General features: G+C 54.0%; 5 protein-coding genes across 8 annotated transcripts; 3 read left to right on the top strand and 2 right to left on the bottom strand.

The window, feature by feature from the left end:
• Window positions 1-12,447: 12,447 nt before the first annotated feature.
• Window positions 12,448-41,521, bottom strand: COL11A2 (collagen type XI alpha 2 chain). The gene is made up of 66 exons (XM_023212480.3): window positions 41,218-41,521; window positions 38,348-38,497; window positions 38,003-38,213; window positions 37,387-37,549; window positions 35,666-35,857; window positions 34,749-34,826; window positions 34,040-34,102; window positions 33,191-33,370; window positions 30,114-30,173; window positions 29,967-30,008; window positions 29,672-29,734; window positions 29,264-29,338; window positions 28,732-28,818; window positions 28,444-28,500; window positions 28,244-28,297; window positions 28,087-28,140; window positions 27,934-27,987; window positions 27,697-27,750; window positions 27,454-27,507; window positions 27,327-27,371; window positions 27,151-27,204; window positions 26,680-26,724; window positions 26,430-26,483; window positions 26,200-26,244; window positions 26,011-26,064; window positions 25,741-25,785; window positions 25,452-25,505; window positions 25,278-25,322; window positions 25,035-25,088; window positions 24,595-24,702; window positions 23,544-23,597; window positions 23,197-23,250; window positions 23,038-23,082; window positions 22,900-22,953; window positions 22,728-22,772; window positions 22,529-22,582; window positions 22,377-22,430; window positions 22,089-22,142; window positions 21,558-21,665; window positions 21,318-21,407; window positions 21,079-21,132; window positions 20,736-20,843; window positions 20,490-20,597; window positions 20,296-20,349; window positions 20,139-20,192; window positions 19,835-19,942; window positions 19,584-19,637; window positions 19,352-19,405; window positions 19,073-19,126; window positions 18,857-18,910; window positions 18,410-18,517; window positions 17,987-18,040; window positions 17,739-17,792; window positions 17,544-17,597; window positions 16,882-16,935; window positions 16,510-16,617; window positions 16,348-16,401; window positions 16,154-16,207; window positions 15,809-15,916; window positions 15,602-15,655; window positions 15,260-15,295; window positions 15,018-15,071; window positions 14,636-14,903; window positions 13,961-14,073; window positions 13,402-13,608; window positions 12,448-12,973 (listed from the first exon to the last, which is right to left on the bottom strand). The coding sequence occupies exons 1-66, from the start codon at window positions 41,297-41,299 to the stop codon at window positions 12,833-12,835; spliced, it is 5,211 nt and encodes a 1,736-aa protein (XP_023068248.1). The 5' UTR covers window positions 41,300-41,521; the 3' UTR covers window positions 12,448-12,832.
• A 1,098-nt stretch (window positions 41,522-42,619) lies between these two features.
• RXRB (retinoid X receptor beta) lies at window positions 42,620-50,001 on the bottom strand. 2 transcript variants are annotated; one of them, XM_023212481.3, is made up of 10 exons: window positions 49,253-50,001; window positions 48,192-48,439; window positions 47,337-47,493; window positions 46,785-46,964; window positions 45,463-45,635; window positions 44,937-45,066; window positions 44,600-44,732; window positions 44,393-44,496; window positions 43,975-44,080; window positions 42,620-43,860 (listed from the first exon to the last, which is right to left on the bottom strand). In XM_023212481.3, exons 1-10 carry the CDS (start codon window positions 49,485-49,487, stop codon window positions 43,713-43,715), a joined length of 1,614 nt encoding a protein of 537 aa, XP_023068249.1. In that variant the 5' UTR covers window positions 49,488-50,001; the 3' UTR covers window positions 42,620-43,712. The 2 variants fall into 2 exon arrangements, with proteins under 2 accessions (XP_023068249.1, XP_023068250.1); XM_023212482.3 differs by having other exon boundaries at window positions 44,393-44,484.
• Window positions 49,794-53,762, top strand: SLC39A7 (solute carrier family 39 member 7). 3 transcript variants are annotated; one of them, XM_023212483.3, is made up of 8 exons: window positions 49,794-49,949; window positions 50,252-50,666; window positions 50,755-50,923; window positions 51,082-51,135; window positions 51,273-51,437; window positions 51,567-51,707; window positions 51,917-52,113; window positions 52,874-53,762. In XM_023212483.3, exons 2-8 carry the CDS (start codon window positions 50,256-50,258, stop codon window positions 53,144-53,146), a joined length of 1,410 nt encoding a protein of 469 aa, XP_023068251.1. In that variant the 5' UTR covers window positions 49,794-49,949; window positions 50,252-50,255; the 3' UTR covers window positions 53,147-53,762. The 3 variants fall into 3 exon arrangements, with proteins under 3 accessions (XP_023068251.1, XP_023068252.1, XP_026305265.1); XM_023212484.3 differs by having other exon boundaries at window positions 49,830-50,666; XM_026449480.1 differs by lacking the exon at window positions 49,794-49,949 and having other exon boundaries at window positions 50,347-50,398; window positions 50,771-50,923.
• A 6-nt stretch (window positions 53,763-53,768) lies between these two features.
• On the top strand, window positions 53,769-56,140 carry HSD17B8 (hydroxysteroid 17-beta dehydrogenase 8). The gene is made up of 9 exons (XM_023212485.1): window positions 53,769-54,047; window positions 54,233-54,450; window positions 54,552-54,668; window positions 54,778-54,870; window positions 54,971-55,056; window positions 55,159-55,243; window positions 55,447-55,489; window positions 55,684-55,758; window positions 55,947-56,140. Exons 1-9 carry the CDS (start codon window positions 53,996-53,998, stop codon window positions 55,961-55,963), a joined length of 786 nt encoding a protein of 261 aa, XP_023068253.1. The 5' UTR covers window positions 53,769-53,995; the 3' UTR covers window positions 55,964-56,140.
• A 1,012-nt stretch (window positions 56,141-57,152) lies between these two features.
• RING1 (ring finger protein 1) lies at window positions 57,153-62,032 on the top strand. Its single transcript, XM_023212487.2, has 7 exons — window positions 57,153-57,958; window positions 58,079-58,215; window positions 58,953-59,113; window positions 59,242-59,457; window positions 60,482-60,871; window positions 61,050-61,323; window positions 61,614-62,032. Exons 2-7 carry the CDS (start codon window positions 58,138-58,140, stop codon window positions 61,713-61,715), a joined length of 1,221 nt encoding a protein of 406 aa, XP_023068255.1. The 5' UTR covers window positions 57,153-57,958; window positions 58,079-58,137; the 3' UTR covers window positions 61,716-62,032.
• Window positions 62,033-66,664: the final 4,632 nt, after the last annotated feature.

Here is a 66,664-nt window from a genome sequence, read left to right as displayed (position 1 = left end):
ACCAGGCGCAGGCTTCCAAGGATCCTGTTCCCCTGGAGCCACACAGGACACACTTAATTCTTCCCACAAGGAGCTGGGATGCCATGTGTGAAATATTGTCTACCAGGAAGCTAGTAACAGACCAGCACTAGGGCCTTTGGGAGCTTTTATTAGCCAGACTTCTTCAGAGAAACAGAATTTATTGGATATATGTAGGTAGATAGACGAGAGGGGATTTATGCTGGGGATTCACTTCCTCAACTGTGGAGGCTGAGGAGTCCCACGTTAGGCCATCTGCAAGCTGCTGAGACAGGGGAGCCAGTAGCACGGCTCAGTCCAAGTCTGAAGGGCTGAGAACCGGGGGGAGCTGGTGGAGTAACTGAGTCCAAGACCAAAAACCTGGGGGGCTACTGGTGCAAGTCCCTGAGTGCGAAGGCCAGAGAACCTGGAGATCTGATGTCCAAGGGGAGGAGCATATAGGACTCCCTACTCCAAAACAGAGAGAGAGTGAATTCGCCTCTTTTCTCCCTTTTGGTTCCAGCCAGGCCTTCAGCCGATTGAATGGTGCAGTGAGTCAAAATCACACCACTGCACTCCAGCCTGAGCAACAGGGTGAGACTCTGTCTTGAAAAAAAAAAAAAGAAAAGAAAAAGAAAGGCATATATTGCTACAGAAGATATTCTTAAATCCTACTTTTCTGGAAATATTGGTTATTATAGAAAATATAGGATTAAATTCATTTTAAAATTCTTGTTCTGAAATTATTACAAATGTTTTGTGAATCATATTAGCATATAGGCAGGTTTTGGAAAGCTAAAATTACAAACCAGGGATGCAGATGAGTGTTCTGTGAAATTTTTAATTTTTGCAGAACACCATGAGAAATTACACATTTTCTATTCTATATTTCTTGTAGGAAATAGAGGCTGCCCCTCTCTCAGTGCCCCACATGAGAAAGGAAAGTTGTCCTTTTACATATCCACTGTCAAACATCTTGGTAAACAGAGGAAAGCAGGCTGGGCCTGGTGGCTCATGCCTATAATCCCAGCACTTTGGGAGGCCAAGGAGGGCAGATAGCTTGACCAGCATGGGCAACATGGCAAAACCCTGTCTCTACAAAAAAATAAAAAAATAAAAAATAAATATAGTCCCAGGTACTCAGGAAGCTGAGGCAAGAGGATCACTTGAGCCCAGGAGGTAAAGGCTTCAGTGAGCCATGATAATGCCACTGCACTCCAGCCTAGGCAACAGAGTTAGACGCTGTCTCCAGAAAACGAAAAACAAGAAGAAGGCAATCTACTTTGTACCCAAAGAATTTTACATGCAAGGAGTTTGACTATGAATGAGCCTCCATTGCTTAAGAGAGACTTCACTATTTGAGATTTTAAGAAAGAAATACACAAACAAGCAAACCTCATCTGCAGAGGACTAAGAAACCGGTGTTTATAATGCCCAGTGATTAATTTAATATTGTCTTGAGTCATAATTAAAAGGGACTTAATTTAAAAGTCATTTCGATTGACAACTGACTCAGAGTCCTCAACATTTCACCTTTTGCTTTATGAAAAAAATGAGTAGATTAATTTAGAGTTTGACAAGGAGAAGGAAGTCTCCCCTGATTTTCTGTTTGGCCAAGAATTTATCCTAACATGGTACCATCAGAGTACAGTCAGAAAGCTGTGAGTCAACTCAGATTTCTCACCGTTGAGTCAAGCTGTGAAGTCTGCCCTCTTGGGGGTAAGGATTTCCATACAGAAACACTGTGAGTAAATCATTTAGCACTTGTTTCTTATTCCTTTTTATTGGGTAACTACACAGAATTAAAACTGTTGTTTTGATTCACAAAAGAAATGTTTTAAAACTTTCGAGGAAAAAGCCAGATTATCCATTGCAAAGCATCGAAATTCAAAAATCATGTTAAGGCTAGAGAAATAGGATCCTATCCCCACCTAGTGGCCAACACTGAAATCTAGACATAACAGGAAACAAGGGAATTTGTCAACAATTTGGGAATACTCCAGCATTCTTTACCAAAAAAAGTTAGAGAAAAGGTTAGGCACACAAAAAAACACATATCAAAATAAATATGACCAAATACATAGGTTTTGGCAGCACATAGGTTTCTGTGGTTTTGCTATGCTTTTAGCAGCAGCCGTAAAAAGCATTGCACACTAAGCATTGCTAGATTGCCAAACAAACCTAATTATATTTTTTGTTTGGTTTTTTGTTTTTTTCAAAACCTCCTACCTCTGTGACATAATTATGTTTTTTAATGAGTTGAATGTAAAAACAAACATCAATGCATACAAAATTTCAGTTAGACAGGAGGAATAAATTCAAGATATGTACCGTACAGCATGGTGACTCTAGCTAATAACAATGTACTCTGTACTTGAATATTGCTAAGTGAATAATTTTAAGTGTTCTCACCAAACACAAAAAATATGTAAGGTAATGCATATATTAATTAGCTTCATTTAGCCATTAAACAATGTACACATATATATAGAAATCAAAACATCATATTGTATACCATAGATTCAATTTTTGTCAATTAAAAAAAGAATTACATGAATACATATATTTTTGTTGCAGAGATGTATGAGAGATTGATCTATAAAGACTAAAATATTTGTTAAAAGATACGAACTGGGAGAAAGCCTTCGACATCATATTTGGAAGAAAGTGTACATAGTTAGACCATCCTAGTATCTGTAAAGTGGGTGTGATCATCAGAGAGCAATCCACTGAGCAGTGCTGTCCCATACAACGTTCTGCTGTTGGGGAAATGTTCTATATCCAGCTCTCCAACCGAGCCCCCACTAGCCACAGGTAGCTCTTGAGCACTTAAAATGCTAGCAGCTGGTGAGACCAAGGGGCTGAAGTTTTCATTTAATTTTAAATTAAGGCAGAATCACCTATAAGAGAAAGTGCTAGAGAATTGGAAAAATGAAAAAGAATTTGAGAAGCCAGTGGGAATGGAGCTAAAGTGTATGGTTATGGCTCATGAGATTTGGGGATATCAGAATTCCAACAGCACAATGGGCTTACTAGAAAATTAATAAGATTACAAAACAGGTTAAAGGAAACATCAAAAATAGTCCAATTTTAGCAGATACAGAAGCTACAAATTTAGCAATAGTTTTGGCAAACCCTCAACTCATGCAATTTAACAGTGCTAGGAACCGAGCCAAAGGGGAATGCCAAGACAAAAAGCTTATAAATGTTAAGAACACATTTCTCTTAGAACATACAGAAACAGGGCACTTCCACACCTTTGATTCATTCTCCAAGCTTAAAGAGCTTTGCTCTAAAACCAGATCCTCTCATATGACAGGACAAAGAGCCCCAATGTTCTTCCCTCCAGATCTGTTCCAACCTGTGTCTGGAGGCACTCTGCACTCAAGTTAAAACAGTTTAGACAAAGGACAATGTTTAGGAATTCCAGAAACTTTGGGATATAACATCAGTGGTAACTTTTAATTAGGAAAACCCAATCTAATAAGAAGGGCTGTTTTGAACACCAGGGTATGTAGAGAGGAAAGTATCAAGGTGGAAGGTTATGAAACATTAATGGGAGATACAGAGAACCAAAAAAGTTTCTATGGTGATTTCTCCTGCCCCTGGGCATGTTATCTGAACTTACAATTGCAACTCTGGGAGCTGGAAAAGCTCTTAAGAACCTCTGGAACGCCACTTCCCCACAAAACAACGTAATATGAAATAGTGACAAATCCCTAGGAGAATATGTAAAATAACAATCATGATAACATTGTTGGAGAAATCTGACATAATCCCACCAGTAGGACTCTTTAACAACTCATTCTGACCAGCCAAAAGGTAGGTGGAGCTTGGAAGTGAATTGTGAATTACACCAATATGAAGAAAAGCAACTAATCCTGAAGTAGTATTAAGTGGCAGTGACTATTCTAATCACTTTAAATATTTAACTCAATTATGAAAAATAAAATGTGATTAGCACTGTACATATTATTTCCTTAGTAGAAGATCTTGCTAAATCAACCCTTGATTAGCATTCATGCATCAATCTGGCTGATGTATCCTTTTCAACCCCAATAAATTATATTCACCAACAGTGTGCTTTCACTTGGCAGCACCAACCTTTACTAAGTTGCCAGAGTAAATTCTCCCACCCCCGAGGTACAATCCATTGAGCAAAATTTAAACAGCCTAAATCCAATTCAAGAATTAACATTGTTTTATTACCCTAATGACACATTAACCAGGAGTGACTTGAAAAAAACTGTGTCCATGAGGAAACTTCTTGGGGTAATAAAAATATTATCTTGATTGTAGTAGTAGTTACACAATGAATATTTTTTTCAAAACTCATAAACAACTGTACAGCTACAGTTTCACCATATTTAAATTATGTCTCAGTAAACCTGATTTTATTTTATTTTATTTATTTATTTATTTTTGAGATGGAGTCTTACTCTGTCACCCAGGCTGGAATGCAGTGGCACAATCTTAGCTCACCGCAACCTCCACCTCCCAGGTTCAAGCGATTTTCCTGCCTCAGCCCCTAGTAGCTGGGATTACAGGTGTGCACCACCATGCCCGGCTAATTTTTGTATTTTTAGTAGAGACAGGGTTTCACCATGTTGACCAGGCTGGTCTCGAACTCCTGACGTCATGTGATCCACCCGCCTTGGCCTCCCAAAGTGCTGGGATTACAGGCGTGAGCCACTGTGCCCAGCTGCTTATTTCTTACTGGAATCTCTCCAGTTTACAGCAGAGGTTCTCAACTCAGCCTGCACTTTGGAATCGCTTGGGGAAATTTTACACAAGTCCCTTCGCTCAGGCCCCAAATGGATTGAATCCAGGTCTGTAAGGGTGAGCACATGTGGGCGTGATTATTGTTAACAGTTCTTCTAGATTAGTGATTCCCAATTGTTTTAAATCTCAATTTGAGATTTAAATTGTTTCAGTGAAAACACTGAAAAGCTTTACTTATGATATTGTTATTGATGTTTACTGTATTCAAAATTAGAACTGAAAAAGATTTTTAATATGTATTAATTCTTTTTAAAATAGCAGTAACAGGCAAGGCTCAGTGGGTCATGCCTGTAATTCCATACTTTGGGAGGCCAAGACGAGCAGATTGCTTGAGCTCAGAAGTTGGAGACCAGCCTGGACAAGATGGCAAAACCCTGTCTCTACAAAAATAAAAACTTAACCGGGCATGGTGGCTGGCGCCTGTAGTCCCAGCTACTTGGGAGGCTGAGGCCGGAGCATCTCTTGAGCACACCACTGCGCTCCAATCTGGGCAACAGAGTGAGACCATCTCAGAAAAAAAAAAAGCAATAATAAACCACTTTTGTATATGCTTAAATTTGTCCATAATAAAAGTAAACCAAAAGGACTTCTAAATAAATAAGGGAAAATGTAGATCTTTAAAGAATTAGAGGACTATCAACTTTATTCAGATCGTGAGTCAAACACACACACACATGCAAAACCTACAAAACAATCTTGGAAATCTGAACACTGACTGGATATTTGATGAGAACAGGAATGATTATTAAAAATGTGGTAACAGAATTGTGATTGCATTTTAAGAGTAAAACAGTAAAATCTTTAACGAAGACACAAGGAGGGCCCATGGATCCATTATGTGCAGCAGCCACAGTGCCTAGGGCCCACAATACTCCCTGGGGCCCGTGGCAATGTTTACATTTCTTTTAAAATAGAAAAAAAATTACTTTAAGGTTGAAGAAAATATTTTAATATATAATATTAATATACTAGCCTGTATATCAACATGGTCATAAGTGTGATTTTGAGTTTATTGTTTAGAAAAGTGCACAGGGTCCGCAGAAGTCGCAATGCAGCCCTGGATGTAATGGCCACGAAAGTTTATGTGCTGAACCACAAAGTGGCAAAATAGGAACTGGCAGAGATGTCGGCCTCTGAGGTAAGAGAAGTCATGGCCACAGCAGCTGAACGTGACTTTAGGTTGCCCATCCAGGAGATTGAGTGGCAGGGAGAGCAAATGTGGTCATGAAGGGGCTGGTTGTATCATGCTGGTCAAATGCATATAAAGGAGTCTGTTTAGACGGAAGTGAAGAAGGGAAAGAGAGCGGACACCTTCTGGGGGCCTTAGGATCCCACATTATCTGGGAACAGTGCCCCCAACACCCCTCCACCTCCACCAAAAGGCATCCTACATACCTGTTTGTTAGTACACTGGGCCCTCAGCCACAGATAATTGGTTCTCAGGGAGACAGATGATCCAAGCTAAGCCAACCAGATTGTCTCTCCATGACTGAACCATGGAGCCCAGAGACACAGAGGTCGAGAGCAGCTCTGCTGAGTGGTGGGTATCCACACTCCAGGGACAAAGTCTACGAGCCCCTGAGGTCCCCAGAACTGCTCTCACTCTTCGCTGCTGAGTCAACTCTGTCTTCAAATCCGGAGAAACCCAATATTTTTACAATCAGTTCCTTCTAGGGCTTAAGCTATTCTGAATTCAATTTTGCTATTTGTAACAAAATAATAATAATAATAGTAAGTAGGGAGTTTTAACAGCACGAAGATCAAAAGTGTAAAAGGGACAGTAGCATGCCTCAGACACCCGCGTGTCAGCAATAGCCAAGGCATGGAGATGGAACCAAGACATCTTGTCAGGTCCTTTCCCTCTCTTTCCATTGCAAAGCCTGTCACTAAAGGGGGAATTATTCCCTTACAGAGCAAGAATTATCCCACTTTGCAGGTGAAGAAACTGATGCTGAGGTTAAATGTGCAACTCAGAAGCAAAGCATCCCTGCTAAGCTAAAGGAAGGAGAAGTCTCAGTTAGAAATACAGAGAGGCCTGCTGCCAGCTAAAATCAGTGCCACCTTTGGCCCTAAGTCTGCTCCACCCACCCAAAACTAGACCACCTGCCACTCAAACTCTTTTGTCTGAGTCCCTCTCTCCCCAGGGCCCCAATCAAACAGGGTGCTATTTCTCATCTTCTCCCTATCCCTAATGTCTCTGAAACATGTTTGCTGGGTTTGGGGTTTGTTTGTTTCTATAGATTTACAGCTCTAAAAGTAAAGAAAACCTGCAGGTATTAATAAAAATAACCACAAATGGAAAGTAACGGAATTATAAAAATCTCTCCCAGCATTGGCCGGGGCATTGGCCGGGTGCGGTGGCTCATGCCTGTAATCCCAGCACTTTGGGAGGCCAAGGTGGGCAGATCACAAGGTCAGGAGATCGAGACCATCCTGGCTAACACGGTGAAACCCCATCTCTACTAAAAAAAAAATAGAAAAATTTAGCCAGATGTGGTGGCGGGCACCTGTAGTTCCAGCTACTTGGGAGGCTGAGGCAAGGGAATGGCGTAAACCCGGGAGGCGGAGCTTGCAGTGAGCTGAGATCGCACCACTGCACTCCAGCCTGGGCAACAGAGCGAGACTCTGTCTCAAAAAAAAAAGAAAAGAAATCTCTCCCAGCTTTAGAAATACCGGTATGCCTTATTTCATGAGGACAGCAGGCCCATTACCTAACCCAACAATATAGCCCAGGCCCCGGGGAGATGTGAACACAACAAGGAACATATCCCTGTTACCCACATTCTTTGGCCCGAGACTCTGCCGGCGTCCAAGCCTATTATAGGTGAAGTGACGAAGACCTGGAACATGACCTTTACCTGAGCTGCTGTACAGTCCATGTGGCCTTTATCTGTTGTACTTTGGAAAACCATCCATGTCTCGGGAACCAAAAGTCCTTCAACCTAGAGTAAGGTGTTTCTAACAGAAAGAGAGGCCAGATAATCCCAACACTTTAGGTCGAGGCGGGGAGACTGCTTGAGCCCAGGAGTTCGAGACCAGCCTGGGCAACATGGCGAAATCCTGTCTCTACTAAAAATACAAAAAATTAGCTGGGCATGGTGCACTCGCCTGTAGTCCCAGCTACTCAGGAGGCTGAGGTGGAAGAATCACCTGAGCATGAGAAGTCGAGGCTATAGTGAGCCATGATCGTACCACTGCATGCTAGCCTAGGCAAGGGGAGTGAGACCCTGTCTCAAAAAATAAAGAGGCCAGAGCAAAGTAAACAAAATGGATTGACCTGCTCCTGCCAGTTGAGGGAAAGCCAGACAGGGTGATATGCTGGCTCTCACGGAAGCTGAGAGCTGTGTTCATTCTACCATCCTGGCCATGCAGGGAGAGCCCTAAAGGAGATGCCCCTGTAGATATCCTCGGTCTTTATTGAAGGACTAGCAGGACAGGTCTTCCCTACTGACATGGCAGTCTGCTGTCAGTGCCAGTTCCCATGAAACTACCCTGAATATGAGAGAAAAGATAACAGAAGGCCAGTTGTAAGCACTCAAGGTGACTTCTGCTTACTCCAGGTTTGAGTTGAGAAACATAACTATGGCCTACACATGTACAGTCTCTGTGAACTGCACAGCGTGACAGAAGGAAGCTCCGGTGTGGCCCTGATGCCCCCTGCTGACCACACCAAACTTGTAGCAAAAAGGGTTAACCACAAAACAAGGTGGCCACCACTTACTACACAGAAACTTATTTCTGAGGCAGCTGGAGCCTTGGTTTTGTTTGTTCGTTTGTTTGTTTGTTTGTTTGTGATGGGGTCTCTCTCTGTCACCCAGGCTGGAGTGTAGTGGCAGGAGCGTAGCTCACTGCAACCTCAAACTTCCAGGCTCAAGCGATCCTCCTGCCTGAGCCTCCTGAGTAGCTGCAACTACAGGTACACGCCACCATGCCCAGCTAATTTTTAAATTATTTTTTGTAGAGAAAAAGGGCCGTGCGTGGCGGCTCATACCTGTAATCTCAGCACTTTGGGAGGCCAAGATGAGCAGATCGCTTGAGCCCAGGAGTTCAAGACCAGCCTGGAAACAGGGGGAAAATCCCATCTCTACAAAAAATACAAAAACTTCTGGTACACGCCTGGAAGCCCAGCTACTCGGGAGGCTGAGGTGGGAGGATCGCTGGAACCCAGGGAGGTCAAGGCTGCAGTGAACCATGATCTTGCCACTCCACTCCAGCCTGAGTGACAGAGTGAGACCCTGTCTCAAAGAGAAAGAGAGAGAAAGACAGAGAGAGAGAGAAAGAGAGAGAAGGGATCTTGCATTGTTGCCCAGGCTGAGAGCCTTGTTTTGACTCATTCCTTCCTCTGTCTCATCTCCACCCCTACCTGCCCTGGTTCATTCAAAACTACAAACCTCAGCATGCAAGACAGCCAAGAGAGGGCAAGAACAGCTCTGCGTAGCCCGTGGCCTTCTAGGGTATGTGGTGCTCCCAGGTACAGTGATGTAAGTGGTCTGTAAGTTATTTTTATTTTATTTCACAAGTTATTTTTTGATTATAAGTTACAAATGCCAAAAATATAAGCCCAAAGCTGAAAAGCAACTCCAAGGGTGTGACAGGCCAGAGGACCCACCCCACAGCCCTCCCTCTATACAAGATCACCCGCGCAGTGGCTCATGCCTATAATCCCAGCACTTGGGAGGCTGAGGCGGGCAGATCACAAGGTCAAGAGATCAAGACCATCCTGGCCAACATGAGGAAACCCTGTCTCTACTAAAAATACAAAAATTAGCTGGGGGTGGCGGTGCACACCTGTAGTCCCAGCTACTCGGGAGGCTGAGGCAGGAGAATTGCTTGAACCCAGGAGGCAGAGGCTGCAGTGAACTGAGATTGTGCTACTGCACTCCAGCCTGGGCGACAGAGCTCTATCTCAAAAAACAAAAACATGATCTCCCTGCGCGCCCCATCCCAAACCCTCCTCTTCTCCGCCACCAAGCAGCACACAGTTCCATCACATCGCTCGCCTTTTCAAACACCATCAATGACTCTCTCTTACTTTTTGAGTTCAAGTTCAACTCCTTCCATAGGCAGTCAATACTTTTCAGAACTTGGCTGCTCCAACAAAAGTTTATGTTCTGCCCCAATCAAACCCGAAGTAGTTCCCTAAAACCTCTGCCTTTCTCTTCCCTATCTCCTCCCACCCCATCCAGAAGCCTCCATTGCCCACCAGCCAATGGTGACACTACCAATACCCACAGGCCCAGAGGCCGGGGCACTTTGCCTATTCACACCCAGCTCCACCCCAAAACCCCGCCTCTACAGCCCTGCCCTTAAACCCCTCCCACCTTTCCTTAGAGCCTGGCCCTAGCTTTCTGGAGGAGAGGAAGAAGTTAGCTGCCAAGAGAAGGCTGTAGGCCTGGCCTCCTCAGCAGCAACTTGGCACAGACTCCCTCATGAAACTGTTAGATGGGGTTGGTTGGCAGCACTGTGTAATTAAATAGGTTTTTGTGGGGACTTAGCTGCCGTATATAAATGTTATTCGAGTGACTGCATAGCATTGTTTCCATGCAGAGAAGACCGGAACTCAGAGCATCTGACCAAACGTGACCTTTGGGAAAGTCCTCTTGGTTTTCGGGGGGCGACCTCTGTTGGTTTGGCTCCAGCTGCAGAAAGAGCGCCAGAGAAACCTCAGTTCCAGCCTGGCTTGGCTGGGAGTGAGTGCGAGCGAAACAGATGGGGGGCACCTATTTAGGTCATCTTCTCTTGATCTGACCCTGAGAGGGAGGGAAGGGGGTGTCTGAAGCCCCTGGGCCTTGGATATTGAGATGGAGGGCATGGGTGGTCCCAGAAACCCTATCCACCACCGGACCCCTGACAGATGAGATCAGGGGCTTCTTCCTCCATTCGGCCTCCTGGGTCAGGGGGAGTTGGTGGGGGCTCAGCGGGTGACGAGGGAGAGCCGTTGAGGGACCGGGATTATTTTGCTCACCCGGTGCAGGGCCGCGGTCTTAGCGCGGGCTCTAGGGGGCGGCAGAAGCGGAGGCGCCAGCGCCAAGGAGCGGCTTCCATCCTCCAGAGGTTTTTCTGCGCACCCGCCCGGGCCAGGGTGGCCCTCTAGACGCCCACGTGGGGCTTCCTGCGATCGAGAATGAGTTGGGACCGGGACGGCCAAGCCGACGCTGTCGGGGACACGCTGGGAGGAAGAAGTACGAGGAGGAGGGGCGGGGGCGCAGCCAACCCGGGCGCGGGCTCAGGGTGAAGGGTAGCCCCACCAGGCCCTCCCCGAGGCTGCCGATGCGAAACCGGGACGCAAAGGTGCGCACCCGTGAGCCTGGCGCCCGCGAGGAAGAGGCGTCCCAGGTGGGATGAGGCCCTGCAACACGTTTTAATGCAGCGCCCTGACGGGCAGGAGCCAGGCAATGCTGCTTGGGACTGTGAAGCCCCATGGGCGCCAGCTAGGGGGTCCCGACTGCGCGGCCAGCCTTGGAAGAGAGGCCTTCTTGGACACCTAACCCGGAGGGAGCAGAGCTTCTGAGTGCCCAGGAGAGGGAGGCTACGGAAGTGGGGGTCAGTCAAGAGTGGGGGGACACAGGCAGGGACTGTGCGTCTCCACCCAACACAAAGACTCAAGGAGTGTGCACGTGACTACACGCGAGTGTAGAGGGCCTGGCCACAGCCCTGGTCTTCATGATAGCCAGCACAAGCCTGATGGGGAGGCATAAGGTGACCAGACGTACACATGCAGTAAATGTCTTCTTGGAAGTGGGCCTCAGCCTCCCCATTTACAGAGATTAGACTGGGCTATGTAAGGCTCCTTCTGGAGCACGTGCCCGCCCATACCCAGAAGCAATTGCACACCTGTGTCAGAACCTGGGGCCACAGGGACCCTAAACCCCTACCTGGTGTCCCTGGGGGCGTCGTTTGTAATTTTATGCTAGTCACCCAGGCTTTGTAAACTCTGGGCCCTGACACCCCAGCCGGGCAGGGCTTGCAGGGTATCTGGATTAAGCCATACGATTCTGGTAACCACTTAGCTGGGAAGAGGGAACATCAGATGGGTGTTGGGGGAGACTGAAATAACAACACGAGCAGTGACACAGACACCTGGGAGGAAACAATCACATTATTTAACCATCAGTCAGCATGGACGCTGAGCACAGGGTCCTGGGAGTCCCTTCTATATGCCACACATTAACCCTTTAATTTCAGGATCAGGGAAGGGGAGGGGTGCCCAGGGGAGGGACAGGAGTGGCAATGAACATACTCAGTGGCTCAGGGCCATGGCAATTTACCAGCCAATATAGAAGAATTTTAATATTCCAGCCATCTGCTGGATGCAGCCCTGCACACACCCCACACTATTTCGTTTCTTCCCTGGGGGAGCATCCTGGCCCTCAAGTAGCAGGCAGTGCCTGCCAGACCCAGACCAAGTGGAAGAGACAGTGTGCACATGGGCCAGGCAGCCAACACCTGCGGGTTAGAGAGCCCCACCCTGGCAGAGTCAGAGCCCTGAGGCCAGGGACACCACATATTCCAACTTTCACAGTGGGTGTGACAGGTGAGGTGCGAGGGAGGGAGGGTTCAGCCCTGAAACCCCCCACACACAGTCACTGAGGAAAGTCCTGACACAAGGATGTGGGTGCCGGAGCCCACCCCCAAGAGCCCTATCTCCAACATCTGCTGATTTTTGTGGGCATTTCTCTTTTTTGTTATTTTGCTTTCCACGCTTTAAATAATTAATATAATTACTTTTAAATACAAAATACACCGTGTCCTTTCTCTTCTCTTCCATTTGTTTGAGGCGATTGGGAGGTGAGTTTTAAATAAGGGTCTCAGCTCTCTAACAGGTCACAGGCTCCAGGTGGGAGGGCCAAGAGCCCCAGATGCCACTCCTCCCGTGGGGTGTCCGGGCAACCACTCCACCCCTCCCCTGGCCTGCCCCTGACTGAGGGCTCTCTGTGCCCTGGCCCAAGGCTCCCTAGATGGTGAGGAGCCCTCTCGGGAGGTGGCACAGAGCTGATGTTTTGGGATTCCAGGTGGGCCTGGTTCCAATGGACAGGATCAGACAGAAAAGGTCCTATCCCATGAAGCAGACAGGCCCCAGCAGCACCCCTCCCCGCCTCGGTGGGGTTCCCGGGTCTGAGAAGGAGGCATCCAGCACCGGCAGCTGCTCCAGCACAGGTGTTCGCACCTCCAGCACCGTCCGGCCTTGCTGTGTCTTCAGGGGCAGACAGGGAAGAGAGGGTAAGCTGGGTAGGGGCCCAGGCTCACCTCCCCTCTGAGTACCTTGGCCCCATCAGGGTGACTCAGGATGTACAGATTGGGAGTGTCTGTGTGCCCATGCGTATGTGCTTGCTTCTCCCCCACCGTGTGCCTCTGCTGGGCAGCCATGTGCCAGTCAGTCTGTGTACATGTCTGCATTACCTGGTGTGACGCTGGTATGTGTACCCAAGTGAACCTCACCCGATGGCTTCCATCTTTTCCACCCTCCTCACTGGCTTTTGGGCTCCCTAAGGCATCCCTGACAATCCAGCAGGACGGACTCCTCCCTGCTCTCCCTGGGCGTCCTGCCCAAGGGGTCTTCCCACCTCCTTCCTCCAGCCTGAGTCTGAGATCAGTCCCCCACCCAGCTCTTCCTATTCCCACCTGGCAGCCATCTCTGAATTCTTTGACATAGGGGCTGGTCTCTGGGCTCAGCTCATCCTCATTGGCCCCGCGGAGTCTCAGGGGACCATCGCGGGCTGCTCCAGAGCAGGGGTAGGAGACGTCCTGGTGGGCTGAGACGCTGAGCAGCCGCAGGAAGGTGAGCTGGACCACACCCACTGGGGAACCCTCTGAGTCCACGTAAGAGAACTGGAAGGAGAGAGAGGGCTGGTGTCAGGGGGAGACAGAGACGGGCCTCAGGAGCATCTACAGCACCAGGACAGCTGAGCCAGAGTCATAAGCAGGTAATAGCTGGAAGGCAAGGGCTGGGAAAGAAATGAGGGGGTGAGTGGGAGCCAGGAGACTGGGGATACACAAAAGGCAAAGTGGACATCAGAGGACTGGTGAGAAGGAAAGGAAGAAAGAGCTAAGAAGTGGAGAAGGGGTGGCAGGCTCCATGGGGGGCAATAGCCAGAGGACTGTCACCAAAACCCAGAAACCACTAGGCCCTGAGGGGATGCACTACGGGCCAGGGGAGGGGCAGCCAGGGGCCAGCTCTCACCTGCGTGACGTCATCCCTGGGTGTCACACAGGTCTCACCCCCTGCTGTGAAGTTGCAGAAAACTCGGAAGGCATCCCGAGCACAGCCCTGGTTGGGGTCGACCCAGTACTCTCCTGTTGGGTGAGGGAGAGGGGAGGTCAGGGCCACCCAGGTCCAGGCTCCAAGATGCTCTTTGCCTCCACATTCCCTCTTCCCTCCCAGCCCTCCCCATCATGCTCTTAGTCTCCTGGTCCTCCTCCCTCCCAGAACCCTAGAATATAGCCCATCCTACCGCTGCAGCCCACTTCCATCACGTGACACCTCTGCCCCCAACAGTAACCCCACACCCTCTGACTGAAGGAGGTCCGAGTATGGACAGCCTCATTCTAGGACAACATGTGGTTGCAGGCGATCACATAGATTCACCTGTTCAGGTGCAAACAGGTGTGTGCACATATGTATATTTATCTGCTGTTGCAGACACTGGGCTGATAACCAACTGGTACATACTGACCCAGATCAGTTGCTAAAGTATTGGGATACCTCTGATCTGGTTGGTAAATAGCTGCAGTTCCCAGCCCCTCAGCCCTCACCCTCAATCCAACACCTTCTCCAGGACTCCCCCAGCATCCATTCTGCTTGTTCAGTACCCATGCTGTTGGGGAGATGTTTGTGCACCCTGAGGCTGGCACTGACCATCAGGCAGCTCTGGGTGGCACAGCTTTAGGTCTTGGCAGGTGCGAGCAGGGCTGTCCTGGGTCCCCGTCGGCCGCCTCATCTGCTCGATCTCTTCCCGCAGGGAGTCGAGTGAGCCAAAGATCTCCTCCAGCCCGCCAGGACTGCCGGGGGCTCCCCCGGTCGGTATGGCCTCATCTTCCTGCATCAGGCGGCTTCCATCCACCGAGCGCCGAGTCTTCTTGGGCATCTGGATGGGCAGTGGCTGGATCACCTCGCCCGGGGGACCCTGGGTGCAGGGACAGAAGGAGAGGGCAAGAGACGAGGTTAGTGTGAGGGTGAAGTATGGCAGCAATGGAGCAGAGGGGGATGGCTCTGGGAGCGGCCCCCATTCCTCACTCACCGGGTGTCCTGGAGGGCCCTGCACACCTTTCTCTCCCTTGGGTCCGGCTGGGCCCTGACAAGGAATAAATGAGGTCATGGAGGGGTCAAGAGGTCAAGCATGGATCAAGGTCACAGAAGGATCAAATCAGCCTCCTGGCTGGGATTAAGGGGCTCCTTGCGGGGAGTCTATTTGCCCTGGAGAGACATCATCAAGTCCAGAGTGGGGCGGGGCAAAGGTCAGAGCTGAAGGGGGTCACTCACTGAGGCTCCTTTGGCTCCTTTGGGGCCAGCAGGTCCCTGTGAAATGAGGAACAAGAAAGAGACAGTCACTGCAGGGGAAGGTCAGGACTCAGAGGAGCGGGGAGGCAAGGTCCCAAGTTCACAGGAGCCTTGGGTTACTACAGGAGGAGCAGTCCTGTGGGAATACCAGGACATTCACAGCCCTGGAAGTATGGGGAGGAGGGACTGGGGGTGACAGGACAAATGGGGGACCCTGAGGACTATGCTTGTTAGGCTGGTGGTTCCGTGGAAGTCATTGGGAGGCCATGGGCAGGCAGCAGAGGGGTTTAGGGGATTTGGTGGAGGAACAGAGGCCGTACTCACCGGGAGGCCAGGGGGGCCTCCAGGACCAATGGGGCCGGATGCTCCTGGGATACCCTAGGAAGGGTAGGGTCTGGTTCAACCAGGTCCTCCTCCCACACCCTCCTGAGCATCTGCTCGCTCACCCACAGCTGAGTCCCAACTCCATCTCCACCCCTCTCCACCCTACTCTCAACCCCCACAACTTCCAGGACCGTGCCCTCTACTCACCGTCTCGCCCTTCTGCCCAGGGGAGCCCTGAGGCCCAGGAAGTCCCCGATCGCCCTTCTCTCCCTGCTCACCCGGGGGTCCAATCAGTCCAATGAGACCTGGGTGGCCCTAGAGAAGGGTGCGGCAGTCAAGAGAGTGCAAAGAGGAGTCATGTGGATGGGGAGAAGGGCCAAGAAGACACGGAGTGGGAGCCGGGCACAGGGTCCGTGAGTGGCCCTCACTGAGCAGGGACCCCCCTGGGACTGGCTGCTGGAGGCCTGAAGCAGAGCAGTGGGCACTCGGGTCCCACAGGTTTCAGGGTCGAGGGTGATGGGAGAGACACCTGGCCACGTGTCTGTCACTCACCTTCTCTCCCTTGGCTCCAGCATCGCCCCGGAGACCAGGCAGCCCTGGGGGTCCCTGTGGAGAGATGGGAAATCACTCTCTCAAGGGAGAGGTGGGACCAAGTTCTTCCCAACAGTCTCCACTTCCTCCAGGGCTTCAGCTCTGTCCCAGGGCAGCGCCCTCACCCCTCACCCAGCCCTATCCCAGTCACTCACCACAGGACCTGGGGGCCCAGCCTGGCCTGTAGCTCCAGGTCGGCCTTGCTGACCCTGAAGATTTGAGGGGACCACAGGGGTCAGGAGGAGCATCCCCACACTGCACCCCTCCCATGGCTCCTCACTCCCACTCCAGCCCAGCCCTTCCCTGGGGTGACTTACCACTGAGCCTGGGAGCCCCCTCAGACCATCAGGGCCAGGTTTCCCTGCTGGGCCTGCAGGACCCACCGGGCCTGTCTTCCCTGGGGCACCTACAGCACCAGGATCTCCCTGAAACACACACAAGGAACATGTCCTGAAGGGCAGAGGAGTGGGGTGTGGGCAGGGGGCAGAGGGTCCAAGGTGGAAGGTGTGAGGCAGGGAGGAAGGGCCAAACTCTAGGAGCCCCTAGCGCAGGAACGAGTATAGGGAACGCCTCTCCCCAAAAGGGCCCAACATGGGAGAGGTGGACATGCGGTAGGCACACGGGACCAAGGCATCTGAGGGGCGGGAGGCGGAGGGGATGCTCCAGCACCAGGGCGGCCTTTCCCTCACCTTGGCTCCCTTCCCTCCTTGTCGCCCCTCAGGACCAGGCGAGCCGGCAGGACCCTGCAGATGGAGCGGAAAGGAAGAGCACATGAGGCCATGGGCAGCCAGGCTCAACCCTTTCCCCTTCCTGTCCTAGACACACACATACACACGCACACACACACGTGTGTACACAGGGACACACCCAGAAGGCTGATTCACAGATGTGCAGAACAGATGCAGCTGTGACAGCTGTGAAGATACTGGGTAGTCTGTACATTTGTGAAGAGCCACTTGCCCACACCCTACCTGGTGGCCCGTCTCCTGTCCCAGCAACTAAAAAGGTTCACCCCTGGCCCACAGAAAAGCCAGCCAGCCCCTCCTCCAGGTTTCCATTCTGCTTTGTTAGTAACCACCACTCCTCCTGGTGAGAACATACACACCAGAACCCAGGAACGAACATGCCCAAGACACCACACATCCATCAACCCACCAGCTCCTGCACGTACACTCTGCCCAGGGCAATGAGATACTGCACACCCTTAAACCCACCAGCTCCTGCCCACACACCCTCCCAGGGCACTGCAGACACCAGGCACCTCCCCGTCCGTCCCACCTGCCATTGCCCAGCCTCCATCCACACAGCCCAGGGACTGCCTCCCAAGGTCTCAGGGGTCCACCTCACTTACCCGCTTTCCAAGTGGCCCTGGGGGTCCATTCTCCCCAGTGGGACCAGGGGATCCCTAGGGAGAGAGGAATTGGGGTAGCTAAGTGTTTATCCTCCAGCCAAGGGACCCCTCAGCCCCTCAGGAGTGGGGCACAGAAGAGGGGTAAAGGGGATGAGGCTTGGGCTCAGGGGGGTTGTGGGGTCACCAGTGACTCACAGGCTGTCCTGGCTCACCATCCTCGCCTCGGTCACCCTTAGCACCATCCTGGCCCTGCAGAGGTGAAGTAAGGTCAGAGATGGGCCCCCAACCTGGCTGGCATCACCCCCAAAACTGTCAATGCCCCATCCCCTTGCCTGCCCTACCATAACCCCAGCTTCCCAATACCCAAGCCCAGCGGCCACACAGAGGGCCCCCCATAGAAGCCCCACCGTTTTTGCCCCTTCCCCTCTCTGAGTAAGACTCACCCGAGGGCCACCTTCTCCAGGGGGGCCAGGGTCACCAGGAAAACCAACGGGACCCTGATCCAGAGGGAGAATAAGAGTCAGGGTCACAGCTCCCTGAGCCCACCCAGCACAGATGCCCACAGGCACGTGCCACTGCCCTCTAGAGGCAGTGTCCACCGGTGCCCCCCAGGAAGAGGCCTGCACCCCTCCCCCCACCACGTGCCTGCGTGTTGTATAACGCCCCAGGGTATTAACTGCGGGGTGTCTCTCACTTTCTCTCTGGATCCTAGACCCCATGCATCCCTCCAGATGCCCCATTTCCAGTGCATCCCCCTGAATCCTGGGCTCCCCACACTCCAAGATCCTCCCTCACACACACCCATATTCTCAGGTCTGTCGTTCACAGGGCCTGAGAGGACTCCATCCCCACCGCCCCAAACTCACAGGGTTCCCTTTGGGGCCATCATCGCCTGTGGGGCCTTTAGGCCCTGGTGGTCCTGGCTCTCCGGGCTGCCCCGACTCTCCTTTTTCTCCACGTTCCCCGCGTGGACCCTGCAGAACAAGCGGAGGACACAGATGGCCCAGGGGGTCTTGAAGATCAGGGCTGCAGCCTCTGCTTCCGAGACACCTTCAGCCATCCCCTACTCCCCTCAGTGACAATGGGACACACACAGAAAGTCAAGCCTATAAGGGGAGTCCCCTGGTCCCCTTCCCTTCGAGGAATGGGAAGAAGAGCTCACTCAGACCAGGGATCAGGCCTCACAGAGGATGGCAGGGAGCAGAGACTCTTGCTGCAGAGGAGTTTCAGCTCAAGGAGGTCACAGGAAAAGTGGAGTCAGGGTTGAGGCGGGTGACGGGGATTGGGAGTAGGGCCTTGGAGCTGTCACTCACCTTGACACCTGGCTCGCCCTGGATCCCTGGAGATCCTGACTCTCCTGGTTCCCCCTGCAAAGAGATTAGAGTCAAAAACCTCCTCTCCTTCCCTGGCCAAAAAATTCTGATATTCCCCACATCTCATTCTCTTTTGTCTCCCCAACCGAAACTGGCAGAAATCCAACTCTCATCCCCCACTTCCATGACTGCTCCGTTCACCCCCTTCCCAGTTACCTTCTCTCCAGGGGGACCCAGGTTCCCAACACCTCCCGGGGGACCTTGTGGGCCCTGGAAGAGGAACAGAAATAGGTATCATTGCTTAGGAAGGAGGTGTCATTTCAGGGGCAAAGTCCCAGATGAGCAGCCCAAGGTCACAGCAGTGAGGCAGTGGAGGTCTCCCGGGAGTAAGGGCTTCTCTTGGCCCCTGAGACGATACTAGAGTTTATGGTCTGGGAAAGGGAGGCAGAGGACCAGACACACTGATCTGAAGGGACAGGGGCTGAGATGACTCACATCAGCGCCATTGGGTCCAGCTGGACCTCGAGGTCCTGGGGGGCCAGGTGGTCCCTGGGGGGAAAGAGATACACCACAGATGGGGAAGGGAAGTGAGACGGCTGAGCATAAGTGGTGGAGAGAGGAGGACGAGAAGCCAGGCCAGGGAGTCGGCAGTGGGGTGTGGGGTGAGGGCTGGCCAGGGAGAGGGGTGACTAGTATGGGGGCTAGGGTCAGTAGGGGTCACACTCACCATAGGACCCACATCTCCTGTTTCTCCCTTCTCCCCAGAGGGGCCCGGCAAACCCTGTGCAGATATACAAAACATGGGCACAGGTGACCACCCCACTCAAAGCGCAACCCTAGGCAGACAGACACCACAGTCACCTCCCCTCAGACCCACATGCCCACAAGTCCTCATCAGCAGGCTGCTGGCAGGTCTGGGGCAAACATCACCCCATCCTGACCCCACCTCTCAGCCCCTGTCCCTATCCCCCAACACACCTGTAGGCCAATGGGTCCTGGGGGCCCATTGAATCCTCTTGTTCCTTCATCGCCTTTGGCTCCAAAGTGTCCCTGGGGTCCCCGAGCTCCAGGCTCCCCATCTGCTCCCTGCAGGGTGGAGGGAAAGCAGAGACAAGGACACAGGGATGGGTCATGGGTCAGGTGTTCTCTATCCACAAATACTACACAGAGCTGGGTGCCATGCCCAGAGCCCATGCTCCCGCTCCCAGCCCCAAGGGCAGAGGGCAGCTGAGGGAGGACCAGAGGCTGCCGGGCCTTTGGTGGGGGTGGAGGGGTGACTCACCGCTGCTCCAGGCTGCCCCACAGGACCAATGGGTCCAGGGGGTCCAGGAGGGCCCTGGGTGAGAGAAGAGAGTCAGAGACACCAAAACAGGAAGAGAGATCAGGTGGGAACGAGGTTAAAGGCCAGGAGATCAGAAGACAAGGTCATGGACACTTACATGTTCGCCCTTGTTCCCTTTGGTGCCCTTCTGTCCAGGGTCCCCCACCTCACCCTGGGAGGAGAAGACAGACAAGATATTAGAGAAAGGTGATAGGTAGAGTGGGAAGGATGACATGACAGGGGCCAGGGGTCATGCCCAGGTCAGCCATCTCATCTGGAGAGAAGATTGTGGGGGTCTGTGCGGTCCCTCACCTTGTCTCCATCCTCTCCAGCCACACCTGGAGGCCCAGCAGGACCAGGAAGCCCCACAGGACCCTGCACCCCGTCTCGGCCAGTCGGGCCAGTGGGGCCCTTCTCACCCTGTGGGACAGGACGAAGGAGTCATAGCCTGGAGGTGACCCTCACCCTCAAACACCCCACAGGAAACTTGTCATAGCCCGTCAACCCTAGGCTCACAGACCCCTCCCCAGAGCCCCTCCCCCGGACCCCCACACTCACCGGGACACCTTTCTCTCCTGCGGCTCCAGGGGGACCCTGGGGGCCTGGGCGCCCTGGCGGACCAATGGGTCCCCCTGATCCTGCTGCACCTCGTTCCCCAGGGGAGCCCTGAGAGAACAGATGAGTCAGACCCCCAGGAAGGAGACCCCAGCTCGCCCATACCAGAGAACCTCAGACCAAAATTCCCAGAAGATCCCAAAATCAGACGCATTCTGGCTGTCCCTGGACAGCCTCTGCCCAGCCCCACAGCCCCTGGTGGTATCGGAATGCCACTCCTACCCTTCCTCACCCACCCCTTTCCTGGGTCCTTTCTACCACCCCCCCGCCGGAACCCCAGACTCACTGCAGGGCCAGGGGGGCCAGACGGACCTTCATTCCCCTTCAAACCAGGTCCACCCTATGAACCAAACATTTGGGGAAGATGAGACTTTATGGAAAGAGAAGGGTGAGGGCTGGGGAGGGAAGACAGGTTCCAAAAGATGCAAGTGGGGAGTGACATGGAGGGGGTCCGGGACAAGGTCAGGGAGGGGACTCAGGACGCTTGGTGCTTGTGACAGGCAGGGGTCTGGAAGTCACACTCACAGCAGTGCCTGGGAGGCCTCTCTCTCCTGGGAATCCCCTCAGACCAGCAGGACCATCCTTCCCTGGGGCCCCAGGGGGACCAGGGTCACCCTAAAAGGAAAGGAGAGGTGATGAGCCACAGCCATGCTCTCAGATTAAACAGAGAGCTCTCGAGCCCCCCTCAAATCGCCAATTACCTGTTCCTTTCAGCACCCCAATCCCCAGTTCCCCAACTTCACCTCTGCCTGGCCCCTCACTGACCTTTGTTCCTTCTTTTCCAGCTGTCCCAGGTAGTCCCTGCTCTCCAGGGGGCCCTGGGGGGCCTGGGTGACCTCTCTCCCCCATAGGGCCGGTTTCTCCTGCTGCTCCCTAGACAAAGGCAGAGAGAGTTCCTGGTCTCAGGCCCTTCATCCCACTGTCTGCCAAAAGAGCCCAACCTGGCCACCCTAAAACACTCCTCCAGAGCCCCTTTATCCCTGCCCCAACGCTCCCGGGAAATTCCCCAGCATTCCTGGGCCACTGCTGGGTTTTCTCCTGCCCCATGTGGAGTAACTACACCACCTCGTGTCTCTGTAGGGGAACTGCCTCTCCTGGGGGACAAGACAATGAGAATGCACCCCAAAACAGACCGAAGTTCAGGACCCCTGCCTGAAATCCCAGCCCCCACCATTGACCCCAGCCCCAGGAGTCTGGGTCAGGCGCACCAGGGGCAGGGATGGGTGACCGAGAGAAGAGGGGCAGACAGACTAATGCTAGGGTCTGGGGTCCATTCTCTCCTAGGGACAAACATACCTGAGGTCCCACCACTCCTGGAGGACCAGGGGGGCCGGTCTTCCCTTGGAAACCCTAGGCGAGGAAGAGAGGAGAATGCAGTGAAAGCAGGTGTGGGCACTATGGGGCAGATTCCCAGGAGGAGGGATCCCAGGCAGGATCACACCAAGCCCTGGGCCCTGGGTCTGAGCAGCACCAGGGCAGGCTCCACTCTGCCAGGAGAACGTCCCTGTGGACTTTCCAGACAGCTCTGGGGTTAAAGGGTCTGAGGGAGCCCCCCAAGAATGGGTAGCCAGGGGCATCACTCACCACTTCTCCTCTCTGGCCTGGGTGTCCCGGCAGCCCGTCCTTCCCAGGGGGACCCTGGAAGGGGTTCAGGTGTCAGGTGAACTCTCGGTTGGAAAGGGCAGGGAAGAAGGACTCAGAGAAGCGAGGTGGGTCAGAGCTCAGGGTCAACTTACCGGGGGTCCTTTGGGTCCAGGAAACCCATTGGGACCCTGAGGTCCAGGGAGGCCCTAGAGACAGAGGTGGTGGAAGTCAGGAGAATGGGGCCACGGGCTGAGGGGGGGAACTCAGCTTCCTCCCTGAGGTGAGGAGGGAGCTGGCTCACCCAGGCTTCCTGGGGAGTTCAGGGGAAGGGGACTCTCGATCCACACTCACCCTCTCTCCAGGGGGCCCATGGGGGCCATCACCACCAGATGTTCCCTGTGGGGGGAAACAGAGTCAGGGAGTGGGAAGAGCTGCTTTCCAGCTGTCCCTGAGGTCAGGGTGTTGACAGAGAGCTGGGGCTGAGTGGGCAGGGGGCAGATGGAGCCCTGTAGAGACCACTCACCTTAGCTCCAGACTTCCCAGTGGCACCCCGGGGTCCCCGCTGACCCCGTGGACCCTACAGAGGGGAGAGGAGTTGTCAGAGAAACCCAAATGCCTCCCTCTGGACCTTGAGCCACCTGTTTCTCTCCCCAGCACTCACCGTGGGGCCCCGTTCTCCCCGAGGCCCTGATTTCCCCGACAGGCCCTGATGGGAATGAAGCAGAGAGAACATTACCCAGCGTGAGACTCCCCACAGACCCCCTCCCCTCTACACCTCTCCAGCCCTTCCCTTCTCATCCCCTCTCATCCCCCAGCTTACCCGGGCTCCCTTCTCTCCACTGGTACCAGGAAAGCCAGGAAATCCTAGGGACCCCTGGTGAGAACAGAGAAGGGGGGAAATTGAGAAGTTATGAAAGGTAGGGTTCAGGAAGGGGCAAAGGGGGTCAGGAGAGGCCGCAAAGGCAGTGGCGAGGGAGACCTGAGCTCTGCCAAGAACTAAGTGGCCTTGGACAAACCCCTGCTGCTCTCTGGGCCTCTTTCGTCGTCTATAAAATGGGGGTCAGCTAAATTCCCTCTGGGGTCCCCCACTGCCCTGCATCTGTGTTTCCTGGAATCAGGGATCAGGGAAGGGAGAGGAAGAGGGGCACGTATGGGGCATAGCATCACCTTGGGTCCCTGACGTCCAGGATAGCCAGGCAGACCAGGAACACCCAGCTTGCCCTGTGGAGGGACAGGGAGCAGTTAGGAGTGAGAGGAGACCCAGATGCTGCTCCACCCCTGGAGACCTCAACCCTCACATATAATGGCCAGCCCCCAGCCAGCAACGCACCCCACACACCCCAGCCTCTAGCCCCTAATTGCCTGCCCCACAGCTGCCTGACTTTTGTAATCTCTCCTTCTCACAAGTGGATTTTCCCCAATTCTAGTGCTGGGATTCCACCTCCCCTGCGCCTGCAGAGGTATCAGGTCCTTCAGGGTCACTGTGATCTAGCTGCTTCCCACCTGTCAACCTCAGCTCCATCTACCCCACGAGGGAGGTGGGATCTACCCCAGCACCCACTCCTGCTCCACCAAGACCAGTCCCCCTGCAGGCCCTTTGCCCACCACACCCTGACTCCTGTGCATGCCCCCTTCCCCAGAGGCTCCAGGGTTCATCCTGCCCAGGCAGCTGCAGAGCAGGGCTTAGGAGCAGAGACTCTAAAGCCAGACTGCCTGGGCATAACCCCTGGCTCTGCCCTTCACTGGCCATGTAATTAACAAGCATCCCTGTGCCTCTGTAAAACCTCAGCGAAACAGTACTGTCACATGCCTACCTCATAGGATAGATAGGACGCATCAGCACAGCACCTGGCATAGGGCAAGCGCTGGGGAGAGTCAGCTCAGGAGACCACAGACCTCACTGCTATTAGACTCTCTCATCTCAGAACTCCTGTTGCTTGGAGTCCGAACGCATGTTCACTCTGCCTTGAAGCAACAGCTACTCTCTAAGCCTCGTCTCCATCCAACTCTTCATGACAGGGACTTTTCCCTGACTTCTTATCTATCCCCTCTGCCCATCAGCAGCTGGGAGATGCCATTTACACAGAGAGAAGTATAACTAATGCATGGCCATCTTCAACTGACTGGCTGACTTCAGCTGCGGGCACCCCCCATGCCCATCCTGACCTCAGTGCCCACACCTCCAGAGGACCCAGGCACAAAACCCTCATCCCATCACCTTCTCGCCCATAAGCCCCGGGGGCCCAGGGTCTCCAGTCGGTCCACTGCGTCCCTTTGGCCCCTCAGGACCATCCTCTCCCCTGGAACCAGGGACTCCAACCTCGCCCTGTGTGAGAGGGAAGGAGAGGTGAGTGTCGGGGACTGGAGGCAGGGTCTGGGCCCAGAGGAGACACGGGCATCAGTGAAGCTGAGGAGGGCTGGAGGGGTCCCAGGAGCCACTGCAGGACAGGGAGCCGGCAGGGAGGGATAGTGAAGTGATGGGAGGGCAGGCGTGACACCGACCATGGGGTTATCATCCTGTAGGGGTCAGGCTCCCAAGAGAACACAGCACTGGAACTGCGGAGTCTGGAGACTCAGGAGAGTAAGCTGTTGCTTGGGGTCTCCAGAGTGAGGCTCAGCAGGACACGGAATCGGGGCCAGTGTGGAATCTCTACTCACCCTGTCACCTTTCACGCCTATGTCACCTTTGAACCCTGGAAAGCCATCCTCGCCCTGAGAAAGATAGACGTGAGAGGACACCACAGATGACAGAGGGCTGGGGTTCTGATGGGGATTCCGAGAACATAGGTAGAAGCAGGGGCTCAGGAGCTGGAGGGCAGTGTGGGGCAGGCTGGAGGGAAGGCAGTGAAGAGAGGAGATGGCAGGACTGACGTGCTGGGAAACTGGGGGCATGGTGCTCACCTTCTCACCCTTATGACCCTTCAGACCCCGAATTCCGTCCACACCCTAGAATTAGACAGGGGATAGAAGTAGAGTGATCAGGGGATGGAGGTGGGTTGGAAGGACCAAACTCCTAAGACCCCATATGGCTCCCCTGACCACAGCCCTTTGTCTCCCAGCCTGGTGGTCAGTTACCTTGACCCCTCGCGGTCCTGGGTATCCTAGAGGACCCTGAGGTCCAGAGGGACCCTGGAAGAAAAAAGAGAGGCATTTATAAAGGGGCCTCAGAGTGTCACTGTGGGGACCTCCAGGGGTGGGGGAAACGGAAGTAACAACACTGCTGTCTGGGTAATGCTGTCAGGGCACAGGAATTGAGAATGTGGCAGCGCTGTGTGAATAATGACAGAAGGAAATCCCAAGGACTTTGTGGCTCTAGAGTCTGGGTAGAGATTCCCTCAGGGGTTAAAGACATGAAAGATCTCACCTGGTTTCCTTTGGTTCCAGGGGGACCTTCCTTCCCCGGGTGACCCTGGGAGTAAGGGATAGAAAATGTGACCAGTGGCCCCTGTCACCCTCTCTGCACCCCTCCCTACACTTCTTCCAACCCAAATTTCCTGTGACCTAGTGAAGCCAACTGTCCATGGACAAGCACCACCAGTGACCTTTCAGTGCAAGGGTCACTGAAGAAGCTTTGAGGTCATGCACTGAGGCGGAAGGCCAAGGGAACCGGATTCGGAAGTGGGGGCCCACTCACCGGGGGTCCGTCTGAGCCAGGCATGCCAGGGAGCCCTGGCTTCCCTTGAGGACCCTGCAGGAAGACAAAGAGGCTCAGGGTCACTAGGAGGGTCACGTCTGGACACAGACAAAATCCCAGCAGACATTTAGGGTTCTCTCTACATCCCCACTCTAAACCCCTTGTCCTCCAAATCACTTAGTCACTTACCTTCTCTCCATGAGGGCCGATGGCACCCTGGGGCCCAGGGAGACCCTATATACAGGGAAAGAGAAGTCACAGGGGCCTCCCAGGGTCTCTTCCAGCCAGCCGCCCCATTCAGAGCATGAGCAACAAGGGCCTGAGACCCTTAATTTCCTGTATCCTTCCAGCGTCTGACCCATTGTGGAAGCCCAAGGGAAGCCATGAAAATTGGGGAAGGGATTAGGGGCGCCACTCACCTGGGTCCCAGGGGTGCCCTGTTGTCCAGGAGGTCCTGGCTCTCCCTGGGGTCCCTAGAAACAGGTGACCAGGCACAGGTCAGAAGGAGATGGTGACAGAACAAATTTAGAGCATGGAGCTGAGTCCCAGCAGTGACAGCCAAGAGGGCAAGAGCAGGAAGCAGGCAGGGGTCAAAATAGTGGCCAACAGGATGCTGGCAGGGACCTCGAGGGATAAGAATGGGGGCGGGATCTCCCATCCATCACTCACCAAGCTCCCTTTGGGACCCTGGGGACCATCCATGCCTCGGACGCCCTGAAACACAAGACGGGTGTGGGCAGCCTGAAGGTGGCCCAGAGGGACCTGTGGTTTTCAGAGGCCCAGCCATTCCCAAGGTTGGGACGGTCAGACCTCCAATCCATCCCGAACCCAAGCAAACACAGCTGGCCCAGGCCTGCAGGGTGTGGGACTGTGGATCTGTGGGCTTCTGGGCATTCGTTTTGTTTTTCTCAAGGATTTATTTCCTATGCCCAAGGGCCCTCGGGGCACCACACCACATGGCCCTCCCTGTGCATGGGGAGTGAAGGCTGAGGCAGGGCAGGGTGGGGCCAGAGCAGGGGGAGCTCACGGGGAATGGGAAGCATGCCGAGAGAGGAGAGAGAGCAGGAAGGCAGCTAGAAAGGTGGAGAGTTGGAGAGGTCAAGGGGTCACCTCAGGGTCAGAAGTCAGGGAGTCACTTACAGGAGGTCCAGGAATACCAGGTGGGCCTTTGGGGCCAAGGAGACCTCGAGGTCCCTGCATTCAGGGTGAGGGGAGGAGACAGCATGAATGGATAACACTGTGTCCCTTTAGTGCCCATGTCCCCCTCCTGGCTTCCCCAGAGCCCCCTCCCCCAGCACCAGCCCTTGGACACTCACCGACTCTCCAGGCAGCCCTCGAGGCCCAATCTCCCCATCATCTCCCTGGAGGAGGAGGACATGGTGAAGCCCCCGTGCCTTCTAGACCTCCCCTGCACCCAGCCCCTACGCTCACCACTGCACTTACCCTCTCTCCATCCTCACCAGGGGGACCAGGAAGGCCCTGGGCACCAGTATCGCCCTGCAAAATGGGGAACTCATAAGAGGGGCCTCAGAGCCCCCAACACAGGCAGACACTGAACCTCTGCACTTAGCCGACCCATTATGTTCACCGAGCTCCTGCCAAGCCTCCAACCTCCCTTCCCTACCTATCCTCACTCCCACAGAAGATTTATCCCCAATTACAACACACACCCACTAATGTACTCACCCTATGGCCCTTTTCTCCAGGGAGCCCTGGGAGTCCATCAAAACCTCGGTCACCCTATGAGGAGGAGGGGCAGCCAGAGTGAGGACACGGCCCTGTCCAAGCCCACCCCTCCCTATTGCACCTGAGTTGGGGCACTGATCCTGGGGGAGCCTGGAGAACTAGGCCATCCCCAAGAGACAACTGAGCCCAGGGTGAGCTGAAGGCTACAGGCTTCAGGGAGGGGCCCAAGTCTGTTACCTTCACTCCAGGTTCTCCAGGCATCCCCCGGGCTCCATCAGCACCTGCCCGGCCCTGGGAGAACAAGGGAAGTGTCAGAGCAAGTAGGGGCACAGTCCCCCACACTGCAGGCCCTGTCTCCCCACAACACCCATCCACCCCTGGGGCACTCACCCTTCGTCCAGCTTTGCCAGGAGGGCCTGTGAGTCCCTGAGGTCCTCTGGGGCCCTGGTAAGAGGAGAGATGGGGTAGGGTTAGGAGGCATGGGAGGGGAGTGAGGGAGACTGAGCTGGGGAACAGATATTGGGGTGCAGTGGAGGAGGGTGGTCACCTGAGGTCCTAAGTCTCCAGACTCTCCTTTCAGGCCAGGGCTCCCAGGTTGGCCCTGGGAGAGAGAAGAGAGGACGGTCGTAATGAAGGACACACCCAACAGTGGCCTCTGAGTGTTCCCCCAAAGAAGCGCTTCTCCAGAACTATCCACACCACACGCACAAATAAAGCATCCTCCACCCAAGCACCTTGCTCACTCACCAAGGGCCCAGGGCGTCCTGTGTATCCCATGGGGCCAGGGGGTCCACGGAGCGCCAGCTAGGGAAGCAGGGTGACAGCAGAGCTGAGGGAGAGGCAGTGGGAACCCCCAGCCCCAGCACCCTCCAAATTCACCCTTCCTCTCCTGATCCTCGTCCACTACCCAGGATTCTCCCCAACCTCCCTGTCAATCTCAAACCAACCCAGGCCTCCCCTGCCCCACATTCACTCCAACCAAACCTTCCAGTGCCCCCTAGAGCCTTCCCTTTCCAGGGAAGCAGCCCCACTCACCCTCGCCTGCTGCAGGATCGCCTGGGCCTGAGCCTCCTGGGCCGCCACCACAGGGCCCTTGTCACCCCCACCACTGCCAAATCGGAACTGAGGGCAAGGAGAGAAGATCCAGATTCTCTTCCAAGAAAGCCATGGGACCCTCCCAGGCAGAGGTTTCCTCCAGCATTTCTGCCACTTGCCCCAGGTTCTGCCCATCCAGCATTTCCCATGGCTTCCAGATAACCACTTAGAGGATTCCAGAAACTCAACTCCTGCCCTCCTCCTCCACTGTCCAGCCTCTGCCTCCAGAAAGGCTCTCTTTTGGTTCTAGAGTCCCTGAAATATAGGCTGTTCCACCCAGTCCTAGAAGACTGGTGTTTTGCTCTAGGTCATCTAATGAGGACCCATCTCCCCGACCCCAAAGACAAATCCCTTTGGAATGATGATCTTTAGAGACTCCTCCATAGCTTTCCTGCCCATCTGGTTCTTGATAACACTACACAATTCCTTGTCTTCCCCATCAGCAGGTTCCAAAACCCAAGAGACAACTCACTGGGAGCATGAGAGATGTGCCAGGAGGACCAGGAGCCCCATCTGATCCGGGGAGCCCTGCTCGGCCAGGAGGGCCCTGGAGTGGGAAGAGAATGCAAAAGATGGGGTGACAGATAAGGGGACATCAAGATCTTAGCATGATTTTGAAATATCCTCTTCAACAGAATAAGTGTAGACTCCTCTGGCTCTTTCCTGAGTCTCCCACCCCCATGGGGAAAACTGAGGGTGAGAAACCAGATTATACCCTCCCCAACCAGAGTTTGCTCTCCTTTCTGGTTGCTGGGAAGCACAACCATTCCCTCATTCATTAACAAGCCACCTAACAAGAAATTACTGGGCATGGCAGCCCCCACTTGGATACCACTAGCTCCCCCAAAGCTCCCCCCTCACATAGAGGACACCCCCTTACCCTCTCTCCAGGGTCTCCAACTGGGCCTGGGTTCCCCTGGATTCCAGGGGGACCAATCAATCCCTAAAGAACAAAATAGTAGGGTCAGGTGTGGGCATTCAGACAGGTGTGGGCACTCAGCCTGTGGCTAAGGAGTGGTCTGTGCAGAAGAGATCTGGGAATCTGGGAAGCGTTGATTGGAGAGATGCTCCAGAGTTCTGAGGAGGAGGCCTGGGCATATGTGGGGAAGGCTCAGATGAGCACATAGCAGGGCTTTGTGAGAAAAGCATGGTCACCAGGTCACTGCTAGACTCACCGCAGGGCCTTCTGGGCCAGGAGGCCCCTCCACAAGCATACCCTGTGGAGTCAAAAGTTAAAAGTCAGAGGCGACAGGACCAGCTCACCAAACCCCACTCGCTTCTCCTCTTTCCACCACCTCAGCCCTGTGACCAGCATAACTTACAGGTTCCAACACCGCAGGCTCTCCCTTCTCTCCCTTCAGCCCTCGGGGTCCATGGGCAGCCTGAGGGAGACACACATGTAACCCCCAGTGGGGCCCATGAGCAGCCAGGACACCAGGCCTGCCCCCATCTCAACTCTAACCTTGATTCTTAGATCCTCTCGAGACCACTTCAGCCCTACCCGAAAGCTCCACAGCCCTCCCCTAAAACTCCCTCTTCATACATCTTTCAAGCCTGCCAAGGAGACCTCAGGGTTCCCTGCCCCCCAAACAGTTCCTAGCCCCACCTCAGCAAACACAACCTGTCCATCTCCCTGACAGCCTCTTTCAGGAAGGTCCCCAGACCTTTCTAGTGTTTGTTGTTGTTGTTGTTGTTGTTGTTGTTGTTGTTGTTGTTTGGTTTTTCGGGTTTTTTTCTTTTTTTTGAGAAGAAGTCTCGCGCTGTCACCCAGGCTGAAGTACAGTGGCGCCATCTCAGCTCACTATAACCTCCGCCTTCCAGGTTCAAGTGATTCTCCTGCCTCAGCCTCCCAAGTAGCTGGGATTACACTGGGATTACAGATGTGCACCACCATGCCCGGCTAATTTTTGTATTTTTATTAGATATGGGGTTTTACCATGTTAGCCAGGCTGGTCTCAAACTCCTGACCTCAGGTGATCCGCCTGCCTTGGCCTCCCAAAGTGCTAGAATTACAGGCATGAGCCACCACACCCAGCCCCTTCCAGGAATTTTAAACCACCCACCTTCCCAAACTCTCTTCTAGAGGACCCTATCCCATCCCCCAAACTCCCTTTGACCTCAGGAATCCCTAGAACCTTAAGAAACCTTCCACACATTTACCCCGATACATCATAAAAGAATCTCTCTAAGATTGTGGGTAGATTTTTATTTGGGGTAAGAGGAGGGCATGGACCCATATGAGAACCTGATAAAAGCTAGGCTGGGTGAGGTGGCTCACGCCCATAATCCCAGTACTTTGGGAGGTGGAGGCAGGCAGATCACCTGAGGTCAGGAGTTTGAGACCAGCCTGACCAACATGGTGAAACCCCATCTCTAATAAAAATACAGAATTAGCCAGGCGTGGTGGCACATGCCTGTAATCCCAGCTACTTGGGAAGCTGAGGCAGGAGAATCGTTTGAATCCAGGAGGTGGAGGTTGAAGTGAGCCGAGATCATGCCATTGTACTCCAGCCTAGGCAACAAGAGCAAAACTCCATCTCAAAAAAAAAAGAATCTGAAGAAAGCTCTGAGTCTTTCTCCAGAAATGAAAAAGTATATGCTATTACGCACAGAATTTTATTTAGGATGTCAAAGGGTTCACAAGTTTAAATATGCCCCAAAGGTTAAGCATCCATACTCCAAGTAAATTTGGAGGCTGGGCACAGTGACGCACGCCTGTAATCCTAGAACTTTGGGAGGCGAAAACAGGCAGATCATTTGAGGTCAGTAGTTTGAGACCAGCCTGGCCAACACGTGAAACCCACTGTCTACTAAAAATACAAAAAATAGCCAGGTGTGGTGGCACATGTCTGTAATCCCAGCTACTCAGGAGGCTGAGGCAGGAGGATTGCTTGAACCCAGGAAGCAGAGGTTGCAGTGAGCCAAGATTCTGCCACTGCACTCCAACCTGAGTGACACAGTGAGACACTGCCTCAAAAAAAAAAAATTGGAGAGCAGTCCCCACTGAATGCATTGCCCTTCCTCTGGCCCTCAAGTACATTCCAAGCCCACCAGTTCCCTCCTTTGCACACCTCCACTCAGATAACTCTCAACTCTAGGGCCAGAAACAAAATAAGAACAGGGAGAATGGGAGACATTCACCACCACCCCAACTCCCCCCAACAAAGATCTTCAGAATGTCCCTCTCCACCTTCATTCTGATCAAACAGCAATGATCAGTTTCAAAACTCTCTGAAATCCCATATCAACCCCAAATACCCAGAGAGCAGCATAAAAGAAAGGCAGCAGAAGCTCAAGGGAGGCAAGAGAGGGGAGGTATGGGATGCAGCAGCACAGCAGAGGAGGCAGCCAGAATTGCAAGGCAGGCAGAAGATGGAGTAGACAGGAAGCAGTCCCACTGACAGGGAATACTGGAAGATATGAGAACAACTAAGGGACACAGAACAAAATGACAAACATGTGGAAGCAAGAATGATGCCAGAGCCGAGGAAAATTAAACATGGCCAACATGGCTAGAAAACAAACTGGACAAACAGGAAGTGGCTGAACAGACAGGAAGCAGCCAAAGAAAGAGGATCCAGGAAGTGAACCTTCAACAACAACATGGCTACCGTGACCCAGAGAGAAAAGAAGGGCACAAAACAGGTAGAATGTGACTCCTGCAAAGGGAATCATGACAGTGAAGGGTAATTCCTCCAGAAAACACAAACATCAAGGCTAGGAATACACAGGAAGTAGCCATGAGAAATATTGAGGCCCACAATGGAAACTTTATGATTTAGATGACCTGAGACATACAGGAAGTGGCTTATTGTCAAAGGGAGTTGTCACAAGATAGCATGAAAAACTAGAGCCAGAACAGAAATAATGAATCCCTTGCAGTCCAACCTGACACAGTTACCAAGATGGATGCCACAGCTGGAGAAGGCAGGAAGGGACAGATAATAAGTGGCCTGTAGGTTAACAAAAAGGTGACATAGGAAGTTAGATCATTCAGTAGAAACATGAACAAAAAAATTGTTTCACCAAGAAGGAATGATAGAGAAACACTGAAAATGGACACAAGGTAGTAGTTTATTGACCAAAAGCTTTATGAAATCCAGTTTCAGTTAGACAGGAAGTGATCAAGAAAGACAGGAAGTGGCTACATAATTTTTATTTAAATTCCCAATTGCCCTGAGCAAAAGTATCCACAAGAGTCACAAGGTAAGACATTTGGCAAGGGAAGGCAGGTAGTAATCTTTTCAAGCAACATATATATCATATGTGAACAGAAAATGACAAGTCACAAGGATGGGAAGTTGCTCACAGCCAACAGCCAAGGATCAAAACCAACAAGAAGCAATTCTTGTAGCTCCCACTGGTGGTCAAGAATGAAAGAGAAGCTCCTTTCACTTACGGCTCCTGAGTGGGCTGTCTCCGCAGAGAGGGCAGGGCCAAGCTCTGTCTCCTCACGATAATCATCCCCATAGCCATAGGTGTAATCGTAGGGCCCTTCAGGAGGGTCTGTGCCACCCTCCCCATATTCCTCCGCCTGGAACCTGTCAGCTGTGGGGGGGACCTGGAGATCTGTCTGCTCCTTCCCAGGGATGGGGAGGGAGAGGAGTAGATGGGGATGTTAGGGCTGAGAGGAGGCTTACCCTGGACCCCAGGGTGTGACAACTTCTAGCCCAAAAGATTCTGAGGTTAATCAGAACTGGAGTTTTTCTCCCAAGAAGAGCCATGGGAGTGGTTGGATATAAACGGAAGGGCCATCAAAGGCTGAAAATGGGGAGAGATGTCCAGAAAGTGGGTCCAGTGGGAAGAAGTGGCGGATAAAATGAAGGGTGGCCGGAGGGCTAGACGCAGAGTGGACAGTCCATGAACACAATGACAGACAAAGTAGTCCAGGAATGACCAGAGAGATAGGGAAGACAAACGGTGACAACATTGGACAGAAAGTGACTCCTAGAAACAGAAATAGGACATAGAAAGTAAGACCATTAGACACCAACATGGAGACAAGGTCACTCTGGAATCAAAGAATCATGGAAGGAGGCCTGGATACTGAAGGGAACTGGCTGGACTTAGAGAGACAAGCAGACCCACAGAACTATAGAGTGACCCAAAGACAGAGGCCATCAATGGAAATGAGGAAGAACCCTCCGGCCAGAGGAGGGGCTGGTCCATCAAGATGTCATGGGCCGAGGGGAGTGAGTCACAGGTGCCCATTTCCCCCAGCTAGGGTGAGGGTGGGGCATAAAGTTACCTCCTCAAGGGGTGGCAAGGGGCTTGACTCCAGGATTTCTTCCTCTTCACCTGGGGTGGGGTCCTGACCCCAAAGAGAGAAGGAGAAGAGTAGCACAGGGTGGGAAGGAAGGAGAAAGGTTAGCGGAAGGGTGGCAAAGCAGCACCCGTACCCCAAGGGCAGGGTCTGTCTGTGCAGGGGGATGGGGGAAATCTCAGATCTTGCAGCCCCTTTGGAGGGGGATAGTTTGGGGAGAGTGAACCTCCAAGGTCATAGAGGTTTGGGGGCAGAGATCTGGATGCCCCGGCTCTACCTGCCGGTAACCGCTGCCTCTGGTCCTGGGGGGGGGCCAGGCAGTGGGGGAAGCTGCCCTCCGAGCTGGGTGTCGGGAAGGGGGAGGCTGGCCCCGTGCTGGGCCAAAGCCTGCAGTTCGAGAGGGCCTCCGGCCTGGTGAGGGGGACGCCTGCCGGGCCGCTGACCGCTTGGCAGGTGGGGTAGGCTTTCGGGGAGGGGTCCGACGCCCCCTAGGGGAAGGGGGAGGCTTGTGGTGGGGGCTCCCAGGGTGCTGCAGCAGAGAGACAGGGAGGGGACAGGGAGTAAGTAAATCCCCATCATCTAAACACACTGTGCCTCTTCCCACAGCATGGGGGAGGGGAGGAAGGTGTTCTAGGAGATGATTGCTAGGGGTGCTGGGAGAAAGGGAAGAAATGAAGGGGTCCCTTGAGTTTACCTGATAATCAGGGGTTGTCCCCGTAGTCATCACATCATAATACGGGGGCTCGTAGTCATAGTAGAGAGACTCAGTGGGCTGGGATTGGGGGGTGGGCATAGACAGGAAGGGGATGAGGTAATTGGAAGGTATGGGGTGAAGGGCAGGAGAGGGAGATAAAAAGATGGTGTGGGTGTTGGGAAACGGGGGAGGTGTGGAGTTGGGGAACAGAGAGTTGAAGATGAAAGGAGAGGTTGAGGGTCAGGAGGGAGGTGGGGGGAGGTGGAACAGAGAGAAGGGGTTCCACATGTGAGGCAGAAGCAGACATGATTAAGAGATTGACCCTCTGATCTTCAGTCCACTGATCCCAGAGCCTATCTGTATTCTAACTGTCCAGACCCCACCTAACCCAGGCTCCCTTCCCTTCCCCCACCTCCCCTTTTCCTGCCCCTCCAGGTAGGTGGGGGCCAGAGACTAGGCTCCCCACCCCCACAATTCTGCAGACCCACCCCTACTTTGACATTCCCTCCATCCCCATTCCTTCCCATTCCTCCTCCTTGGTCTCACCATCCTAACTGCTTTCTCCTGGCTTCAGTCCCCTCTACGCTGCTCTCCTACCTGCCTCCCCAGCTCTCACCACGCCCCCACTGTCTCCCAATCTCTTAATTCAAGGAATGAAGGGAAAACCCAGGGACACAGTTCTAGGAAGACTGGTAGAGGAGACGCAGAGCAGGGAACACAGCTCCCAGCCACGAATTCTTCATAACAACTCTTTTTATTTTTAGATGAAAATAAAAAGGCTGATGAATGAGGACTAGGAAGAGGGGGTGATGAGAATAGGAAGATGAGGGTGGCGAGGACAACTAAGGAGGAGAGACGCCTGGGTGTCTTCCCTCTCTGGGGTGTGCTGCACTTGGGGCTTCTCCTGGCTCCCTCACCTGGCGCTGGGGTTCCTGATTTTGTGGCCTATGAAGTCTTGATGGTTGCTGCTCTGGAGATCTCTGGGCTCTGTGAGGCTGTTGGTTTTGGGGTCTTTCCCTCTGGCCCCCCTCGCATTCCAGCTCCTTCTGTTCACACGATTCATAGGCTGCTTGGACCCCTGGGACAATGGCCAACTCCTGGACATCACCCTGCAAAGATATGAGAGAGATGGAGCAGAGAGATTCAGAGAGAGGCAGAGGGTATCATCCAGGAGAAAGGGTAGGAGGCCAATCCTAGGCAAAACCCTATGACGGGAGAAGGTCACTGTCAGTCCTCCATATGCACAGCCCTTTTCAGTTTTCAAGGGATCTCATGGGACCTTCATAACAACCAGGAAAGTTAGCAGAACAAGGATCTTTCTTTCCACCCATTTTTCAGATACATTCCATTCAGAAAAGCCCAAAAAGGCAATGACTGCCCCAAGGTCACCCAGAATGGTAGAATCAGGACCAGATCCCAGGCCTTCCAGAATTATTTGCCTCCCCTCTGCCCTTTGTGGCAATGCATGAGCCCTTTCACAGTGGCTTCCAGAGACAGGGCTCAGCCTTAGATGCCTTGGTCTTTCAATGGCAGTGATGATGAGAATTCTCTGGACCTCTAGAAATGGAGTGGGGAGAACCCATTTCTGAGTTCCAATGGCATATACTTTTGCCCACACATGGTGCTTAGCATACTCTCCAATGCACCATAATTTAGGGGACGTTGTCTCTTTTCCAGAGCCCACCTGAGAGCTCTTGGGGGTGATAGAGACTTTATATGCTTCTTCTTTGTTCTCTTTGGCCAGCAGGTATTCAGAAAATGTTGACTGGCTTGGAGGGTGAATGGAGGGATGGATGAATGGATAGATGAGTGGATGGGTGGCTAGGGGCTTACATACATTAATGAATGGGAGCACTGATAAATAGCAAATGAATAAATGTATGTACGGGAGGGTAGACTGGTGGGCAGATGAACAGGGGTTACAGAGTAGATGGAAGCAAATGGGTGAATAGGTAGATGGGTGAACTTATGTGGGTGAATGAATAGTCAGATGGGAAATAAGTGGGTGAGGAGATGGGTGCATGAGTGTATTGAAGGAGGGAGTGGTTGAGTTGGTGGAAGGATAATGGACAGATGGGTGGCTGAAGGGATGCATGCATCCTTGTATGCATGGGTAGATGGGGAGGGTGGGTGGGTGGGTGAGTGAATAGCTGGATGGAGGAGTTGAAGAGGATAGATGGATGGAAGCATAGATGGGTGGTTTGAAGGGAAGAGTGGTTAAGCAGGGGAGGATGGACAGGTGGGTGGATATAAGCCTTCATGCATAAGTAGGTGGGTGTGTGATGCATAGATGAGTAAATGGATGGGGGAGTGGGTGGTGGATGTGTGCACAGGTTGTCCGGCGAGTGAGTGAATGGATGGGTGGGTGAGGAGAGAGAGGAGTTGAAGGGATGGATGGATGAAGGAATGGATGAAGACTGAGGGACAGAGTAAGTGGCTGTGGACAGTACTGCTATATAGGTAGGCATCTAGTTCTCCTGCAGAGAACAGTAGCCCTGAAGATATAAAATGGAAATGAAAATCCACAAGAAAAAAAATGAAGGCCTAGGGAATAGGAAGATGACATGCTGGAGCCAGAGGGGAGTGGGCACAACACAGGGGACCAGAAGTCAATCCTGCCTCTGATTGCTCTGGTTACCTCAAAGACTTCTTCATCCAGGATACGGGCACCAAAGATTATCACTCCATGGGTGTCCAATACTGGACGAGCACTTCGTGGGAGTGGCCGGGTAACTCGCTTCTTGCAGTCAACAATGAGGGTGACAGACTGGCCCTTCACAGCCACAGCCACGCGGTGCCACCTGGACATGGGGGGAGAGGTTCAAGTGAACTGTTGGCTGACTGAAGTGGGGGAGTCAACATGGTTGGAGAGCAGTGATGAGAGTTGAAGCGAATGGTGATAAGAGCAGTAATAACAAAAGCTGCCGTTTATTGAATGTCTACAGTGCACCAGGCACCATGCCATCACTTTCTTATTTGTGCCGATTCTATTTAATGTCCATTTTACAGATGTAGAAAGTGAGGCTCAAAAACTTTAAGTAACTTGCCCAAGGTACAGGCAAGTTCAACATGCAGAGAAGGCTGCACACTCTAAAGCCCAAACTCTGGACTAGAAGTGACTGAAGTTTGAGCAGTGGGTAGGTGTGGTGTGGCCCAAAGAGTCTGAAGGGTTTCACAGTTTAGAGTGTAGGAGTTCCGGGGCACTTCCTCCTCAAAGTGTGGGCCAAGCAGACCAGAGGAGCAAACAAACTTACTTGCCATCTGCTAGGCTGAGGCCTCGGAAGACTGGCTGAGCGGGAGGTTGAGGCCGCCCAGTCTGGTCCACATACAGGAAGCGGACAGGTCGGCCCAGCTCCAGGCCCAGCTGTTGGACACCCTGGGCACTGTAGAGAGTCAGGAGGGGAGCTTGGAGACCAGGGCGAGTCCGGACAACAGTCAGCAGAGAGAAATCTTTGGGAAATCCTCCTAGTATCCAAGAGAGATACACACAGAGTGAGAGGCAAAGGGAGCTGCCACAACCCCTTTCCTCCTGGTGTCTGATCCTAGGCCTCATCCCATTACCTCCCCCAGGCCTCCCTACCCCACCACGTCACCCATACCTGGGAAAAGCTGGCGAGTGGGTGCACTGAGCTGGGCAGGTCGTGCCACTCGGTAGGCCACATCAGCTGGACAGATGCCTTTCGTTCTCTGGACACCATCAGGGAGGGAGGGGAACCTCAGAGCCCGGAGCACATCCACAGGGGGTGCACCTGGGAGAGTCCATGACTATCAGGAGAAGGGACATGCCCTCAGGAGGGCATAAATAGGGGACATTTGGGATCTAGAACTCAGCTTTCCAGGGCTCAAACTCCCTGCAAGGGAAAGGTCACCTCACCCTCACTTGCTTCCGAACAGTGCCTGAATGGACGGGAAATGCAAAGGTACCCGGAGCATCAGCTGGCATGCATCCCCATGACACTCCTGTCCCCTCTCTCCTAGCATCTGCCTCTCTTACGCTGTCCCTTTGTCTTTTAGCCTATGAATCCGTCTCTCTCTGTGCCCTCTGAACATCTGTCTCAACTCTCCATCTGTCTCCTGTCTCTCTCACTCTCTTACTCTCTGTCTCATTATGTTGGTCTTTCTGTCTCTGTCTCTTCTGTCTTCCTCCGTTTCTCTCATATTCTGTCCATCTTTTTCTCTCCCTCGCTCTCACTCTCTTTCCATATCTCTCACTCTCTGGGTCTCTGGCATCTGTCCCGTCTCCAGCACAAACAACATCTGGGCAATCGATCATCCTGGGCACAGGAGGTGCAGGGGGGCCACGAGGAAGAGATCAGAGAGGCAGCTCTATGAGAGGGGCTTTGAGCAGCTACAGATCCCAGGTTTGGGGGATGGGGTGGCAACAACCCTGACCATGCTGAGGAAAAAGATACAAGACAGCTTTCCCAGGAGTCTGTGCCTCCTGGTTTAGGAGATGAGTTGGGGAAGGGTGGAGGAATGGGGGGCGGGGGCTGAAGCTGCCACGCGGAGCCGGAACAAGTCCAGGGCCCCGAGCCACACATCTGTGGATCCCATCAGAGTGCTTGCCCAGAACCCAGGCAAGCTCCCCACACCTGGAACCTCAATCCTGTCTCACCCCCCTCACCAACCCCACCACCTGGGACCCAAAGATTCAAGACCCAGCCCACCAGCCCGTCTACCTAGAACTCAGCTTCCTAGGGCTCAAACTCCCTGGAAAACAAAAGATCACCTCGACCTCACTTGCTCCTCTGTATACATACTCTTCACACCATCAGCTCCAGATTGGAAAAATCCCAAAGAGAGTTCCAGCAAAACTTTCATAGAAGTGTGGGGCAGGGCAGAGGCCAGAGCAACCAGGAGAGCAGAGCTGGGTGGGGTGGTTGAGGTGGGGCGGGCAGGCAGAGAAAAGGCCCTTTGAGTCCAGGAGCCGGGAAACCACGGCCTTCCCCCCCAACCCCCGCCTAAGCCTGGCCCCCGCGCGTGTGGCAGCTCCGCAAACACCAACACACAAGGGCTGCTTTGAGAGACGAAGGGTGAGTGAGACAGAGACACAGAGACTCACAGAGACCCCAGGCCAAGGAGACCTTGGAGGCCCCTACCCTCCACCAAACCCCAGGGGAGTACAATTCGATCATATAGACGACCTACCCACAGGTCCGCCCACCATCTTCTCACACCAGGCCACATACTTGCCCCACTGTCTCCAGCCTAATCTGTCCCACAGGCTCCCCATTGGTAGCCCCATCACCCTCCACCACTCTACCTCTGGCCCCCCAGATGCCTTATTCTCTAACCTTAAGAATTCCACAGTAACTCATTTCCCTAAAGTCCCATCTCTACCGACTCAGCTCCTGAAATAAGAAACAGTCATCTTAGCCATCCTCCTGCCTCCATGCCAGAGGATCCCTCTTCCCCCTAAGAAAGACTCCTAGACTCTACAGGCACCATACGCCTCAATGTCCTGGCCCTGGGCCTCACTGTCCTCACATCTTGGAAGTTCTTCCTTCTGAAATCTAATCTAAATCCTTTATGCTGCCATTCTGACCATTTTCTCTCTAAAGCAGAGAAGTCAAGTTAAATACAAATTTATAGTCAATAGTCAAGTTAAATACAAATCAGCCCTCAGTGTCTCCAGAAATAGTGGGCTTTTTCCAGCCTGCTGAGGGCTTGGTGCTCACAGCCCCCTCCTCCCTGACATCAAATCCCCTTTCCTAGAAGCCAGGAATTCTGAGTCCTGGGAAAAAGAAGGAAAAGATCAGGGTTGTGGACACCAGGGTCCCAGGGGAGCCTGGCTGGCCAGAGGGAGGAGGGGCTAGGCAGGAATGCAAAGAGTTGGCTCTGGCCTCAGACACCTGATCCTGGCCTGTCCGGCGGGCCGTCCTGTTGGCAGCCAGCCCCAGTGCTCTCCAGAGCCAGCTGCGTGGCAGCATTGAGGGCACAGGGAGGGGGAGGGGGTCCCTGTCCAGGAGGCCAATGAGACAGGTAGTCAAGGCACCCTTTCTTTCTGGGCTTACTGGGCTCTGCTCTGAATCACAGGTGCTCACCCCTTATCCCAGAGATAGCAACAGAAAGGCCAGAAGACACACACGCCTCACCCATCAACATTGGCATCTACCACCCCCACACCAGCAATGACTGGACCCGGCTGGCCCTGGCCATCTTCAGCTCTGGCCATCTTCAGCTCTTCCCAAGGACCCAAGACAAGCATCCATCCCCATTCAGGGCTCTCTAAAGTGGTCCTCCACCTTTCAGCCCTACCTGCCCTCCCCCAGTCACTTCAAGGAGGAAAGAGATCCCTACCCTGAATCCAAGGAACACAGGTGTCCTGCCCTCCAGCCTGGACCCTTGAAGCCCCAAATCTCCTTGTTAGACTCAGAAGCTCCTGCTCCAGGTATCAGCTGTCCCCTTGCCAGAGACACTCGGAGCTCCAGCCAGACTCCGAGGACTCAGGCATCAGGACTCCTCTTACCTGCCCAGCCTGGGGCCGCGCTCAGCCCCAGCACCAGAGGTAGGAGGAGGAGGAGGCAATGGCAGCGGCTGCACCGCTCCATGGCTGAGAAACCGGAACGCGGGGTCCCAGGGACCCAGGTCAGCCTGAGACGCTGGATGCTCCGAGGCTGACAGAAGACAGGGAGCAGACTATGGGCCTCTAGACGCTGGGGTCCCAGGGAGGTCAGAGGCTGCGGGCAGCGGCAGCTGTCAGCGGCCCAGCTCCATGCAGCAAGGCGCCGTCGGGGCTCCCAGCACTGCTCCCTCCTCGGTGGCTGCCGCTTCTGTGTGTCCCCGGCCACCCTGGCGCCCAGAGCCCCCACCTCGCCCCCGCCCCCAGCCCGGCCCCTGCCTCCAGCCGCCCGCCCACAGCCACCGAGGGGAAACCCCACCCTCAGTCTCCACCTGGGGAGGGAGGGCAAGAACCCTCCCTCTCTCTGGCTCTCTCCTGCTCCTTGTAGGTCTCAATGGCCTGTACCCTAAGATTCTCTTTTCGGGAACCCCAATATCTTCCTTAGCCCCGTCCTTTTCTAGGACCCAAACGTCCAATCACACACACCCACTCCCGTTCCCTCCCTCTTGGGGGCCCAGAGCCCCCTTTCAGCAGAGGCCTGGGTGGGATTTAGGGCACAGTGGGAGGGGAGAGGCGGGCCTAGGGGTCGCAGTCCCCACCCCACCCATAATCAGGTCTCCATAATTACTTCCCTCACCCCGCCCCGTGTAATTACAGAGCGGCCGGGGCGGGGGTATTTATAGACAAGGCTATAGATAGCGACGAACTGGGGCGGGGGATGTATGGGGAGGTGTTCTACTGGAACCCACCGACAAACACAGGATAGTCAGGTCCAAGGAGATGCACATGGGGGACGCGGTAAGGGAGTCCCAGAGCCCAGGTAGAGGGGGAGCAGCGGTAAGATGAGCGAGCAGTCGATTCTGGTTGGAAGAGTCCAGGGAAATGGGGTCACTCAGGGACGTGGGCCGCCTCCGGGCGGGCAACGCCTGAGAAGCCCGCAGCGCTTAGCGCCCAGTGCGCCCCCACGGGCAGGCACGGCGCCGGGTCTGCCCGGAGCCCGCAGCGCGGCCGGAGGGAAGGCCGGAGCGAGCCGAGGCGCCGCCGCCCGCTGGTGCGGAGAGGGCACGAGCGAACAAGGCGCCTTTGAGAATCCACCGCCCCCCTTCCTCCTCCGGCCGGCCCCGCCCCTAGCCTGGCACACCCTCTCCCCCCTCCCCGACAAAGCTTGCCTTGTGTCCCCCACCCTGCGTCCACCTCTTGGGCCACAGGGAACCTCGGTGGCGGCGTCCAGGGATCGCGTCCGGAGCTCCCAACCGGATACCCCCCCAAGCCTGAAACGGCGCTGCCCATCCTCACACAGTCACCTCAGTCCAGAAAACAGCGATTTTAATTTGAAAGCGATTTTATGTATGAGTGAGAGGGGAAAGGAGCCCCAAAGAGAAAGGACGCAGGGCAAAAATCATGCAGCCCCAGCACCCCACCTCTGCGGGCTGGCCACCTCCCCTCAATTCTCAGGCCAGGATCCTGTGTCCCCAGCCTATGCTATGTGCCCAGGGCTGGAGGAGAGCTGTGAAGGGAAGGCCTCCGGGACTACACTCACGAAAACATCCCCTGTGGGGGCCCTGTCCTCACAGCCCAGGCCCTTCCCCAAGTTAGACAGGAAGAGATGGGGAGGGGGGAAAGCTGGGAAGGCTAGTGCTTGGAGAGCCCTAGGGACAGGCCATTTCAGGGCCCTGCCTTTCCCAAACACCCACGTCCACCACTGGCATTTCTTAGTCAACCTGGGAAAGTACAGTACTTCTTTGAGTCTAACTGCAAGTCTCTATCCTCAGAGGAAATTAAAAATAGCAGATCGGTTCATATATCTCCACCAGCCCCTTCACCACCACCACCACCTTTTTTATATTTCAGTCTGACTGCAGAAGGAGGTGAAGTGTAAAAAGAGACTCTGGACAGTAACAGGGCCCCTCCCTCTTCCAGAGAGGCCCCCATCTGCCAGGTTTGAGAAGAGGAAGGCCTGTCAGGCCCTATTCTCATGTCCATCAGTTTGGGGGGCCTGCCCCCCAATATCCACCTCTGGGGGAGTTCCCCATTTCCACTCTTCAGATGGGAAGCAAAATGAGGCAAGATGAGAAGGAAGCAAGGTCCTGGAGGCAGGGCCAGTGCTTTGTGCTGGGGGAAGGACAGAGGGTAAGAAATCACCCCAAATCACGGGAGACCCCGACAAATTCAGAGACTCAAGGCCACTGAAGGGAGACAACCAGTCCTCACGGGGATCTGGGGTCCCTTCCAACTTGGGATATCAAGCAGATCCCTTAGAGGGTTTATGCTCTTGGTTCTGCCCTGTACTTCTCACCCCATCAAGGTTCTGGGAACATGGCCCCCCACCCTGCCCCAGGGCTTGGAGTCCCTCTCGGATGTGTGCTCCTCCAGTGTGAGAAGCACCATGTCAGGGTCTGAGCTCAGGCCAGTTGATGGGGAGCCTCAAGCATCTCCATGAGGAAGGTATCGATGGGGGTGTCACCAATGAGCTTGAAGAAAAACAGATGCTCTAGACACTTAAGGCCGATGGACCGGAGGGCAGGAAGACGTAGCAGCAGCTTGGCAAACCTGGAGTGGAGGTAGCAGAGGGGTATTGAGAGCTGGAAGCACACGGGCCCTGAACACATCCTCATAGCACTCCCCACTCCCAAGGGAGCCTCAGTGCCCCCAGCCCCATCTCACCGTCCCTGCTGCTCAGGGTACTTCTGTTTGCAGTAGGTCTCCAGTGATGCATACACTTTCTCCCGTAGGACCTCCACCTCACTAGGGTTGGAGAGCCCCTTGGCATCTGGGATGGCAGGGAAGAGAGGAGGAAGAGAAGTGAAGGCAAACCAAATCAGGACGGCCGTGTGGATGTCAGTCACAGGATGCCACTTTTGGGCTGCATTTGCTTGCCCTTTACCAGAGGCCTGGCAAGGGCAGCAGGGCCCACTGGGTTTGTGGGATGGATCCGTGGATGTGGGTTTTTCCTTGGCCAGTTGGGAGATTTCCAGGTTGAGGGTCTTACTGAGGGGGATAGCTGGGTAACTTAGGAGTCTCGGAGAAGAGGAGGCTCCAAGGTTGCCTTGGCCTTGAGAGACAAAGGTAATCCTCCTCTTACCTGGATTAAACAGAATGATTGCCCTCAGGCAGCCAAGCTCTGTCTTGTCCATCCTCATGTCTCGCATTTTGGACACTAGCTCTGTCAGCACCCTGGAGAGGGACCTGCAGGTCACTCAAAGGTCACAGCTCAGCCAGCCTTGGACACGGACCAGCCTATAGCCCCACCCCCTCTATCTACATGCCAGCCTAGCCGAGGGCCACTGACCGATCAAAGATGGCTCCTACTCCTGCCGAATGGGCTGAGTTGCGGTGCACATGAAGACCTGTGGCAAGGAGGATGCCATCTCGAACGTCAATGGATCGGTGGGAGAAGGAGGCAATGAGGAGCTCATTCCAGCCTGGGTGGGGCAGCAAGGGTCAGGAGCCAGAAATCAGGCCAAGGGATTCAAAGCACATCAGTGGAAGAGAAGGAGAAAAGAGGTGGCAAGGTCAGCAAGTTTGGCTCCCTGAGTACACAAGGTAAGGCCACTGGGGTCACTAAAGGTTGGGAAGTCAAAGAGGGGTCAAATGTCAAGAGGTCAAAGGGATCCAAGGTCACTGACCTGCCCGCAGCAATATGACCTGATCATCCAGAGGCAAGGAGGAAAAGTGTGGGATCCTCTTCGCCCACTCAACAAGCGTGAATAGCTGTTTGTCAGCTGCCTGACAGATGTTAGTCACAGGGTCATTTGGCTGCAGGGGACAGGGGTAAGAGTTATGGAAGATTTTGAGAAACGCTGGGAGCCCCTTGTAAGAGGCTTTTGACAACCCCTCCTTACATACAATCTTCCTGTGAGCCCCATCCAAACCAATCCCTGTAAGTCAGGCTTCTCTTCTGGCATTCGTGCAAACAATTATTTATTTGGGACATGCCTGTGGTTCTGCCAGTGGGTTGTTTGGGGATTGGAGACAGAAGGAGCTATCACATCCACCTCAGAGGTTTGAAAGACCTTGTTTGGCAGCACTTCCAGTCCCAAGTAGTGTTAGGAAGGTTATGAGGGGAAAGAAGGGGGAGGGGATATAGAACAGACCTAGACTGCCTCCCCCAACCCCTATCACCAAGGAGAGTGGATTGACCCCAACACTCACGCTGCTGCCGCTACCCCCGGTTCCCCCAGGACCCTCAACGCCCTGGTCACTCTTCTGCTCCACAGCAAGCTCTGCCTCCAGGATCCTGTCCACAGGCATCTCCTCGGGGGCTCCCCCAGCCCCCTCCCCATCCCCATCCTTGTCCTTTCCCCGCTGACGCTCCTCCTGTACTGCTGCAGGGAGAAGGGGGAGAGAAAAAATGGAAAGTCAGCAGCCATCCATGAAGGGGTTCCACAAATATCCTTACAGCCTCATCAGGATCTCATGGCCCTCGGGAGATATTTATAGTAATGGGGAAGTCACTAGAAAGGGTGGACTGGGGGCAGCCCTGAAGCAAGGGTTATAAAAGGGCAGATAAGTCAGTCTGGAAAGGTGAGGCAGGTAAAAGAATTAGGGAGGAATTTAAATGGAGAGCCTACTACATGGTTAAAAAACATGCCAAGATTCAACCTGAGAAAGCTGATTGAAATAAAAAATTTTTTTAAATAAAATATGCCAAGAAACATGCTAAGCACATTTTAACATTTATTCAATTATCATAATGATGCTGGAAGCATTTATTCTCATTTTTAAAGATGAAGAACTTGGGATTCAAAGAGATTAGTTTGCTTAAATTCATATACTACATAGCAGGTCATACAACTTAATCTAAGTGTGTCTGAGTACAAATCTTGTGCTCTTCTTATTCAACAAATAGGCAGTGAAAGGAGCACTGGCCTAGGTTTTCAGAGATGTGGGTTCTGATCCCAAACCTGCCTGCCACTCCTTTGTTGCATGACCTTGGGAAAGCCAAGCCTCAGGCTCATCTTCTCTAAAGTGGGCATTTTGACCAAGATGCACTCTAAAGGGTCTCTCAGAATCCTAGGAATCTGACTTAAGAAGATAAGATGGTGAAGGAAGGGAAGCCCTGAGGTCTTCAGTAAAGTCTGTAAGCTTAAGAGTGTCAGACTCCCAGGAGTTAGAGAAAAGATCACACATAACAGGAAACAGAGACCAGAGAAGGTCCGTGGAATGAAAGAGAGGAGGAACTACTTAGGTTAGAAATGGGGAGACAGCCCATCATGGGTAAGGAAAAGTTATTCTATCCTAGGACCAGTCTAGGGAGGGGTCATAGGTGCAGGCCACAGAGGCCTAATCATTAAGAAGGAAACTCAAGGGCCAGAACAGGGTAATAGGGAGGAGAGCTGCAAAGGGAGAGAGAAATCAAATATCGCCCTCTAGAGGAGAGAGAATAGTCCAGCCTTCCAGAGACGTACACAGTCTAAGTGGGATAGGGGAGAAGGGTATGTGGTCTAAGACGCCTGGGTAGGGCAGGTCCTTACCCTCCCTCTTCATGCCAGTGGCCAGGCACTTCTGATAGCGGCAGTACTGACAGCGGTTCCGCTGGCGCTTGTCCACTGTGCAGTCTTTGTTGTCCCGGCAAGAGTATGTAAGGTCCTTGCGGATGGTGCGTTTGAAGAAGCCCTTGCAACCCTCACAGCTGTAAACCCCGTAGTGTTTGCCTACAGGGAAACGGGAGAAGCAATAAGAAGGTTGCATGGATACAGCTTCACCATTTAGTCTCTTTCCAATCTCCCCCTAGCAAAACTTAAAAGTTTAAGTCCTCTCTGTTTGCCAAATACAGAGAGAGGGAACCAGGAGCTGAGTGATGATCCAGTCCCAGTCTCCCCAGTGTTCAGAAACCCTGCACGCACTCCCTTTTCCCTCTGACCTTCCCCCCAAGCACATCCTACATCTCAGCTTCAGCTTCTTTACTCTCATCAGGCCTCCCCGAGGTCACTTGCTCTGACCAAACCCCATAAGCCCTGGGAATCCCACAGGTGATGATACATGGCCCAGACTCTCCCTCTCTGTTCATCCTCTGAGCCCCATACCTGAGCTTCTGTCCCCGCAGATTGCACATAGCCGTTTGCCAGCCCCAGGGCCACCTGGAGGGGGTGGACAGTGCAGGCCCCGGACCCCTAAGACAGGTGGCTTCACATCTTCAGGGGGGCCAGACCCACCCCCAGGGAGTGACACTGTTGAGTTAATCTGGGATGGGGGAAATAGGGAAGTCATAGGAAGATTTGTTGGGAAGGAGAATCTCACAGAAGTGATGGAAATCATTCCCTACCACTAAGCAAGGCCCTGCAGTGCACATTCCAGAGGGCGTCATTTACACTGCAGTCTATGTGAAGGGCCATCCCTGGAGCACAACCCCAAAGAGAATAAACAGGCCCCCCGAAATTGTGCAACACAGTGACCCTGAAGGGCAGGTGTCTTGGGAAAGCAGATGGGACCAAAAGGGCAGAAAATCACTGATAGATGAAAAGGACATCAAGAATATCAGAATTAGCTGGGCGCAGTGGTAGGCACCTGTAATCCCAGATACTCAGGAGGCTGAGGCAGGAGAATCACTTGAACCCAGGAGGCAGAGGTTGCAGTGAGCCAAGATCGTGCCACTGCACTCCAGCCTGGGCAACAGAGCAAGACTCCATCTAAAAAAAAAAAAAAAAAACACACACACACACAAAAACAAAGAATATTAGGGTTCTTTTAGGGGAGGAAGCATGCACTGAAAGATCAGTCACCTCAGGAAAAGCAAGGGGTCTCACAAAGACCACAGGCCTGACAAGATTAGAGAACTGGAAGGTCAACGGGCCACGGGGAAGTTCACATACGGATCCTCGGTTACAAGGAAAACAAGAAAAAGAAAGTGGCCAGGCAGTAAGTTGGTCACAACCTCTCACCTGGGGGCTGCTGACAGGCCCGGAGAATCCTGGGGGAGCTGGAGGGGGCAGACCAGGGGACCCCATGGAAGAACTGATGACTGGAAAGGGAGAGCCCAGTGCGGGGGGTGGCATCGGGGGTGGGGGTGGGGCCCCAGAGCCTCCAAGGGATGGAGCTGTTGAAGGGGGTAGGGGTGGTCCAGGAGGAGAAGGGGGAGGGACTCCCTGGGGAAGGGGATTTGGGGAGGAGCTGTCTGGGCTTCGGGAGTCTGAGGGAGGGGTATGTACAGGTACACAGACACAAAAGAGACAGAAGAGACAAAAAAGAAAATGAGTCTTCAAACATCCAACTAGAGACTTTAATTCTCTAATACCCCACCGTGCCGGACCCAGCCCACTCCACCCATTCCCAAGTCCAGAGACACCCTGCTGTCAAACAACAGTGTAACTCCGGCTGGTCCGATGATAGTGGGTTATCAGAACTTATTAATAAACATTAGTGTCACTAAAATTGATATACAACCCCCCACTGCTATATTTGACTGGCTAAAAAAACACAGCATAACTCCTCATTGTGGTGAGAGGAGGGAGTTGACAAGGAGAGGAGGACAGTTCAGGTGAGGAAAATTTTCCAACCAATCTATTTGAATACCAGGTCATCCTAAAGCCACACCTGTCTCGTGGGTGGGGCAACACGTGGGGTAGACCGTCGAGCCCCTCTATTCCCAGCGTAAAGCCAGGTAGCTAGAGCGTGCAGGGGAAAGAGACAGGCGGACGAGACCCCTCCTACGACGCAGGATCTGCCTTTAAACGCCCAAAGTCCTGAAGCTTAAGAGGAATCATGCCCTTCCCACGCCCGCGACCTCCGGTGCCCAAGGCCTCAAGCGGTCACGGTTAGGAGGGCGGAAGCTCCCCTTCCCTGCCCCGCCCCGGGGAGGAGGGTGCTAAGGCCCTCGGGAGGGAGGGGACGCGTGTTTACAAACAAGGGGGCGGGAGCGCCAGGAAAACCAGGGGAGGGTGTGGGGGAGGGGTTGCAGATAACGCGGTTACTGGCTCGCCTGCCCTTCTGCTGGGACACTCACCCCGCCCGCTGTCGCCCATCCCGTCCCGTCCAGCCTCCCCCGGCTCCGGCTCCGGGGTTTGTTGTTCTCCGCCTGCCACCGCCGCCGCCGCCGCCGCCGCGGGATCCAGCCAGGGCCGTCGCCGCCGCCACCGGGACGCGACCCCACAATGCATTTCTTTTCGCACCCCCACCGGCCCACACTGCCCTGCGGCATGCCGCTGAGGGAGGAAGGGCGGGCGAGCGGCCCAAGACATGATCCCTGGCTGAGAGCAGGGATACCGAAGAGCTCCCAGGGATTCCCAGGGGTTGATCGGAGGAATAGCTGAGCACGAGGAAGCCCCTGAGAGAAAGACTCTGGCCTGGATTGCGTAGAATTAAGCCCGTCGCTCTGCTCTGTACCAAAATGACAGCGCCAATGTGGCAGCCATCTTTGTACAGACGGGAAGTCTCGGCGCGAGTTCCCGCCCCCTCGTCTAGTTGGAAACCGAGGAGGCGGTCTCCTCCGGCCTGTTAGCCCGCCTCGCCCACCCTCCCCTCAAATAACCTCCACACTCGCGCATGCGCATCAGTGCAGGAGGGATTCGTCGCTACCGGAGTGCCGCCATATTGGTAAAGGCATTAGGACGAAGATGGAACGGAACTTCCTGTTCTCGCGGGAGCTGAAGGCGGGACTGCCACGTCCGAGCAAACCGGGAAAGGAGAGGATCCCGGAGCTGGTGAGAATTCTCTGTTTTTCTCTACCATCCTTTCCAGGCCTTTTCCTTACCTAATGAGTCATAGAGACGAGGGCCCAGAGAGTCTGTAAAGTGGCTGGTGAAAGACTAGTGTCCCAGGGCCCTACATCCGGGAGGGGGTTCGGGATAAAGAGAACTAGTCTTGGGAACAATGTAGGTGGGAACTTAAGGGAATGGGAGAGCGGCCCATAGAGGTGGACAGAGGGCGCTATTGGAGTAAAGCTGACCCTGTGTAGGTATAGAGTTGAGTCAAGTGGAGTCACTGTCTCTGTCCCTCTGGTCAGCGTGATGGCCAGAGGCCTGGGGGCCCCCCACTGGGTGGCCGTGGGACTGCTGACCTGGGCGGCCTTGGGGCTTCTGGTGGCTGGACTCGCGGGTCATGACGACCTGCACGACGATCTGCAAGAGGACTTCCATGGCCACAGTCACAGGCACTCACATGAAGATTTCCACCATGGACACAGCCATGCCCATGGCCATGGCCACACTCACGAGAGCATCTGGCATGGACATACCCACGGTCACGACCATGGACATTCACATGAGGATTTACACCATGGCCATAGCCATGGCCACTCCCATGAGAGCCTCTACCACAGAGGACATGGACATGACCATGAGCATAGCCATGGAGGCTATGGGGAGTCTGGGGCTCCAGGCGTCAAGCAGGACCTGGATGCTGTCACTCTCTGGGCTTATGTGAGTCTCCAGGGGATGGGAGAGAGAGGGGCTGGTTCTGGATTGTTGGGAAACGCCACAGTACTTGACCCTGACTCTCCCTCACCAGGCACTGGGGGCCACAGTGCTGATCTCAGCAGCTCCATTTTTTGTCCTCTTCCTTATCCCCGTGGAGTCAAACTCTCCCCGGCATCGCTCTCTACTTCAGATCTTGCTCAGTTTTGCCTCCGGTGGGCTCCTGGGAGATGCCTTCCTGCACCTCATTCCTCATGCTCTTGGTAAGTAACCTCTGACTTCTACCTCAAATCTAACCTTTTTTGTTCTTTGGGGGAAAAGGGTTCTTTCTCCTTTATGATCCTTGACCTTTCGATATTCCCCCAAATACACACCTTTTGTGTCAGATATTCCCTCATCTGGTTTTCCCCCCATCTTCCAGAACCTCATTCTCACCACACTCTGGAGCAACACGGACATGGACACTCCCACAGTGGTGAGGAAGAGACAGATGGGGATGGGAGTTGGGGTGCTGGGGAAGGTCTGTCTCTCCCTGTTCCTCACCTCCTGCACTTGAGGAGGAGGAGTCTGTCATGCACATCTCCTTTAACGTCTCAATGCCTCCATTCCCAGGCCAGGGCCCCATTCTGTCTGTGGGACTGTGGGTTCTCAGTGGAATTGTTGCCTTTCTTGTTGTGGAGAAATTTGTGAGACATGTGAAAGGAGGACATGGTCACAGTCATGGACATGGACACGCTCACAGTCACACACATGGAAGTCATGGACATGGAAGACAAGGTGAGACCAGGAACAACTTTCCCAAAAGCTGACTTGCCTGCCTCAGAATCTCATCTCATGGCCCTCAGGAGGGAGAGGACATGTTGGAAGATCTGTTCTCCACGTTGACCAACTCTTTTCTTCCCTCAGAGCATTCTACCAAGGAGAAGCAGAGCTCAGAAGAAGAAGAAAAGGAAACAGGGAGGGTTCAGAAGAGGCGAGGAGGGAGCACGGTACCCAAAGATGGGCCAGTGAGACCTCAGAACGCTGAAGAAGAAAAAAGAGGCTTAGGTAAGGGCCAGAGTCGGTCATAAATTTGGGCAAGGGACATCATCACAAATCACATGGAATATGTGCTGTGGGTAATGGCAGGTGTCTCGGAAACACTAAAGGACTAGGTGTGAAGTGGTCTCTGAGGGGAGGTGTGAGAATAACTGACCAAGACTGGAACAAGTGGCGATGGAGGCCTCTGATCATTTTCTCTTCTCGTCCTGTACAAGACCTGCGTGTGTCGGGGTACCTGAATCTGGCTGCTGACTTGGCACACAACTTCACTGATGGTCTGGCCATTGGGGCGTCCTTTCGAGGGGGTCGGGGGCTAGGTATCCTGACCACAATGACTGTCCTGCTACATGAAGTGCCCCATGAGGTCGGAGACTTTGCCATCTTGGTCCAGTCTGGCTGCAGCAAAAAGCAGGTTGGTGATGTCCGCCAAACACAGCTACCTCAAACCCTTTATTTCTCCGCACTCACCCTAAACTCAAACAGCCTCTTATTAGTTCCAAACAATTCATACTGTCATTGAATTGACAAGTCCTCTAGAAATGAGGGGGAAGAAGTTCTGGTTACTTTGTGCTTTAGCTCAGTATTTCTTTCTTTTTTTTTTTTTTTTTTTTGAGACAGAGTCTTGCTCTGTCGCCCAGGCTGGAGTGCAGTGGCCAGATCTCAGCTCACTGCAAGCTCCGCCTCCTGGGTTTACGCCATTCTCCTGCCTCAGCCTCCGGAGTAGCTGGGACTACAGGCGCCCGCCACCTCGCCCAGCTGGTTTTTTTGTATTTTTTAGTAGAGATGGGGTTTCACCGTGTTAGCCAGGATGGTCTCGATCTCCTGACCTCATGATCCGCCCGTCTCGGCCTCCCAAAGTGCTGGGATTACAGGCTTGAGGCATCACGCCCGGCCAGCTCAGTATTTCTTCAACTGTGGTCTATAAACCATCTGAATGGTTTAGTGGAGTCTTACACACACACGCCTACTCAATCAGAAAGTCTGTGGAAAGGACCTCTGATCTCTAAGATTTTTCAGAAATTGTCTATTCTAGACTGCCCCCTCCTCTCTTTTTACTTTGATGTTTAGTTTCCAAATCCATGTCCCCTATACCTATACCCCCCCAGCCACTTCTAAACCACTGATAATCTTTAGCTATTGGTGAGTGCATTTTTCTCTTTTCTGCCCATCAGGCAATGCGTCTGCAGCTACTGACAGCAGTAGGGGCACTGGCAGGCACAGCCTGTGCCCTTCTCACTGAAGGAGGAGCAGTGGGCAGTGAAGTTGCAGGTGGTGCAGGTCCTGGCTGGGTCCTGCCATTTACTGCAGGTGGCTTTATCTACGTAGCAACAGTGTCTGTGTTGCCCGAGCTGCTGAGGGAGGCATCACCATTGCAGTCACTTCTGGAGGTGCTGGGGCTGTTGGGGGGAGTTGTCATGATGGTGCTGATTGCCCATCTCGAGTGAGGCGTGGGATAAACTACCCCTGCCCCAAACTTCTACCCCTAACTCCAGGTCAGTGGTGTGTAGAGGTTGGGGGCCCTGGCCAGGGACATCTGCCAAAGGAAGGAACTGTAGACTGGGAGAATGGTTACTTTGGCATTAGGGCCTTCAAGGGCTGGCAGTCTTAGAGGCTGGAGCGGTGAAAATGAGAGGCCAGAGGGATCATAGTGTTGGGCACCCCTTGACCATGTTGCGTTTGGAAGGCTAAATGGGGCCATGAAGAAGGTTGGAAGGGAGAGGGGGTGATGGCAGCTTACCTGGTGTCCCCTACCCCACCTGTTCTCGGAGAACCAAGTTGCTATACAGAAAGTTCTCCAAGGTCCAGTTCCCTTTCTCCCACCAGTCGGTGGAGGCTTCAGAGAAGACCAGAGTACTGGGCAGAGAGGGTAACAGGAGGAGTCGGGGATAAACATCAATCATGTGTCCTAATTTGGGAGTGATTCCGGCGGATGGGGGTGGGAGAGGGTTAGTTGGTAATCTCATGGCCTGATTTTTTTTGTTTCTATTTCTTTTATATCACTGTTTGACTGGAGGGGGACGGGTGGCAACCGGAAATAAAGTCCTCCGATATTCCGCCCCACATGCAGTCTTTGTCTTTTTGGGGGGAATGGGGCCCCCTGTCTTCTCCGCACCTGGGGCCCCTAAGCAGCAGTGTCTGGCCACGCCCCCGCGGTGGGAGGTCGGCCTGCGCTGGTGGCCGCAGATGGCCTAAGGCTGGCGGGTCTTTGATTGGCCCAGGCTTTGCCCTGGCCACACCCCCCTCTGCGCTGGGATTGGCTTAGTGCTGGGGTTCCCACCCACCCACAGGCCGCAATGGCGTCTCAGCTCCAGAACCGGCTCCGCTCCGCACTGGCCTTGGTCACAGGTTGAGGGGGTGCTCTCCTGGGGCGGTTTGGGGTGTTGGAGTGATGTCAGGGGGTTGCCCTTGGAGTCCGCGGCTGCTGTGACCTCTGACCCCTTATCCACATTTTACTAACTTTCTGCCCTGTGACCTCTGATCTCTGCCGCCTCCTCCCCTTGCCCGGTCCGGCGTGTTCTGTCCTACCTCAGGTGCGGGGAGCGGCATCGGCCGAGCAGTCAGTGTACGCCTGGCCGGAGAGGGGGCCACCGTAGCTGCCTGCGACCTGGACGGGGCAGCGGCACAGGAGACGGTGCGGCTGCTGGGCGGGCCAGGGAACAAGGAGGGGCCGCCCCGAGGGAAGCACGCTGCCTTCCAGGCTGACGTGTCTGAGGCCAGAGCCGCCAGGCGCCTGCTGGAACAAGTGCAGGTGAACGCCAGGCCACCTTCCCCCTCTAAAGCTCTAATATTGCCTCCACTGCCCCGGCTCTTTGTGGGGGGTTTTTGATGCGTAACTTCCCCCTCCCATAGGCCTGCTTTTCTCGCCCACCATCTGTCGTTGTGTCCTGTGCGGGCATCACCCAGGATGAGTTTCTGCTGCACATGTCTGAGGATGACTGGGACAAAGTCATAGCTGTCAACCTCAAGGTGGCGATCTCTGAACGTTCTACTTTTGGCCCCCTTAGCCTGGAGAGGAAGCTGAAGGAGGGCTGTCACCCCAGCTGATCTTTTCTCCCTTGTTACCCTTTCCCGCCAGGGTACCTTCCTAGTCACTCAGGCTGCAGCACAAGCCCTGGTGTCCAGTGGTTGTCGTGGTTCCATCATCAACATCAGTAGCATCACAGGAAAGGTCAGGTTGAGTTGGATGAGGTCAGTCAGCCAAGTGGCATAGAGAGGAGAACCCCTCCTTGAGACTCCTGACTCATTCCACATCTCTGACTCACCTATAGGTGGGGAACATGGGGCAGACAAACTATGTAGCATCCAAGGCTGGAGTGATTGGGCTGACCCAGACTGCAGCCCGGGAGCTTGGACGGTTGGTCAGATGCTTGAGGGTGCTGGGGAGCACCTGGGGGGTCTGAAGGAGGGACCAGCATTCAGCCTTCTCCAGAATCAGCAGCCACTCTCCTTCCCACAGACATGGGATCCGCTGTAACTCTGTCCTCCCAGGGTTCATTGCAACACCCATGACACAGAAAGTGCCACAGAAAGTGGTGGACAAGGTAGGAGGCTGTGGGTGGAGGGCGGAATCATTCAGAGACTCAATCTCTCTGGGCTTCACAGAGAGAGAATACTGGGCACAGTTCCTGGCAAACATTAAATATTCAATGAATGTATGAGGAATGAAGACAAAAAAGGGTCACAGACTCAGTCTTCAAAAAAATCCATAAAAGAAGCTTTCACCCACATGAGTATTTCCTTACAGATTACTGAAATGATTCCGATGGGATACTTGGGGGACCCTGAGGGTGAGCACTGAATGGAGAGGAGTCCCTGGGAAGGGGGCCTGAAGAGATCCCCAGTGTTTTGGGATTTTCTACGGGACTGGTGGTTGGTGTCTGTGGAGAGGTTTGTGGAGAGGGATGTCTTTGGTGGGAGATTATGGCTATTTTGGGTCTATAGGAGTGAGTAGGATTCTGCCCTCTCCCCACCATTCTCATAGATGTGGCAGATGTGGTCGCATTCTTGGCATCTGAAGACAGTGGATACATCACAGGGGCCTCAGTGGAAGTCACTGGTATGAGGCCAGCATGGGGAGGGAGAGGGCAGAGAAGTAGAACCCAGACTATATGAGAAAGCAAGTAAGGGGAGTCTGGAGCCACTGGGAAGGGCAGAGGTCCCCAAGGCCAGGAACAAAAGTAGGCACCCCCTATCCCATTTGTCTCTCCACCCATGCATCTGTCCAAATGTTTCTGCCCCTCCCAGGAGGTCTTTTCATGTAACTGCCTCAAGGACCCTGGACTCTGCTCAGCCCCCCATCGCTCTGCCTGGCCTCCTGCTGATGAGGACTCTAAGTTCCCAGGCTACAAAAGGGGTGGCAGTGTATGGCTCAGGAATGCTGAATATGGGAAGCAGGGGTGCTTGTGACCCTAATAAATTCCAAATCCTCTTCCCTGCCACCTCCGGTTCTTCTTGTGTCCAAGCCCTCAGACCCTTCCCCACCTCCCCCTCCTTTCCCTTTCCCAAAGGATTGTTCCCTTTCACTGCCTGGTCTCCCAGGGCAACCCCCGCCGCCGGGTGTGAGAGGAAAGAGTGTGTGTCACTGTGTATGCGTGACACTCTGGGTCTTTTTGGAGGGAGGGGTTTCTGCATCACCCCTTTCCACTGGTTCTGCAGCACCAGTCCCCTCCCCCCAACTCCCTGGGTTCTTATGGTCCCCAAGGTTGATTTGTTCATGGCCCCATCTTGGTGTCCAGTCTGGCCTTGAAAGGGGGTCTTGGAACAGGTGGCCCTCCCCCACCTCTCTCCTTTCTCTGAGTCCCCCCCTCCCCTTTCTCTCCACCTTACAATAGCTGCAGCCGGCCTGGGGTCGGATGGGGGGGATTAGGGGAGGGGGCCAGGATTAGGGGAATGAACCAGCCGATGAAAGGGGCTGGAGAGAGCAGGAGGGAGGGGGCTGGAAAGAGGAGGAGGAAGGGGAGGGGGGTCTGCGCTAATCGACTCTGGCGCCCACATAAGGACTGGCCACGGACTGAAGGAGAGGACAGGGAAGTAGGGGGGAACTGGGGTGGGGGGCGAGGGCACCCACTGCTGCCTTGTCCCAGAGACAGGCCACCCCCTGGCAGCCGCAGCCCAAGTCCGGGAGCCTCAGCTCGGGCGGGGACAAACGCCCATCAGGGTCTCTAACTGCCCCCTACCCCCTCGCTCCGCTCCGTATCCCTCTCATTCCCTACACTCAATGGGGATTGCTCTGCCCCTTTTCTCTTTCCTCCCCATCCCCTTCGTTTACTCTAGAGTCCTGGAAGAGGCTTCTGCCCACTTCCCACTCCAGACATTCTGACCCTGTGTACCCCACCCACACGCGCACCCCCACTCCCCAATGGGAGCCCCATCTTGTGTGTGTCCCTGTTTCCGCGTGGTGTCTCCATTCCCCCCCCGTTCCTCCCGTGCGCCTCCCTCCCTTCCCCGCCCCGGGCCGCGGCTCCTGATTGTCCAAACGCAATTCTCGAGTCTATGGCTCTGGCCGAGAGTTGAGTCTGGACGTCCCGAGCCGCCGCCCCCAAACCTCGAGGGGGAGAGCGGGTCGGAGGGTCTAGGGAGAACCAAAGTGGATGGTAGAGGGAGTCCCCAGGGTGGTAAGGGGAATCCCGAGCACATCGGGACCTAGGTGTGTTTTCTGGACTAGAGGGCAAAAGCGGCGGAGGATCTTTTGCAGCCTTTTTCCCCGGAATCCTGGAATGGGGGTTACGGAGAAGTAAGGGGGGTTGATCCCCAGAGTCGCCAGGGTACGCAGAGTGGGGGAGGTAGCCCTTTTCACGAGCCCTCTGTCCCCTCCTGGGGTCCCAGATATTCCAGGCCCCGCCCCCTGGAGCTGAGGCCCCGGGTGGGGGCCTCTCGAAGGGAACCGAGGCTAAGGTTGTTGGCCGCGCGACGGTGCTGGGCCGGGGGCGGAGACCGTGGTTCCCTAAGTGGCGCAGAACTCCCGGGACGTAGGATCCTCACGTGGGACGAGCTCGTCCCGTGGGCGGGAGAACCTCGGCGTCCACGTCCCGTCCCACCCGCGCCGCGAATGGCGGGTGACGTCTCCGCCGGCGGGGGGGGCGGGTGTAGCGGAGGAGCAGGCGGAAGTGACGTAGGGCCCCAGCGCCCGGGCCATGGCGGCGGCGGTGGCGGGAGCTGCTGTCTGAGCAGCGGTTGCGGACCCAGCGAACTTGGCGCAGGAGCCCGGGCCTAGAGAGGGGCGCGGCGGCAGCGGGAGCGCGAACGGCTGGAGCTGGGTGAGGGGCAGTGCCGGCGCGGGGGCGGGAGCGGGGGCGGAGAGGGGCGCTTCTGGAGGGGCGGGGTCTGCGCGAGGGGCGGCCCCCCTAACGCCCTCCTCCCCTTTCCCCCACCCCCAGCCTTCCTCGCCTCCTCCTCGGCTGTAGAGCCCTGGTGGGGTGGTCTGTGCCCGGTCACCATGACGACGCCGGCGAATGCCCAGAATGCCAGCAAAACGTGGGAACTGAGTCTGTATGAGCTGCACCGGACCCCGCAGGTGACAGGCATTCTCCCTTTCAGGCTTACCCCCTCCCGCAAACCCCTCCATCCACAGACCCCATCACACAGCTTCTTTTCCATAATTTGCTCTATTCTGCCCTGCCTGGCCCTATCTTTGAATCACCTTAATCTTTCCAAAGCACTTCGCATTTACCTCATTTAATCCTCAAAACAGTCCTGCCAGAGAGGTGGAGCAAGTATTATTGTCTTCATTTAAAAGATCACAAACACAAAAATTACCTTCACTGTTCCTCATTCAGTATTATAAGTCAGTGCGTATAAGACTCACCTTGGGAGTTTATTAAAAGCAGAGCTTCATGCTCCCCAACATTCTGATTCAGTAGTGGATTGGGTTCGCAGAATCTGAATTTTTAACAGGCACCCTATGGGGTTCTAATACAGGTAGCACCAGGACTTTAAAAATTTTTGTCGAATAGTTTTTCCCAGCCACAGATTTGTGCCATCTTCACTCCTAGGCCACTTAGCCACCTCAGATCCTCCTGTTCCAAAGCTCCTACTCTTAGTTAATGGACACTAAAGTCTGTCTTTTCTTCATTTGCTCCAAGTCATCAGTCACTCTCTTTCTCAGAATTCTTGTCTCGAATAGAGACCAGCATGGGTACCCAGATTCTGCCTTCTCACTGTATTTTTCAAAACTCTTATTTTATGGGCTGCTGTTTCTAAAACCCCTTTCCCTCTAACCCACACCACCTTTCTACTCACTGATGCCTCCAGGAAGCCATAATGGATGGCACAGAGATTGCTGTTTCCCCTCGGTCACTGCATTCAGAACTCATGTGCCCTATCTGCCTGGACATGCTGAAGAATACGATGACCACCAAGGAGTGCCTCCACAGATTCTGCTCTGACTGCATTGTCACAGCCCTACGGAGCGGGTAATAGGAGAGACATGTTTGAGATGAGATGAAGGGGTACAAAGTTAGGGCCCTCTCACTGGTCTTGGTTCAGCTTAGGCTTCAGTTCCCTTGACTGACCACTCAGGGCTTCCCTTCTTCTACCCCAGGAACAAGGAGTGTCCTACCTGCCGAAAGAAGCTGGTATCCAAGCGATCCCTACGGCCAGACCCCAACTTTGATGCCCTGATCTCTAAGATCTATCCTAGCCGGGAGGAATATGAGGCCCATCAAGATCGAGTGCTTATCCGCCTGAGCCGCCTGCACAACCAGCAGGCATTGAGCTCCAGCATTGAGGAGGGGCTACGAATGCAGGCCATGCACAGGTGTGAGGGTCAGGAGAGAAGCAGGAGTGGTGGGATGGGTCCGTGGGTCAGTCTTTGTTGCCTGCTAGCTTCTAAGCCTCAGCATCCTAAGAGCCGACCACAGACTGATCATTAGCGCTGGAAATCATGGGTGTAAATTGCAGTTTCTTAGTAAACAACTGGCATTGCTATTCTTAAGAAAAATACAGGGCTGGGCACAGTGACTCACATCTGTAATCCCAGTACTTTGGGAGGTGAGGATGGGAGGATCACTTGAGCCCAGGAGTTTGAGACCACCTTGAATAACATAGGGAAACCTCATCTCTACAACAAACATTTAGCTGGGCATGGTGGCACATGCCTGTAGTCCTACCTACTTGAGAGGCTGAAGTAAGGGGATCATTTGAGCCTAGGAAGGAAGTGGAGGCAGTGAACCATGATCACACCACTGCACTCCAGCCTGGGCGAAAGAACAAGGCCCAGTCTCAAAAAAAAAAAAAAAAAAAAAAGAAAGAAAAATACAGTTTACCTCTTGACTTTCTAGAAGTTAGAACAGTAGAGTGATTTTGAGAATAAGCTCTGGATTTATACTGCTGGAAGTTAAATCACCTCCTAGGCCAGCATCTCTCAGTCTTTCATGTGTATCCAAATTACCTGTAGATCTTCTTCAGATGCAAACTCTGATTCAGTAGGTCTACAGTTGGGCCTTAGAGTCTGCATTTCACAAGCTCCCAGGGGATGTCTGTGCTGCTACCACACTTTGAGAGGTGACAGCCTATGATCGCTAACAAGTTACTTAACCTCTCTAAGCCTCAGTTTCCTCAGCCATAAAATAGAGATAATATAATTACCTGTGTCATAGGATTCATTGTATTAGGTGAGGGGATTGGTGCAAAACACTTAGCAGAGTGCTTAGCACACAGTTAGTGTTTAATAAATGTTAGGTATCATCATGAGGATTTTTCTTATCTCTTAATTCTCTGAAGTTTAAATTCTAAGCCCTTTATCCTGGATGCTTTCTAACCTTAATCACTTGCTTCTACAGGGCCCAGCGTGTGAGGCGGCCGATACCCGGGTCAGATCAGACCACAACGATGAGTGGGGGGGAAGGAGAGCCCGGGGAGGGAGAAGGGGATGGAGAAGATGTGAGCTCAGACTCCGCCCCTGACTCTGCCCCAGGCCCTGCTCCCAAGCGACCCCGTGGAGGGGGCGCCGGGGGAAGCAGTGTAGGGACAGGGGGAGGCGGCACTGGTGGGGTGGGTGGGGGTGCCGGTTCGGAAGACTCTGGTGACCGGGGAGGGACTCTGGGAGGGGGAACGCTGGGCCCCCCAAGCCCTCCTGGGGCCCCCAGCCCCCCAGAGCCAGGTGGAGAAATTGAGCTCGTGTTCCGGCCCCACCCCCTGCTCGTGGAGAAGGGAGAATACTGCCAGACTAGGTGAGGAGCCTTGTCCTTCCCCAGCCACTGAAAAACCAAAGATCACAGATTTCCATCAGAAGTGGGCTTTGCCCAAACCCAAAATACTACCCCAACCCAGAATCCATTTGGAAAGCCCCTACCTCCAGTCCCCATCTGAGGCGTCCTGGCTCTAAGCCTGTCCTCCCTCCCACTCCAGGTATGTGAAGACAACTGGGAATGCCACAGTGGACCACCTCTCCAAGTACTTGGCCCTGCGCATTGCCCTCGAGCGGAGGCAGCAGCAGGAAGCAGGGGAGCCAGGAGGGACTGGAGGGGGCGCCTCTGACACCGGAGGACCTGATGGGGGTGGCGGGGAGGGCGGGGGTGCCGGAGGAGGTGACGGTCCTGAGGAGCCGGCTTTGCCCAGCCTGGAGGGCGTCAGTGAAAAGCAGTACACCATCTACATCGCACCTGGAGGCGGGGCGTTCACGGTGAGAGCTTCTGAGGGCAGTGGTGGAAGAGGGGAGAGGAGGGAGGGTGATCTGGGCCACATAGAACCATGAGCCTGGTCTAACTCATCAGCACTCTTCCCCTATATATCCCCCATCTCTTTCTATGTCCCTTCTCCTTTCCCATCATCCATGTCCTTTTTTGCCCCATCCCTTTTATTATTCCTTTTTTCTTTCTTCCTTCCACCTTTTGCCTCTCATTCATTTCCTTTTCCATCTTCTCCAACTTTCTTCTCTCTTTTCCTCCTCTCCCCCTTTTACCCCCTCCTCAGACGTTGAATGGCTCACTGACCCTGGAGCTGGTGAATGAGAAATTCTGGAAGGTGTCCCGGCCACTGGAGCTGTGCTATGCTCCCACCAAGGATCCAAAGTGACCCCACCAGGGGACAGCCAGAGGAAGGGGACCATGGGGTATCCCTGTGTCCTGGTCCATCACCCCAGCTTCTTTGTCCCCCAGTATCCCCAGCCCAGCCCGCCAACAAGAGGACACAAATGAGGACATGTGGCTTTTATACAAAGTATCTATATGAGATTCTTCTATATTGTACAGAGTGGGGCAAAACATGCCCCCATCTGCTGCCTTTTCTATTGCCCTGCAACCTCCCATCTATACAAGGTGTTGGAGAAGGTGAAGAACCCTCCCCTTCACGCCCTCCTACCGACAACAAACGTGCTTTTTTCCTCTTTGAAACCTGCAGTTCTGTGTGTCTGTTTATCAGGGGTGTAGAAGAAAAAGGGAAATAGATTGGGGAGGGAGGCCTAGAAATAATGTAAAATCAGCCTTGGAAATGGGGAGAAAATGTCGGATTATTCACGATATGTCGTCGGAAACTCCAAAATGGCAAATATGTATGAAAATAGGAACCATCTATGAAGCTGGAAGACAGGATAAAAAACAAGTGCCAAGTCGGACCCCAAACTTCCCCCTAAAACTTGAGTCGCCCAGGCTGAAATCCAGGGTTTCAAGACTAAAGGGAAAGCAGGAAAATGGCTCAAAAGAGAAAGGGATGTTTGTAGATGCGGGAAGGACCGTGATGTTTGGAAATCACTGCGAGCAGCTGGTTTCTATAGCTGGAAAGAGGGAGCAAGGTGGGGAGGGCTGCGGAGGAGCTCCCTGTTTCACATCCCGGTCCCCGGGCCACCTCCCAAAAAAGGGCAGGCTGGGCTGCGGACTAGGAGTGCGAGTGCACAGCCTTTGCCCGCCGGGCGGCGGGGCTGAGCGGAGGGAGGGCCGCCCGGGAACTGTAGTTCTGTGCTCCTCCAGGCAGCGGCTGAGAGCAGAAGAGTGGGGGCATCAAGGAAAGCCGCGGCTGCCTTACCGGCCTCCACTTCCGCAAGCGGGGCTGGGCACCGAGGGTGAGGGGACAGGGGCACACGACTGCACTCCCGGTCCGAGGCGGTGCAGGGATTCGGGGCAGATGAACCGCCTCTCCAGAACCGGCTGCTGTTCCTTCCACCGCCCGCAACCTCTCTGCCCCTCACTTCCTGTTTCCTCTGCTCTCGGTACCCCCAGCCCCTCCGGCCCCAGATTCCTCCCCCTTGCTCAGTTCTCTGTCTCACTGGCAGAGGAGCCGGCCGTGTTTCCCCCTAAAGCCCGCTTGACCCTCCCAGTTCCGCAGCTGGGCGGCCCGCCTGCTGATCCGATGGCTCCCTTCTCCACCCTTGGGATTTCTTGTTTGTTCGGCCTCCTCCCCAGTACCCTCAATCCCGCAGATGCAGGTGGGCATCCTCCAGCCCCAGCAAGTACTGCGGACCAGTTGGGCTGGCTGGTCCCTTGCCTGCAGAAGCAGACAACACCCACTTCTACCCTCATAGGAGCCCCTTTCTACACCCACTTCCCTGGAACCCGTGATCCTGACTCCCCTCCTCCCGGACCCCAAGCATCCAGGAGGTGAATGGTATAAGGGGAAGTTGTAGCGGGAGGCAGATGGGCGTTGTTCCTGGAGTTTCCGGGTAGAGAAGCAGGTGGGGAGGAGTCGGGTGAGACACTGAAGTGGAAGCCGAAAGTCTGGAGTTAACCTGACTTCTGGCTCCAAGAGCTGCTGGGATTGTCCTCACCCTCCTTGTCCTCCCCAGCCCTAACCACCCGGCAGCCTCTTCTCTGTCTCTGCTGCCCGCCCCGCCTTCACTCTGAAACAGCCTGCCCCCTCCCGGGTCCCCAGTCTTCACCTTGGCCCCACACGCCCTCCTCTCTACTTATCACATTTCCTTTCGTGCCCCCCTCACCCCCACGGCCTGGTGCGAGTGCTCTTTCACCCTCCTACCCCCATGACTGAACCTCACAGACATGGTTGTATATTTAGGTAACACCATGTGGGAGACACACAGGAACCCGTTTCCATCCTGGCTCCACCGGGGCATTTCCTTTCCAAGTCCTTCAGTCCCTCCCAATCAAGCCTGGGTTACTGGGTCAGGCAAGGTGAGAGATACAAAGTGTGCAAAAGAAAACGTTACTATTTTGTTGAACTAGAGGAACTAGATACATGTGGAATAGTTGACAATGCAGAGGAACAGGGTAGAGGAAGGAGGGTCGATACAGTATTGGAGTCAGACAAACTTGGGTTCAAATCAGCTCTGCCACTTAGAAACTGAGCGACCTTGCACAAGGCACTGGGTCTTCCCTCTGTTTCTTCACCTGCAAAATGAGGGAGAACAACAGGTTGCCCTGAGAATTTAGAGATAATACAAGTAAAGTTACATGCCTAACAGATGAGTGGGTCTCCCGGTGTGGATCCCAGACTAGCAGCATCAGCATGGCCTGGGAACTTGTTAGAAATGCAGATTCTTGGGCCCCACCCCAGATCGGCTGTTTGAGAAACTGAAGGTGGGGCCAGTAGTTGCATTTTCCCAAGCCTCCGTGTGCTTCTGATGTTCTCACAAGGCTGAGAACACTGCAGAAGATGCACCACAAAATGTTACTGCCTTGCCTTATAGTATAAAGAATGGCAAAGGGCCCGTGCTGTGGGGGCTCTGTGACCCCCAAGCACGAGGATCACTGTGGGCCATTGGGGAGGTTAGGAGCAGCCTCACAGAGGAGGTGGGACTGGGCTGGGGAAGGGAACAGAGAAGCCTTTCTGCAGTGGGTGAGGGAGAGGGGGGGGAGCTCCCTCTCCCTTACCCTACCTACCACCCAGCACGATTTTACCTCTCTCAGGCTTCTCGGTCTCCAAAGCAGAGCAGACCGTGTATCTGAACGCAGAAGCTGAGCTCTGGAGCCCAGAGCCTCAGGGGCCTGAGGGAAAGTTCCCCCAGGAGACCCCTGCCCAGGCAAGGCCTGACTCTGAGGGCCCTGTCCTTGCCTGGCAGCCCTCAACGCCCTGGTAAGTTGCTCACAGGAGGCTGTGCTCTGGGTTTCTCCACCTTCACAGTCCACCTCAGCGAGGAGGGAGGCACTGCTGAAACCGCCAACCACTTCTTCAGTTGGATGCGGGGCTTAGCCTCTCCTCTCCCACCTCTGTCTCCTCTTCTTCCTCCTCCCCCATGCTGCTCTCACCTCTTTCCCCTCTCCCTGCAGGCTGTGAGCAAAGGAAGAGGAGGAGGAGAAGAGGGGACAGACCCCGCCCTCTACCTACTATGGCACTCCTTTACCCGCCAGCTGGCACAACCGACCCTTCCCCAACTCCCCTACCAGGGACCCCCATCTCCACCCACAAATCCACTCAAATTTCCTGCCTGGAATGTGGAGTCTCTTCCCACTGCTCTCACCTCTCTCTGCACAGCCTGGGCAAGGGACCCTTCCCCTCCCCCTAATATAGGAAGTGCTTCAGCCAAGGAGCCCACCTGGCCCTGTGTGAACACTTTCACACAGGTGATAGGCCCTATTCCTGCGGAAAGTGTGGTCACAGCTCTTGCCACAGCTCACACCTGGCCCAGCGCTGCAGCACACACATGCCTGAACCCAATCACTGCTGCCAGCGTGGCAAGGGCTTCTCCCCAGAGCTCCAGCCCGCTGCAGCCTGCCACTCTACACACAGGCAACCAGCCTTAGGTCTGTGCCACCTGAGCCTTCTTGTGGTAGATGAGGGTGCTGGCCCCCACTCCAACCTGTAACGCCAGCAGCAGAACCATACCTGGGGGCGTCCCCATCACAGTGACCAGTGAGGCAAGGGCTTTGGACATTGCTCAGGGCCGGTGCAGCACCAGCAAGTCTGCAGAAGCAAAGGCTACAGGCACGGTTTCTGATACAGCCCCAGTCTGGTGCAGCATCACCAGGGCCACATCAGGGACAGGCTCTACTGCTTGCCTCTGTGACTGTGGTTTCACTTGGAACACCCACCTGCCGTGCCACCAGGCCTCATATATGGGGAGGAAAGAGGTGAACACAGTGGGGAGGCAGGGAATCAGAGCCCCTGTGGCTGCATCACTGCCCCCAGCCTGCAGCGCTCTATGAGCGTGGCAGGGCAGCCTCAGAGACAGACTTCCTCCACCTGTGGGAAGCATAACAGAGCACAGTGACCTTCAGAGTAACCATAAGGGGTAGCTTGAGTGTCTCCCCTGAACCCACTCAAAGCTGGAATGCCCAGGTCCACTTCACTGTAGACCAAAGTGCCAATACCTGAGGGAGCTCCCAGGCCAGGAAAAGTTTCCTCTGTTTCTTAGAAAAGAATCCATACTTTTAAGTGTCTTAAAAATTTTTGTTTTTTTATATAAATAAGAGGTCCTGGGGCACTTTTCCATCTTCTGTCCTTCATTGGAGAAATTTCACCAGCCTGTCTCAGACCTGCTGTTATCGTGGATGGATTAGACTCCTTGGGACTTTCTTGAAGGATCATTTTAAAGAGATAGCTTAGGTTGGCCATGATGGCTCATAGCTGTGATTCCAACACTTTGGGAGGCCAAGGTAGGTGGATTACTTGAGGCCAGGAGTTCAAGACAGGCCTGACCAACATAGCAAAACGCTAGCTGTACAAAAACACAAAAATTAGCAAGGCATGGTGACCCATGCCTGTAATCCCAGATACTCAGGAGGTTAAGGCATGAGAATCACTTGAACCTGGGAGGCGGACTTTGCAGCGGCCGAGATCACGCCACTGCACTCCAGCCTGGGAGACAGAGTGAACCTCTATCTCCAAACAAAACAAACAAAGAAAAAAAAATGCCCTTAAGGGTTCTTTTATAAAAATAAAAACAGAAAAAAAATAGATAACTTAATCTCCAGAGATCTCCATGACAACGCCCTACCATCAAATCCTAGTCCCCCAACTCTTCCCACCCTACCCCCAGAGGCTGCTGGGTTCTCCCAGAGGGCTGCTGGGTTCTTCCTGCCTCAGGTGCTCACACTACACCCAGCACCCCTATTTGATGAGCTGTCTTCCTGTGCCTA

Source organism: Piliocolobus tephrosceles, chromosome 5 (assembly GCF_002776525.5).
Source record: "Piliocolobus tephrosceles isolate RC106 chromosome 5, ASM277652v3, whole genome shotgun sequence".
In the NCBI taxonomy this organism is placed as follows: Eukaryota; Metazoa; Chordata; class Mammalia; order Primates; family Cercopithecidae; genus Piliocolobus; species Piliocolobus tephrosceles.
Note: the sequence above shows the minus strand (reverse complement) of the source record. Positions and strands in the feature narration are given on the sequence as shown.

What these genes read in the sequence shown, in the direction of transcription:
- RING1 (XM_023212487.2), top strand. Translation starts at nt 58,138, where the DNA reads ATGACGACGCCGGCGAATGCCCAGAATGCCAGCAAAACGTGGGAACTG. An exon ending in AGCTGCACCGGACCCCGCAG is followed by an intron (nt 58,216 to 58,952) that starts GTGACAGGCATT and finishes TGATGCCTCCAG; the next exon opens with GAAGCCATAATGGATGGCAC. An exon ending in CGAATGCAGGCCATGCACAG is followed by an intron (nt 59,458 to 60,481) that starts GTGTGAGGGTCA and finishes TTGCTTCTACAG; the next exon opens with GGCCCAGCGTGTGAGGCGGC.
- COL11A2 (XM_023212480.3), bottom strand. Translation starts at nt 41,299, where the DNA reads ATGGAGCGGTGCAGCCGCTGCCATTGCCTCCTCCTCCTCCTACCTCTG. An exon ending in CTGGAGAAAAGGGCCATAGG is followed by an intron (nt 27,508 to 27,696) that starts GTGAGTACATTA and finishes CCCATTTTGCAG; the next exon opens with GGCGATACTGGTGCCCAGGG. An exon ending in CTGGCCCCCCTGGCCCTGCA is followed by an intron (nt 20,844 to 21,078) that starts GTGAGTCTGGGG and finishes CTGTTCTCTCAG; the next exon opens with GGCTCCCCTGGGGAACGAGG.
- RXRB (XM_023212481.3), bottom strand. Translation starts at nt 49,487, where the DNA reads ATGTCTTGGGCCGCTCGCCCGCCCTTCCTCCCTCAGCGGCATGCCGCA. An exon ending in GATGGGCGACAGCGGGCGGG is followed by an intron (nt 48,440 to 49,252) that starts GTGAGTGTCCCA and finishes CCCCTCCCTCAG; the next exon opens with ACTCCCGAAGCCCAGACAGC. An exon ending in GTAGGAGCCATCTTTGATCG is followed by an intron (nt 44,497 to 44,599) that starts GTCAGTGGCCCT and finishes AGTGACCTGCAG; the next exon opens with GTCCCTCTCCAGGGTGCTGA.
- SLC39A7 (XM_023212483.3), top strand. Translation starts at nt 50,256, where the DNA reads ATGGCCAGAGGCCTGGGGGCCCCCCACTGGGTGGCCGTGGGACTGCTG. An exon ending in CCTCATTCCTCATGCTCTTG is followed by an intron (nt 50,924 to 51,081) that starts GTAAGTAACCTC and finishes CCCATCTTCCAG; the next exon opens with AACCTCATTCTCACCACACT. An exon ending in AGAAGAAAAAAGAGGCTTAG is followed by an intron (nt 51,708 to 51,916) that starts GTAAGGGCCAGA and finishes GTCCTGTACAAG; the next exon opens with ACCTGCGTGTGTCGGGGTAC.
- HSD17B8 (XM_023212485.1), top strand. Translation starts at nt 53,996, where the DNA reads ATGGCGTCTCAGCTCCAGAACCGGCTCCGCTCCGCACTGGCCTTGGTC. An exon ending in CGCACTGGCCTTGGTCACAG is followed by an intron (nt 54,048 to 54,232) that starts GTTGAGGGGGTG and finishes GTCCTACCTCAG; the next exon opens with GTGCGGGGAGCGGCATCGGC. An exon ending in CACAGAAAGTGGTGGACAAG is followed by an intron (nt 55,244 to 55,446) that starts GTAGGAGGCTGT and finishes ATTTCCTTACAG; the next exon opens with ATTACTGAAATGATTCCGAT.